Raw genomic sequence first — 72089 nt, 5'->3', positions numbered from 1 at the left:
ATGCCCGATGCCCTTCGGATGGCTCATCGTGACTTCGTATTTATTTAATCCGATATAGCGACAGCCCACGACGAGCCCGCACACCTCCTTCGTCGCCCGGAGCAGCGCCATCATCGTCACCTTCTCCTCGCCGACCAGCTCCACCGCCACCGTCAACTCCTTACTGTAGGCCGGCTCCTCTCGCTCCTCTCTCCCTCTCGCTCCTCTTTCTCCGCCTGCGCCCTCGCTTCCGCTGCCTGTTTCTCTCACTTCATCTCTCACTTTCTGTCTCTCCATCTCCTCTCTCTCTCTCTCTCTCCTTCTTTCGCCATGCCTGTGTCCGTGTTCTTTTTAGCCGTGTCGTCTGTCGTTCCGCGTTCCTTTACCATGTTGAGCCGTCCGTGTACAAACAAAACGAAAAAACAAAAATATCCCCCCTAACAGCAAGCTGCTGGGGGAATAAACTCTTACACACTGACTCTCCTTTCACTCACACAAACTACGCAAATATTCAAACACTAAACTCTCATGCACACAAACAAATTCCAAACGCTCTCGCTGCTAAACCGCACTTTTTACGACAGGTCGTATTCAGGGTGGTATGGCCGTGAGCAAGAGGACCATGACCCTAAGCATCCATATGCCTGTGCCTGGAGCACTCTTGTTCATGGAACTTTATTATATAAGCACTCTATTTGTGGGTAGACTATGCACCAAGGACGTGTCGTCCATATAAGCAGAGTAAGCAGTGCTTACCCAACGAAAAAAAAAAAAAAGGACCTTGAAAATATTACAATAAAAGTGCATGTAACCGTTTGTTTGTTTTCATTAAAAGAGTCGTATTTTAGGTCCCGGGGCAGCAGGAGTCATTCATTTTGACGTTGCATTTTTAGCGCCACCTGCAGGAGTAAGCACTTCCTACTCTCCCAGCTAGCAGGGAATGTTCCCACAACATTGGCTAACATTCCCTACAAGTTCTGCTAATGTTTTAAAGAAAACGTTTTCATCTAATGTTCAAAGAGCATTTTAAGGATGTTTACCATTTCAAATAATGTTCCTATAACGTTAAATGTTAACAAAGTAAGAACGTTTTAGGTGCAACATTCTGAGGATGTTTTGGGGACATTGTTTAGGTAACAGATTATAGAATGTTCTTTTATAAAATGTTCCCACAATGTTACATGATAACAAAGAATGGACATTTTCAAAGCAACTGTTAAGCCACGGTGGTGAGGGGGCTCAAGGACACGACAACGGAGGCAGAATACTGTGAAGCCCCGTAGGGTATTTATTTACAGTGGAAAAACTGAAAGGATGAGTCCGGGGGTTTCAACCTGGCGGGCTGGCGGTAGTGGTTGGCGTGGGCTGTGGAGGAACAGAAAAACAGGGTAAGTCTCCACGGTAGGCCAGTACATAAGATATAAACGAATCACAAAGTTAGGCACGAGAGCAAAGTTCACGACTAGTCACAGAGGATACTTGCCAGGTCATTCTTAGGGAAGAACTGACGATGAGTGAGTAGAAATCCAGGGTAGATGTAGACAGAGGGTTGATTGGGAGTGGAGACAGGTGTGCAGGTTTGGCTGAAGATCTAATTAGGGGGACAAGCCTCAGCTGCGGCGGAGAGCACGCTGTGCTCGAGTTGTGGGGGCGGGTGCTCGAGCTGTGGGGGCGGGGGAGGGCGTGTGTGAAGGCCCAGCCGTAACAGGAACATTCGGATAATGTTTTCAGGATGTTATTGATGCCTCAGATCACAAAACGTTTTTTCTAGAATGTTCCTGTAATGTGATATGTAAACAAAGGAAGAACGTTTTACCTGCAACATTCCAAGGATGTTTTGGGGACATTGTTTAGGTAACAGATTATAAAATGTTCTTTTATAAAATGTTCCCACAATGTTACATGATAACCAGAGGCGGATTTAGGATTGTAGGAGATCCGGGGCTTAGCCCAGAGGGAGAATATAATGTGCGCTCGGAGCGCGCCGGAAAAAATAGCTTTTTTTTTTTGCCGAAAACTCCATGTTTACTAGCTGTAACATTAACGTTACATCATTCTTTTTCACTTGTTACTCAGTCAACCAGAGTGCAGATATCAAAGACTATCAGCCTGTTATTCACTTTATTTGTACAAGTATTATCCTTTGTTTGATTTCTTACCATGTACCGTAACAGTACCGTGCTATGTTTCATTTTCATTATAACATAACGTTATGTTATGATAGCCAGCTAGCATTAGCAAACCGGAAAAGTAGTGTCAGTGAGTCAGTCACCTTTCTAATAAGATTCACAAACCTGAAACATCATCTATGTCATCACTGCTGGTGATGTCATTGTTGTCAGCTGCTGAAACTGCTGCTGCAACAGTTCTTGGCGCTTCCATCCTTACAATTTTGCAAGTCAGGCACTGATTGAGATCACTTCTTCAGGGCAGGGCAGGCGACGCAGTACGCAGGCTAATGTCGCGCAGCTGCTGCCTCTCTGTTGGACTCCGGTACTGCACTATACTCACAAGAGTTTTTTTTTTTTTTTTGAAAAGTAAAACATTCGGGGCTTTTCAGAAAACATCCGGGGCTTGAGCCCAAGTAGCCACCCCCTAGCGCCGCCCCTGATGATAACAAAGGAAGGACATTTTCAAAGCAACATTCGATAATGTTTTCAGGATGTTATTGATGCCTCAGATCACAAAACGTTTTTTCTAGAATGTTCCTGTAATGTGATATGTAAACAAAGGAAGAACATTTTACCTGCAACATTCCAAGGATGTTTTGGGGACATTGTTTAGGTAACAGATTATAGAATGTTCTTTTATAAAATGTTCCCACAATGTTACACAATAACAAAGGAAGAACATTCCCAGCTAGCAAATTTTTTTTCTAAGAAATGTTCAAAGAATGTTACCTAGAATGTTATCGTAATGTTTTCAGCAGGAAGTTTTCTTTAAGTTCCCAGAATGTTCTAGGATAATGTTCTCTAAAAACATTTTTAAAATGTTGTGTGATAACCTTCTTAAAATGTTAAGTGACAACATTGCTAGAACATTATGCCCTAATGTTCTTGAAAATGTTTTCAGCGGGAAGTTTTCTTTAAGTTCCCAGAATGTTCTAGGATAATGTTCTCTAAAAACATTTTTTAAATGTTGTGTGATAACCTTCTTAAAATGTTAAGTGACAACATTGCTAGAACATTATGCCCTAATGTTCTTGAAAATGTTTTCAGCGGGAAGTTTTCTTTAAGTTCCCAGAATGTTTTAGGATAATGTTCTCAAAAAACATTCTACAAATGTTTGGTAATAACCTTCTTAAAATGTGAGTTGACAATATTGCTAGAACATTACACCTTATGTTCTCAAAACATTTTCAGCTTAAGTTTTTTGTTTGTTCCCAGAATGTTTTAGGATAACGTGCTCTAAAAAACATTCTAAAAACGTTTGCTTATAACCTTCTTAAAATGTTTACTGAAAACCCTGTTAAAACATTATGCCCAAACATTCTTAAAATGTTTTTGGGATGTTATTAAAAATTCAAGTTTCAGACTTGCACCAATAATCGAGGAGGCTGAGGACGTGGCAGACCAATCAAACGACTCTGATTAGATTTCACGCCTGACTGAGATGTTCAGTGGTCGGGCACAGGTAGACCGTTTTAGTTGAAGACAGCACAAGGGAACGGGACACTGTGGATTAAACGGTAAGGTTACAATAACTGTTTTTAATTGATTAACAGTACTTTGTATGGATACATTTACTTTCTTGACCACAAACTAACCGTTAATGTGAATAACGTCGAGCGTGTGTGTTGTCAGAAATTGCTAGGAAGCTGGGCGCAAAATTTACTTTTATCCACCGTCCAAATCGACAAATTGGTGAACGTTCAGATTTTACCTGGAATGTGTCCAGGTGCAGCAGCAGGACTTGAGGGGAGCAGAAGCCCCACACTGTTCGAGGACTAAATCAAGCAATCAACACTTTGGGAATGCCTGTTTGTCATGAGGATATGTACTGTCAGAGATATGTACTGTTGCAGTGATGATAGGTTCTGACTTCCATGTTTTCAGTATGTACAGTATATGATGTTTTGCTTTTTAAAAAAAAAAAAAAATTCTCAAATGAAGCTGTGGCTGCCTCTCCCTGTCTCACCTCTGTTGTTAATGTTAATAAATAATGATACATTATGTTGAAAGACTTGAATATTGATGTTATCAAACTTTTACATGTGTTAATACGTTTAGCTAAAAACATTTTAAGAATGTTTGGGCATAATGTTTTAACAGGGTTTTCAGTAAACATTTTAAGAAGGTTTCGTATATTTTGGTATCTGTTACTGCTAAAAATGAAGAAGAGTTCTTGAGCAAATTTAAGACTTGTTTATTCAAAAAAGCAGGTTACACAGCATGGCCCCTCAATGGAGCTGGTGGTCCGAATCGGTCACAGGATATTAAGTCAAAGATATGGATATGAAGAAAAAGAGAAAGAGCCCATCTGTGTTCAGGATTTTATACCCCCCCTTGTCACTGTCGCTGAGCCAATCAAAACAGAGTCCACGTCATTTTAATTTGTTCAGATACAAAGCTTGCCAGTGAGATCATAGTAGGTGAGGTCATTTTATGTCCTGTAAATAGGATGTTATTATCTTATTAAGGATCCTTTGCTGTGTATTATCTGCCATACCTGAAGGCAGATAATGTACTCTGCATTGGTTTAATGCAATTCACCCTATGGTCTAATACAATTCTAATGCAATTTATGTTATGGGCGTCTTGCTGGCTCGGGCCCTAATGCAATTATATCTGCCCATGATGATATTACAGCCTCTGCACATGCATGTCAAAAGGCCATTGTGTGTATTAGAGGGCCATTGCTATGGTTACAGAGCATGAAAATACACGACACAGCCCCCCTCGGAACACCCAGAGTGTGTTCCGAAACTAAACGACAGACAGAAAAACTACATCAACAACATCAACACATCAACACATCAACACATCAACACATCAACACATCAACACATCAACAAATCTTGGTAGAACCTCCACACAGACCAACCCAGGACCAGTACTATGAACCAAAGATAACACATACAAAAAATAGAAAACAACCAATAATAAAAAGAATCTTGTAAATAACAATCACAATTAAACCACACTCAGTTCATCATGCATAATACAAAAACTGAGATACAGAAATTTCCAACGACCGATGTTTCCCTCGTCCTCGAAGCGGCAGGGTCAGAGGTTGCTAGCACATGGCCCCAGTTGGAGAACAGCCTTTACCGCTGTCTCAGATTGATAACACTTTCATAGTCAGGAGCTTCCATTGTCGCGTAACCATTACATCACTTCACAACCGACATCAATCACATGATATAGAAAGAAACAAACAGGAACCGAAGCAAACAATCACAAAACATCACTTAATAAACAAATCATCAAAAGAGGAAACAAAATCAGAAAGCAAAACAGAATCCAGCTTTTGCTCATCAGCTATGTCGGCCATCATTAAAGCATTAACCGGAACATCAGAAATACACTTTCCAAAACATTTGATTAAAATACCAAGTAACATAATACAGATGATAATGACAACAAGAATAATAGCGACGGCAGGGGCGCCGCTAGAGATTCTGGGCCCCATGACAGAATAACATTTTGGGCCCCCCCACCTAAACCACCCATCAACCTAAACCCAGTTGAAGTTGATGAACTATTGATGCACTGCAAGAAATCCAATGATGGACATCTTTTGTAAATGTAATTTAAAATTACAGTTAATACAGGAATCAACAATTCAGCAAAGAAATCTCAACATTCTTTAACTTATTAAATTAAGACTTGAACAACACAAGGACAAAAGTATAATTAAATGAAGATTGGAACCCAATTATAAAAGTATAAATCTATAATAAAAAATAAAAATATAATTTGAATGGGGTGGTATTGTGTCTAAATAAATGTAGATCTTGTAAAGATCAGTTGGCCATAATACTGTCAGGATTAGATCAATGAAGAATTACAGCAGAGAGATATTTACTGACTCAGCATTGCTTGTTTCACACAAAGACAAACGTGTCTTATACAAGAGGGAGCAACACAGACATGGTGCCAGCGAAATTGAATGTGAAATGGGAAGATTTTTATTTTTACACTGGCAGTACTGTGGAATAGTATACCTGGAGAGCTAAAAACTATATCTAGCCTAATGCACAACGATTCAAGATAGGAGTAAAGAGATCAAATCAAATCAAAGCTAAACGCTGGGCCTTCTTAGTAGCAAAATCTTTAATAAGATCCTTAAAATCTAGTGATGAAGCCAACTTGCTGTGCTGCTGTCATTGTCCTTTGTTACTTCTTGCTCTTCTTCTTCTGCCTCTTTACCTCTTAATTTGTAAACATTTTATTCATTTTATCCAAACAATTACGAATTACAGGGACATTCCCCCTGGAGTAACTGAAGGCTAAGTGCCTTACTCAAGGGCACACTAGTAGTGGTGTGGTTTCAGGCGGGATTTGAACTCGCAACCTTCCGATCACAAGTCCAACTCACTATCCACTACTAGACCACCACTACCCCCCCACCTCTGCTCTCCTCTCTGGCTGCCTTGCTTGAAGAGGGCCCTGGCATGGAGTATCCATAGGTACATAATTCATAATATGTCCTATAATAGTATTAACATAATAACACATACATTACACCAGATTAGCTAACTTAAATGTTATCTAGCTAGCTAACAATATTATTAAGATGCCAGTGTGGTCAATGTTATTGCAATTACTGGAAGAACTATTAACTAAATATGAATATTAGCTAAAGTTGTATTCAATGCTTGCATGGTAATGCAGCATACATTAAAATATTCTAAATATGTTTGTTAACCCCAAACTCCTACTGCTCACCCCCTTCTCCTTCAACTGGGAGGTGCATCTGTGCATGACGTCATTAGCATGTAACATTATACTAGCTAGCTAGCTATAATAGCAAGAGTGCATAACTGCTGGATACAAATTCACTGAGCTCTAATAACCTATATTTGGACCAAAATTGCCCTCATCTCATACATTTAACTGAAATTATACTGACAGTGCACTGTAAGTTAACTATACTTGAAGTTAATGTTAATTAGCTATCCACTTGTTAAGCCTGACGTCAAAAGTGACGTTTAGCCATTTCCGAGTCCAAACCAGAAATTCTCCGCACCAGAATACCTCTGAACTACAACGGTAGAATGACAGTTTAATAGTTTTTTAGACTCGGATCTATTCATACAACAAGGGACACAGCACTTTCCCGTTTTCTCCATATTGTCAGGGTATTTGAGCCCCGGAAAAGCGCTATATAAATATAATTAATTATTATTATTATTTCTCCATTTCGAAGACAGCACCTCAGCCAACGTTGGGTCCCGGAAACACGTCACGACTTAACAAGCGGATAGCGAGCTAACTAGATCATCCACGCAGTGATTAGATCACTAAACCACTGTTTTTAGTGATTTTTTTACTTTTCTCTTTTGAGACCCTGACTTTGGCTTTGCCTTTCACGACATCGTCCACGCACGCACACGTACATTTGATGCATTTCCAATCTGGCTGTCCTCCATCTGTCCCACACACATACTACAGCAGGACGTGTTGGTCATGGAAACCTTGTCAGAATATTTGCGGTAACGTTCCTCTCGTCTAGCAGCTCGCGCACGGTGGACTGAACCATGCAATGACTAAATAGAGGGGTAAATAATAAGGCTTAATTTTGTTAAACATAGAGAAACAAAACTCCAGTTTGTTTCTTTTGTGACTTTTTTTATTACATAGAATTATAATTTGAATTCGGCTACATTAACGTCCTTATGATAATAATAATAATAATAATAATATTTATAAATATAATATATAAAAAAAAAAAAAAAAAAAAATCTCATGGGCCCCTGTCAGTGCTGGGCCCTTAGAATCGTCCTAACTTACCACCCCCTTAGCGGCGCCCCTGAGCGACGGACCTGATCATATTACCAATACCTGAAAAAGCAGAATCAAAGAAATCCAATGTATTCCAACCGTGTTCTTTACGTAAATCCTCTATACCCTTCTTGTTAGATTCATGGAAATCATACAGAGCGTTACCAGAATCCGAAATATAACTGCAACATTCACCGCCTATCAAAGCACAAGTACCACCCTGACTGGCCAAAATAATGTCCAAAGCCATTCTATTTTGGAGAGCTACATTCTTAGTTTCAGTCAATTCAGTAGCCAGGGCAGATACTACAGCATCCGAAGCATTAATGTGTTTTTCAAGAACGGATGATAGGGCACTTAATTCAGTCTGAGAGTTGTAGACACCATAACTTGGGAATATTAGGCCAAAAAACTTCTGAGCGGTAGATAACGCCCTACGACTACGATGGGTTGCTTGTTTGTGAAGTACAGACATCTCCTCCCGAGTAACTTTCCTAATCAAAGGTATCAGATGAGCTAAATAACAAAGACCCTCACTCAAAGCAGGAAGCTTAGAGAATGCATTATTATCACACACAAGAAACACACCCTCCGGGAGTTGAAGCTCCGTACCAGGATACAAGAAAATGACACCACCTATACAAGACGCGGCCCCTAGCTGACGAATCGCGCTGCCCTTGAGCCGAGATTGTATGTCAATACAGGTTGTAATATTTACGAGAGGCATGACTTTAAGCTGCGTGGTGCCTTTCTGCCGTCTGGTAGTATTGGTATCATGTAATTTCATTTGAGGCACCATAGCACAATCAACAACTTTACATTTCAATCCAGAAATAACAACTGAACCTCTCCACCGTGTAGAAGTCACACTCCCAGAACATGACAGATGAGGACTCAATGCAGTACCATTCAATTGAACGAACATAGCTTGGATAATATATATCTTCTTCGGACCTGTTGGTTGTGACAAATGTGTAAGCCTATCAATAATAACCTTCCCCACACCGCTAGGCCTATGGTGTTCGTTAACTGCTGCTGTCAGACGTTCCAACACACCAATATCCACACCTGCATAGGAAGAATTTAAAGGAACCAGAATCGTGCTGGGCTGACAAGAAGAGCTCTGGTTCTTGCCCTGTAAAACAAATTGGGCTAAACCCTGCCAATTATAATGAAACCATTCTGCTTTAGTTAACGGTATGGGGAAAAACATAGGAGCAGATGTACTTACAGGGACCTGTTGACAAATCCAGCAATCAGAATAATTCATTTTTGAAGCAAAATCTTTCATGATACTAGTGGCAGAATTAGGGTGGGACCGTGTCCCCAGGTGATTAGAATCATACAACAAATAATCGTCAGTAGCGACTACAATCGCCTTCGTAGAAGCCTTTACAGCAACATTTTCAACCTTTCCTGGTAACTCAACGTGAACATATTCATGCACAAATTTCTCACAGTCCAACGAATAGTAGTGTGGAAAGTCAGGAGTGTTCCTACAAACTTTGTCCTTGAAATTGTTGGATTTACTAGACACCTGTTCACCGATATTACGTCTAGCACACCAATACGAGTTCAACACCTTGTCAACATTAGTTAATGTCACACGAGTTTCTTGCGTGTTGCTTGAGTGTTGATTAAGTGTAACATATTTAGCATCCAGTAAATACCACTCGTCCGCTTCGGCGGTATAGATCAAACAATCATCAACAGTACAACGTGAATGTGGGCAAACAAAAGCTCTACCTGCTGTGATCATTCTTCTCTGACGTCCAGGCATAACAGTGTGTGAGTGAAGTGTAACATTGTCCAAAGAAGTCAATGGGGTAGGAACACTAAGGGGTATATTAGTCTCTGAAACGGCATGGCTTGAGTTTCCTCCTAATTGGCCTTGGTGTATCACGGGATCTGTCTGGTTGGGGTGTATCACTGACAGGTCTGTGTCTCTCAATGGTACCTTGGTCCGGGCAGCCGCCCGGGTTGCTGACATCTCCGTCTGGAGCATTGTCAGGGTCGGAAGGGGTGACAACAGGGGCAACACCAGGCTTGGTAGAACCCCCAAGAGGGGTGTCGCAGTCACTGGATCCTTCACGATCTCCCTTGGCCCACTCATCTCTGGGCTGGACAGGGTCTGGGACGAGGCCCCCGGCATCATCTGCATCACGGCGCAGATACTCACCAACATCTTCGTCAGCCTGGATGTCCAAGCTGTGGACTTCCTCGTCCCCAGGGGTCTCCTCACCATCCTGCTGAGGCTCTCCCTCATCGTCCTCATTGGGTGCCTTGATGCAGTGATGAACGTGATACCAGGTGGGGGACCCCTTGATTTGGATGGCAGTCCCAGTGCACCGAACGACCTCGTATGGTCCTTCCCGTCGAGCCTCATGCCACTTCCGTCTGTAGACCTTCACGTATACTTTGTCACCCGGTTGCAACGCGTCCTTCCTCTCCTGTGCGTTCACCTCCTTTTCACGTTCCTGTTTGTGGAGCACATAAGAAGAGATACTCTTTTGCCGGTTAGTCATGTACTGTACATAGGCTTTCATGTCACTCTCCAAGAGAGCCAAACTTGGCCCTTTCCCACTGGTTCGTGCACAGGGAGCTGTCATTATTCTCCCCATAGCCAGTTCATGGGGAGTCAAGTGCAGCCCTCGAATCTCACTGGAACGACAGGCCATCAATGCAAGAGGGAGTCCTTCCACCCAATTAAGACCTGTATGCTGACAGACCTTAGAAAGACGGTTCTTAAGGACCCCGTTCATCCTCTCTACCATCCCCTGGCTTTGAGGTGAGTAAATACACCCAAATCTCTGCTTGATTCCCAACTTTTGTAGTATAAGCTTTACCGTCTTATCCACAAATTCCTTACCATTGTCTGACGCTATCCTATCTGGAATTCCAAACCTAGGTATGAATTCCCTGCATAGGAACTTTGCTACAGACTGAGCATCCTCTTTTCGAGTGGGGCATGCTTCTACCCATCTGCTGAACCTGTCCACTACAACTAACATGTACCTGTATCCTGCAACAGGACGAATCATGTCCACATAGTCAATCACCAAATGTTTCATTGGCCCGTTTGGGGTAGGGATATGCCCAGTTCCCACTGGTATTCCAGGTCTGATATTGTTTTTCAAACAGACCACACATTGACCAAGGATATGGTCTATTTGTTCCAATAAATATGGAGCCCAAAAACCATATTCCTTGGTGATCTTGCGTCTTACCTCCCCCCTGGCCACATGTGCTAATCCATGGGCTTCCTGTATTAGCATGCCTAATAAATCTGGGGGTGCCACAACCAGTCCCTCATGATTTCTCCATAGACCTGTGTCATCCTGACTAGCCCCCCTTGTTAACCATAGGTTTTTGTCTAGCGCATTTGCCCCACTCTGTAACATCAACAAATCCTCAAGCGTGACCATGCCCTGTAACTGTGCTTCATGTGTGACCAGCAGAACTTTACCTGCTTTGTCTGCTCCTGTAATGGCTTTGGCTGCATCATCTGCAGCCCTGTTACCTTGTGTGACATGTGATGAGTCAGATCTGTGTGCGGCACACTTCACTATGGCTAATTCCCTTGGTTTCATCATGGCTTGTAACAGCTTCATGATTTGAGCGTGGTGCTGAATAGGCGAACCATCAGTTTTCTTAAAACCCCGTCCCTTCCATACAGCTCCATGTAGATGACACACATTATGGGCGTAGGCAGAGTCGGTGTACACTGTCACTCTTCGTCCGGTTCCCAAGTTGCATGCTTCTGTGAGGGCAATCAACTCAGCCAACTGAGCTGAACAAGGCTGAGGAACAGCCTCGGCTTGTTCCACAATGAACCCTGAATTTTGGGATCGGACTATGGCATACCCAGCACGTAAACTTTCTCCTACCCGGTAACAAGATCCATCAGTCCAATACTCAACGTCAGCTTCCTTTAAAGGCAAAGCTAGTAGATCTGCTCTAAGCTTAGAGTACCTCATAGCTTCCTTCACACAATCGTGTGGTTCCCCATCTTCTGGGGTTGGCAAGGTCTCTGCTGGGTTAAGTGTGTTACATCTTAGTAATGTTACATCTTCCCTTTCCAACATCCTGTAATAATTCCTAATCCTAGGCATCGTCAAAGTATACTTGCCTTGATTCAAAAGATTCCTTAGACTGTGGTGGCAGAGAATGGTAACTGGGTACCCCATTGTTAAGGTTGTTGCCTTCTCGTACATAAGATATGCCCCGGCCATTGCTCTGTAGCATGGCGCGAAACCCATTTCTACCTCTGAATATGCGACAGAGTAATAGGCTATGGGCTGTGGACTAGGTCCAATGCCTGTTGGTTGCGTAAGAACAGCGCAGGCATACTTCCCTTTGGCTGAAGAAGAAACATACAATCCAAATTCTTTGGAATAATCTGGAAGCGCTAAAGCTGGCGCTTCTTGCAATTTGTGTTTAATTGTCTCAAACGCCAAATCAGCTTCCCTTGTCCAAGTAATGCAACATTGGAGTTTATCACTACCTGTTTCCTTAATCATCCCCCTCAATGGAGCGACCAGTCTAGTGTAATCCTCCACCCATGCTGAACTATACCCAGTAATGCCCAAAAACATCATCATTTCCCTAACCGTTCGTGGTTTTGGAGCCTTCTGAATAGCTTCCAAGTGTTCATTAGTGACACTGCGATGTCCCTGTGTAATAGATTGTCCTAAGTAAGTTACCTTTTCCTGGCAATACTGTAGCTTCTTTTTAGACACCTTGTGTCCCTTCTCCGCCAAAACCTTTAACAGTTTAACGGAATCCCTGTGACATGTTTCTTCATCTGGGGCACAAAGGAGTATGTCATCCATGTACTGAATGGCAGTACTACTTATCGTCTGCCCTAACCCGTCTAAGTCCTCCTTCAAGACCTGATTAAAAACATGAGGACTGTGTTTGTACCCTTGTGGCATTCTGGTATATTGATAATGTTGACCTTTGTAGGTAAACCCAAATATCCCTTGACTTTCTACACTAAGAGGTATAGAAAAGAAAGCCCCGCATAAATCAATCACTGTAAATACTTTGGCTGTAGATGGAATCTGAGTCAACAGCACATGAGGATCAGGAACTTCAGCTGGATAGCTGACAACTACCTCATTCACAGCCCGTAGGTCATGTACCAGACGATATGAACCATCAGGTTTCGTTACTGGCAGAAGAGGTGTGTTACTTAACGGATATTGAGTTATCTTCAAGACTCCTGCCTCTAACAATCCTTTGATCTGTGGCTCAATTCCATCAATTGCTTCCTGCTTCAATGGGTATTGGTTTTTCCAAGGGGGTTTTGCACCCGGTATGAGTTCAACTCTCAATGGACGAGCTGATTTCACAAATCCAATGTCTGTACTGTTCTTTGCCCACAGGTCTGCTGGCACATTCTGTATCATTTCTTCTCTGAGGTCTTTTTCAGGTTGTACAGGAAGGATTAGCTGGTTCATTAGCTTCACAGTCTGCGGATGTCCTATTCCTTGAGCAGAGATCATCAGTTTTGTGAACTGTCCATCAATGCTCCTCCAGATAGCAGGGTTTTCTTTTGTCGTTACAAATCTGGCTTTTTCTGAGTCTGCCATCATTGCCCCTAAATGCTTCTGTTTATAGTGTTCAGATATCATAAGTGTCACATGAGGGATGCTACCCTCAATCTTATGCTCCTGGTCTAGATAAGTGTCACTGTTTATCTTCATAGCCACTCCCTGAGGGCCTAGGATTATACAACTTGTACTAAGCTGTACCTGTTTTGGCTGATGCTTCAGCCACTCATCTGGGTTTGCATCTGCAACTTCTCTAAAATACTGGAGTGTACAATGCAATGGATCAGTAGGCCTTCTGGCCTCTGACATGTGTGCCAGGATATAATTGTCCCACATCCTTGCTGGTTCCATTAGGTCTGGGCTAAGCCCTCCCACCCAATACACCATAGATGCGTTGTTGTCCATCATGACAGACAGCTGTCTGTTCTCTTGTGGCACTGTCACTCGACAGCCGTCAGGTGTGCATTTCACTGTACAGTTCAATTGGCATAGTGCATCTCTCCCTAGTAGCCCTATTGGCGTGTGTTCTGATACAAGTATTGACAGATCTGCTCTCTGTCCTTTGTACTCTAAGCTTACAAGCTCAGTAGTAGGGATCAGCTGTTTAATTCCCTCGAATCCGATTGTCTTCACATATTTCCCAGACATAGGAAGGTGCGTGGCATCTTCAGGCTTCAGACAGGTGTAGGCTGCTCCACTGTCCACCATCAATTCTAATGGACGTTGGTTGACCGACACCCATATGGTAGGTTCATCTTCAGGCCTGTTTGTCACCACCAGCTGGCACCCCCCTCTCGGATCTTCTGGGCACCCCTATAGCCCAGCTGCTGGGCCTCCGTAGGGGTTCACCACTCCTGGAGCCGGTGTAGCAGGGGGCCTATATCTTCCTTTTTGTTTCCCCCCTGCGCCCCCCTGGTTCTTCTTCCAGCAGGTACGGGCTAAGTGTCCATCCTGGCCGCATTGGAAACATGGTCCTAACATCTTCTTCCCGGCTGCGGTCCATCCCTCTTGTGGTGGTCCTTGGCCAGGCTGGTTGTATGGCTGGTACGGAACCACTTGCACCCCTGGTGGCCCCTGTGGGTATGGATACCCCCCTTGTGGCCCCTGTGGGTATGACTGGGGAGGGACAGTTTGCAGTTGCTGTGGCTGAGATGGGACCTGTAGGGCTATGGTCTGCACTCTCTCTCTGGTTTTCTTGCCTTCAGTCAATTGTACTTGAGTTAGTTTTCTGAGTGAGTCTTCGTCTTGTGCCTTCTGTATCTGAATCTTCTTTCTAAATAATTCTACTTGGTGTGCTACGTTGTCTATATAAACAGCCTTGTTCATGTGTCGTAGCCCCACCACTTCTGCTAACTTGTTCTTAACTGGGGTAGGGAGACCTTGTTGAATCTTTTCCCTGATTATGGCTTTTTCTAACGGGTTATCTTCGGCATCCTTCCCTGTCACACTTCTCCATTGAGAGTGCACACGGGCTACAAAACCCCTGGGATTCTCATCTTCTCCCAGTGGCATCACAATGATATTGTCTGGGTGAATGTGAGTAGGGTATGTCTCTCTGATTGCCTTCCACAGCCTGCCTCTGTTTGCTGCGAAGAGCTCTGGGTCATACACTGATGTACCGATATATTTATGAAGTCCTGCCTTCGTCAATATTTCCTGCATGGTGTCCAATCCTGTAATAAAGGCTAAGAGTCTTTTCAGGTCTCCCATCGCGGCCTGCGTCCCTGTCAGTCTCACGTCCATCTCGTTAGTCCATGGGTGACCCCCATCTTCTAGGACTGGGAGTTTTTCGATCACTTCAGACAGATCTGTATGACCCCAAGGACGATATTCTATCTTGTTATCTCGAAACAGCACCGGGAAGATCCCCTGAATTTCCTCTTCCTCCGATGCCTTCCCTCTTGGTCTAAGGCCATAATTGCTTACTAGTGGCTTCGTTCTTTCGTCCCGCCTTGGTGTCGCTGTAGACCTTGGGAGGTTCGGCTGGGATGTATGATGTGATGTCACTTGAGCTACCTGTTCTAACAGTTCCTCTATCTGTCGTCTGTGACTTTCCTCCTCTCTTAGGCTTCTCTCTTGGAGTTTTCTTGCCCTCTTTCTTAACTCCTCCTTATCCTTTTTCACCCTTTCTTCCTCCTCTTCCTCCGACATCTTCTTCTTTTGCTTTAAGCTCTCTTTCTTCTTCTCTATCTTCAGAGACTCCTGCTCATCTTCAGAACCACTTTCTTCTTTTCCCTTTTTATAGCGTCTTGTCCTTCCCTGTTTTTCGGCCCTGGCTATTAGTTTTCTGATCTGAGCACTGTAACCTCCCTGTGCATTGCTGTCAGCCCCGGAACATTCGCCATCACCTCCACTGCCATCTTCACTGTCATCTGTCTTGTTCTCTGGTTCGAAATCCACGGTCACTTTCGCTCTTCCCCTCTCTAGTACATTATCACCCTCATCTTTGATAGTGAAGGCTCCGTTCGTACTTAGGACGGGGACCTGAGGGTAGATCCGCTGAGAATTGTCCTCCAGTATCTTGGCATAGGGAGGAGGACTGGAGATTGGAGCTGTGTGTGAGAATGGAATGTTCACTTTCTCTTCCATTGCTTTGGCCAATTCATCTCTTTTTTCTGGATCCATGTGAGCTGTTTTCTCATTCCAAGCTAATGCTACTTTCTGCCCCTCTACCTTGAAGAGGTCTAAAATAGCTAACTCTAACCTGCGTTTCTCTGATCTAATCTTTCCTTTTTGATGCGCCTTATGTGCATTGATAAGTATCTCCAATGTTGCAATTAATTGTAAGTCAAAGGTGCCCTCTTCTGGCCATGGTTGTTCAATGTCTGCCCAACGAATATTCCATTTCGTTGACATTTTGCTAATCTCCTTAACAAGAGGATTCATTTTTTCCACTATAGCCACAGGGGATGAATTTGCTAATATTCCCTTATCTGTATTAACAGCCCTCACAATTTTACTGGGTTTGGCTCCCATGTCTGAAATATTTATACTGCTCAATATGCTGAAAATATGCTATAAGGTGTACTTTTCTTACAACCCACCTTCTGTTGCCGTATCTGCTAAACAGATGCTAGTCCAACTTTTAACTGCGTCAACTGTCTACACAGAACATTACAATTCAGAACAACGGATTGTTTCAGTGGTATTGTGTATTATTGACTTAAATGTAATCTATGTGTGTGTGTGTTTTAATCTAAATGTTTTTCCCTTATTGTGTATGAATGTGTATCACTTAATTGCTCAATCAATACTAATTATAGTTCAGGTCAACTTTAATTATTAAACTACAAAGGCTGTTCAACACAATTTATCAAATTACAAAGGCAGGTCACGCTCTAAGTCTTTCTGATCCACAAACCCTTGATTGATCAATCCTCAGATAGAAACTGTTCTGCTATTCTTTAATCAAAAACTGTGAAAAAGAACTTAACTTGAAATAAAAAGATGTAAAACACGAATAATGACAACAACCTGTAAAGAAATCGATTTATTATTTGGAGGGAATAAAATGATTAATTATTAATTACAATCGGTAAAGAAATTGACTTGTTATTTGAAAGGAATGCATAATTAATTAGACTTAGTCATTGACACTTCATTGATGTAAACCTGTGAAAGAAAACGTTATCATTGGACTATTACAATCTGTCCACTAGATAATAAACATTATGTTCCAACATCTTATGTTCAAACAACAAGCAACCGACTTGTCTTATCGTGTTCCGTCCACTAGATGGCGGCAAGTTCCTTCCATAGATCTGATAGGTTCAGATGGAATCTGATTCTGCAAGCAACCGAAAATGTCTTATCGATTGCTTCAGACCACCCTGCCGTGATCTTCAAGTCACAACCTATTTTTTTTTTTTCTACAATCCATAAACAACCCAACTGTCAAGCGAAAAGAATGAACGATTAGTTAGAATTATTCATTATATAATCATATACATTGATTTAAAACCTGTGGAGTAATGGTTTTCATTAGACAGTTGAATTATCCATAGACCGTAAAAAACAATAGGCTGTGAAAGTAATAGGTTGTCAAGGGGCTAACTCTCTTGGTGTAGTGGTTGCGCGGCCGGTTGGTATGCGGGAGATCGGGGTTCGACTCCCGCATGCAAGGATGGAATTCTCCGCTGCAGGAGTATGAAGTGAATGAATCAGCTCCTCCGTGTAAGATGGCGTCTATGAATGTTTTGACCGTAATTCTAAACTATTTAAAATACCCCGCTGATCAATTCACTTTATCTCTAACTTTATAATCTTTATATGAATGGATTTAACTTTATCCCATAAGATGAGCAACAATCAAATTCAGCTTCCCTTTGTAAAAGGGATTTTCAACTCTGTGTGTGCATGTGTGCTTTTGCAGCCTTTTTTTCTCTGAAATGAGACACACAGACGGGGAGAAGGGAGTGGCTTTCCACCACGGTTCTTCCTTGTGAAAACCCACGGTCTCCACACAACTTTTGTTTTCCCAAACAAATTACTTTCACGACACCGCAATATCAAGATTATCTTTCAATGCAGTTAAACGTATTATTTACCAACATCTTTCATTCTAATATTCTCTAATGCCTTTTTCCCACAGCCTCTGTCTCAAGAGGGACTTGAGCGCCTGCAGGCATAAGGCTCGGACGGCACTAAAGCAATTAGCTCCGCTCACTGCTCACAATGGTCCTTTTGTCTTATCAAACAGGAATTCTCATTCCTTTTACATACAATAACACAATTATCAGCTTCTCGCTAATCTTCACAATAACCAATATTGCCGACCCATTAACAAAACGTCTTCCGTTAATTTCCTGTCGACAGCGCATTCGCAAAACGCGCACTGAAGCAATTCATTCTTTGCTCCACAACACACACACACGATACTTCTACAATATCGTACAATTACACATTTATGTACAAATACAGATTTCTAAATCCGGCTCTTTAAATTCAATCCAATTGTAATTATCTTATATTTCTAACAGATACTCAACACAAATCTAAATTCTTTTGTTTATAGCTTAAGACCATTTTACAAAATTACATCAAAGCTGGAAGTCTGAAGTCTGAAGTCTGGCAGAGAGAGAGAGAGAGGGAGGGGGAGCAGAGAGAGGAGGAGGGGGAGCAGAAGTCAATGGGTTACAGGCAAAGAGGGAGAGACAGAGAGAGAGCAGAGAGAGGGCAGAGAGAGGGGGGGAATTGGCTACTTACCTCCAGGCGCTGAGAGAGGTGAAGAGATGCAAAAATTGACGGTCACTATAATTACTATTTATAAGCTATATTTTTACTCGTGGACTAGGCTCGCCATATATTTCGTATATTTTGGTATCTGTTACTGCTAAAAATGAAGAAGAGTTCTTGAGCAAATTTAAGACTTGTTTATTCAAAAAAGCAGGTTACACAGCATGGCCCCTCAATGGAGCTGGTGGTCCGAATCGGTCACAGGATATTAAGTCAAAGATATGGATATGAAGAAAAAGAGAAAGAGCCCATCTGTGTTCAGGATTTTATACCCCCCCTTGTCACTGTCGCTGAGCCAATCAAAACAGAGTCCACGTCATTTTAATTTGTTCAGATACAAAGCTTGCCAGTGAGATCATAGTAGGTGAGGTCATTTTCTGTCCTGTAAATAGGATGTTATTATCTTATTAAGGATCCTTTGCTGTGTATTATCTGCCATACCTGAAGGCAGATAATGTACTCTGCATTGGTTTAATGCAATTCACCCTATGGTCTAATACAATTCTAATGCAATTTATGTTATGGGCGTCTTGCTGGCTCGGGCCCTAATGCAATTATATCTGCCCATGATGATATTACAGCCTCTGCACATGCATGTCAAAAGGCCATTGTGTGTATTAGAGGGCCATTGCTATGGTTACAGAGCATGAAAATACACGACAAAGGTTATAAGCAAACGTTTTTAGAATGGTTTTTAGAGCACGTTTGTTACGAGGGGGGTCAGCGAGGACGACTCCCCGATGCCTCTGCTGGTTGAAGAGCAGCATCACTCCAGCCCTGGACTAATTACGTGATTATTGTCACCTGTGAGTGTTTGTATGTGTATTTAGGTGTGTCCCATTTCCCTGTTCCCTTGTCAGTTGTTCGTACTTGTTAGCGTCTTGTGAACCCTCGTCTTTCCCTTAAGAATATTGTGCATGATACTTGTCCCTGTCCTTTCGGTCCTGGAGGACTTTACCTTACCTGTCGCTACTTCCAGGTATTATTGACTATATGTGTGTTTTGATTTGTTTGTGTTTAAGTGAAGTTTGCTTTTAGTAAACGGAGCCTTGTTTGCTCATCTTTTGTTTTCGCTACTCGCAAGTGTTTTGTTTTTGTTATTAGTTATCGACTGGCTACGCAGAGCCTTGTTTGCTCTCCTTTATTTTTCTGTGGTTCTGTATCACGGTCCTATAGATATTCAGTGTATTCATCTCAGTAAAGAGAACTTTATTTTATTCATGTCTCGACCTCAATTCCTCTGAGTCGCACCGCACATGGGTCCAACACCACTCTACATTTAGAACATTATTCCAAAACGTAACACACGTTATCCTAAAACATTCTGGGAACAAACAAAAAACTTAAGCTGAAAATGTTTTGAGAACATAAGGTGTAATGTTCTAGCAATATTGTCAACTCACATTTTAAGAAGGTTATTACCGAACATTATCCTAAAACATTCTGGGAACTTCCCACTGAAAACGTTTTCAAGAACATTAGGGCATAATGTTCTAGCAATGTTGTCACTTAACATTTTAAGAAGGTTATCACACAACATTTAAAAAATGTTTTTAGAGAACGTTATCCTAGAACATTCTGGGAACTTAAAGAAAACTTCCTGCTGAAAACATTACGAGAACGTTCTAGGTAACATTCTTTGAACATTTTTAGAACCAAAAATTGCTAGCTGGGCTGCTTGCATTGCGTTACATTATAAGCACTTCTCTCTCTGCTTTCCCTCGCGTACATTCGAATGCGTGAAAATGTCTTTAATTTTTTTTTCCGATGCCTCAGCCCGCTGTTTAATGTGGCCAGGGTAAGCATGCTTACAGCCAATCAGTAGTTCTTTAATTCCGATAAGAGCTACTGATTGGCTATCACTTTCAAGTTCACTTAACATTTCACTTCTCGCCCGGCAGAATAGCTTATTATTAAACTAGCTAGCTAGCTCAAACGATCTAAATAATAATAATCAATAAGGATAACTTGCTTGATTTTGTGAATATGGACATTACTGTCAGCGACCTAAAGGGATTTCGTAGACTGGACTGGACTGGAAAAACAGAACTACTGGCTAAATGCCGCCCGAAGCCACTGCTCACCGATCTTCACACCCAGAAAGGGAGAGTCGCTAGGGGGTTCCAGCGAGCCTGGTATGAGCGGTTTATATGATTTATATGATTCGCGAGGCTGGTGGCGATCTGTGCTTGTTTATATGGTTTGAGTACTGCTGTGCTGCTGGTTATGGCTTCTTATTTAAGACTTCCTCTGCTTATACCTTTGAATGTAGGCCTGTGTCATTGTGTTTGGAGAGAGAGCTGCTTAATCAATCGCTGAGATAGGCTTAATGTCGCTGTCCGTGACATTGGTTCTGGACCAAAAGTGTTTGAGAGAGATAGAGAGGGAGGGTTTGTGATGTGATGTCAAGTGCCTGTGTGACAAAGTGTGAAAAGAAAGTGTGTTGTGAGTTTACTATGGAGGATGGAAACGGTGTGTGTCTGTGTTGTGCGTGTGTGCGTTTGCGATGTTGAAACTGGACTTGTAGATTTCAGCAGGCTGGCTACTTGAAAAGATCTTGGTTCAAAAAAGATTGAACAATGAGCACCCCTGATATAGTCGAAACTGGCAACTTTTTGTTTTGTTTTTGGTAATCTGATCACAAAGTGACACTACAGTTTATTAGCGGGTTCTAGGGCATCAAAATTGCATTTCCTTGAAACTGCGTTCCCTGATAGCGTGTATGTGTAATTATGTGTATTTCTATATCTTATGCTTACCCAATCTAAAAGCTCACGGCACGTGCCTGCAATGCACAAGGTGTCCTGGATGAAGGGAGAAGTTAAAATCGCTCTGAGAGCGCCGGAGCGCACACTGGGTGCAACGTCATAAAGGGACCAGGTAATTTGATTGGACAAGAGGCATTCCATGAGTGCTGATCATATTTCCAGGGGAGAATTTACGAACGCAGCTAGCAAACAGAAGACGCAAAAAATCGTCAGATCAGATATATAAACTGGTTATTTTGGTAAACTGGACACATTTTGGGAATATATGTGGTTACTTTCTCGCCTGAAAACATATTAAAACTTCATAAAATGACATGTTAACACTTGTAAAGTCAAAATTACATATTTTAGCTAATGGAGGTTTAAAATGGAGGTTTAAATTCGCCGCTCCAGGCGAAATGCATTCTGGGAGGCAGTATGCATAGTGTGTAAATGGTCAGCTGGTTTTCACATACTTATTATGAATTTAGTAGGCAGTATATACTCATTGAGTATGCTAGTATGCAGTATGCTAGTATACCATTCCGAACACAGCCATAGTCCAGAGGTTTCCAGGAAGTGCAAATCAATGTCTGACATGAACTTACTGTTCATGGGTGTGTCCAAGGTGACGCTATGAAACAGAGAGATGGGATCGGATGACGAGGGCTTCTGACCTGGGGTCAGCTGACAGCAGCCTCCTCCGGACCCTGCAGGAACCAGAACCTGGGTATCCTCTCACACCCGGGGGCTTCTGGAGGACGTTAACATAACATATTATGGAACCACACCAACATGAAACTACTCTCAATAATTTAACTGCTTTTTACTGCAACTCATTTAAAAATAGTAGAAAATACCACTGTAGAGTATCAAAAAGAGTGGAAAAAAGCAGCATCCGCACACTCAAATCTGTGTAAAGATCATTATTTTATTGCAAGCTTTCTCTCATAGACCTTCTACAGGCGTGAATGCAGTTAGTACAAAGTACTAAGTGCAGTACAAAGAGTTCAAACAGCATCACTTGATCAGCCAATGCACAACACCTGTGTCAAATATTTCATATTGCTAGACATCATATGCTAGACATCAAGGAAATTGTAGTTCTAGATTTAGTGGACTACAAAAGCCACATACACAAGTGTTCACTGAGACAAGAAACACCAAAAAACATCAAATATTTACTATATATATATATATATATACACACACATAACAGAACAAAAAACAATAGACATTCTCTATTGTTTTTTGTACTGCAACTCATTTGACTGCATGTTCTCTGTGATTCTAAGCCTGAGATACAGTGAAGTAAAGCACAACAATCGTCTTTGACCCCTGGGTACAATCCCAATGAGATGCAGTGAAATCAAAAGACATATTCTGCAAGACTGTAATTCTCCCGATTTATGAGAGAACTGGCCATTTCTGTAACAATGGCGCCCTCCTGTGGACTAAAAGCACAAGTACCTTCTTTGACACTTCACTCGGTACAGTCCCAATGATGAACTATTATGCTGTTGTATCATATAAAACCAGTAATTCCAGAAGCTTACCTTCAGTGTCTGGGGACAGGAACTCCTCCAGCTCCTTCTCAGCATTGGGGGTGAAGCGCACCTCCAGACTGGCCGCTGGGGGGGTCCCTGATCCAGCCAGCGATGGTGCTGTAGGCCTCCTCCCCATAGCAAGGAGCGGTAGTATCATCCGTAGGATCTGAGGGTTTCATCTTAGGCCCGTCTGAAGCCTGGGACTTTCCAAGGGAGCTTGCCTGGGTGAGGGGCAGGCTATCTCCCTGGCTGACATAGGCCTTGAGCTCCCCCAGGACTGTGTGGAGGTCTTTGGTCAGAGTGGAGGGGCCTGGGGGGCTCGGGGGCGGAGGAGCGGGAGGTGTCGTCTGTGCTGAGGATGTGGACCTTGGATTTGTCTTTTGGCAGGAGTGTCCTATGGTCTGGGTTATGACGCATGTCCCCTCTCTCAGCCTCACACTGGGCATCTCTGGAGGAGGAAAGACCACTGAGTTGGTACGCATGCTCACGGCACTGGTGACATGATCTGCTGACACGTTGGTGACTTCAGGTTGGGCCAGGTCTTCACATTCACCAGCGTCTGTGTCCATGTCCTGTCTGCTGTGTGGGGAGTCGTAGTCTGGGATGGAGGGTTTGATGTCGAGGACGGGGGGCGGTCATGTTGATCTCTGACAGGTGTCATCTAGAGAATGTAGAAACATAAGCAAACACTCATGAGTCATATACACACACACACACACCAGGGTTTCCGTTAACCGGTAATTACCGGTCTTTGTCCGGTAAAATTTGTTGAAGTCCGACAAATTGAAAACTCGTCGGACATAATGTCCGGTGAAAATAATTCCCTCTAAGCACAATTTGAATACAATTCGTAGCGATATACAGGCTAACTAAAGGGGGCGGGTCCTTCTCTCTCGGGCAGTGTTGTGTGTGTATGAGCGTGTGTGTGTGTTTGGTGCTCAGCTGAAAATGGTGGCCCGAAGCGGAGCGCCTTAACTTTATCGCACAATAACAAGGATAACAAACGAAACGGACAACATTTACACTAAGATGGAGACAAACTTCAGCGATATGATCTAACAGCCGGTCTTCAGGACGACATACAGACCCGTATGAGCTTACAGGGCTATCCCCTATCTATCTGAGAAAAGGCATAGGCCGGCTGTAACATCGAACGGAAATTAGCCTATACGCATTGCAAGTTAATTTAAAGCCTATTTATTTTCAAAGAGTTTTATTCTATTTTATTTTATCTGATAAAAGGCATATGAACGGAAATTAGGCTAGCCGTGTCACGCCAGAAGCCTACATGCTTGCACTGTTCAATAAAATGTTATACATCTAGACATTGTGGTATTTCTTTATATACGTATCCCAGCCTGCCTATCAATTGTTTCTCAATAAACAGTTATGTTCTCCTCATTGTCATACTCCCGAGTCCGATTAAGTATGATTTGACAGGCAGCTAAACGAAATGCCTTCCCAACCAGCGAGACCTGGGGGGTATTCCATCAACGTCGCTAAAGGAAAATCTAGGCTTATTTTGACAAGTCTCGCGAGATCTATCAAGATATGCCTGGATCTTTTTAAGAGTCTCGCGAGACTTAACGAAATAAGCCTAGATTTTCCTTTAGCGACGTTGATGGAACACCCCCCTGGTTATAGAAATGACATTGTTTTATTGATAAAAAAAGGGTAAAACTGGAAAGAGAAAATAGAAAACTCACATTAATCCCAAACAATTTAACAAACTTCAGTTAACGTAATGTGGAGTCCGTTCATTGATCGATGCTGTCTGTTCAGTTCCCAGTGAGGCGCCCGTTCAGCGCTGGACATAATGGCATAGCGCGCATGCGAATCATGTTATATTATTATATATTATATAGCTCGCATCTAATCGTATCGGATGAGAAATAGACATTAAATGGCATATATAGGCCGCTACACAACAGTAATCACCGCGACAAACAGCTATATTATATTTTAATATGATGACCGGAATATATCACGTTTGTCCGGTAAATCGAAATCTTCCCGGACAAACGGAAACCCTGACACACACACACACACCTTTAGACAAAAAAAACATCCCACCACTCAGGAGAGCAAAGCCCGTCGAGCCAGTTTAGGCTCCTGGTGTGTAGTATCTAGGTGTGTATGTAGATGTGTGTGTGTGTGTATGTAGCATATGGTACGTTACAGCAATCAAATCTGTTTCACTTTCCTAGGCCAACCTTACTACTTTCATAAATTCATTGTGTCCTGTCACATGAGACACATATTCAAGAGGATTTGTATTGGTTATCAGTTTATTAGAATATTTTAGTAAGCACTGAGGTGCTACTACCAAGTGACAGCTTGTCGCACAATGCAATGCCAAGGAGAACACATAATCAGTACATGTCTTGTAATCAGTACAGGTTTATAATGACCTTGTTCTAGTGAAATCTCTGCTCCTCTTTCTGTTTGTGACATCGGCTGACTCTTTTGAAATGCATCCTGGCCGACACTTGTCAGAGCAGACTGGAGAGACGCCATGTGACCGGCCTGGCACTCCCACATTAACACATTTTTAAAATAAATGACCTTTTCAGGCCTGGGTTGAAATCCACCAGAGGACACTTCTGTCAAGAAAAAAAAAACGTTCTTAGGTCTTAAAAAACTAAATGTTTTCATGATGTATAATTCATTTCATTAAAGAAAAAAAAGACATTTTATAGTGTGTATTTTACCATGGGAAGTCTTACCAGACTGCAGCCTCTGTTGAGTTCTCAAACCCTAAGCTCCACTGTTGATGTTAATGTAACCATTATACTGTTTTAAAACATACTTTTCCCTAAAGAAGCATTGAGTCCTTAACCCTGTGTAGGTATTACCCTTAGTAGGTAAAAAAAGGCACGGCTCTTCTAGTGTTAACCCTGTGTATATGGTTTGTGTGGACCCCAGGAAGAGTATCTGATGTTTTGAACCAGCTAACGGGGATCCTATAATCAAATCAAAACCTCTGAGGCCAAACAAGTAAGACCAGGGGGGTGTTCCGTCAACATCTCTAACTTTCTTTGACAAGTCTTGCGAGACTTATGAAAATAACCCTGGATTTTCCTTCATCGAACCAGGTCCAAGTGCAACATTGTAACATAATATGAATCGAACCGGTCTGAATCGGTCAACCAAATGATCGGTGTGAATCCACCCTGAGAAAATGCTGTTCCATTCTTAACAGTGTGTTTGTGGGTGCTGCTAGAGTTCTGGAATGTGAAATAGAAAAAGAAGGGAGTGCACACCGCAGAAGATCTAAGCGAGGTGCTGGCAATGGAACACATTCCAATTGAAAGAAATAGAAGCCGCACACTTACGTTCCAGAGTGTGGTTTATTAGGGTTTACGGTTTCGGCCGTAGCCTTTGTCAAGTCATAAATACACACAAACAGTGCAAGACAGCCATTATATAGTCAGGTAGGCTAATTGAATAGATAGCACCTGTGAGAGAGAGCACACCTGAGTGGAATTACAATGACGTCATAAGTACATGAATCAAAAACAATCAAGACAATCAGTGTCACAAGTGGGCTATATACACTAACTCAGTGGTTCTCAAAGTGTGGGGCGCGCCCCCGCAAGGGGGCGCAATAGCAATACTGGTGGGGCGCGAGAGACTGGGGAGGTCAACAAGTAACACTCAGGTGAACTCTTTGACTTGTTCTAGTTGTAGCTTCATAATCTTCGTAATGGAGTCATTTCTGACAGGGACAGCGAAAACAAAAACGGAAAATGCGACAAACATGGTTAAAAAAAAAACTGTTCGAAAGTATGACGAGGCTTACCTTGCAATAGGCTTCACCGTGAATGTGGTGGGAGGTGAGGAGAGACCATTGTGCGTGCTATGTCTCAGAACAGCCTGAAGCCAAACAAGTTAAAAACGCACCTTGAGACAACACACCCCAATAATGCAAAGAAGCCACTGGCCTTCTTTAAAAGAAAACTTACAGAGTACAGAAAGCAAGAAACTCATATGACAAAAGCGGCATCCGTAAGTACCAAAGCGCAAATAGCGTCATTCAAGGTTGCATACAGAATTGCGAAGTGCAAGAAACCGCACACCATAGCTGAGGAGCTCATACTCCCAGCTGCACTGGATATGGTGTCAACTTTGATTGATGAGACAACCGCTGCAAAATTGAAGACCATTCCCCTGTCCAACGACACCATTGCAAGACGCATAGGTGAGATGTCAGAGGACCTTGAGGAACAACTCGCAGAGAAACTACACAAACGTTTTGCATTGCAAGTTGATGAGGCTACTGACAGTAATAAGGACTGCTTGTTTATTTCTTATGTCCGCTATGTAGATTCGGAGTCAATGAATGAAGACTTGCTGTTTTGCAAGCATGTGACAGGGAGAGCGACAGCTAATGAGCTATTTGGGATTCTTGACACTTACCTGACAGAACACGGACTGAAATGGGAGAACTGTGTGGGGTTTTGCTCAGATGGTGTGCAGACAATGGCCGGGAAAAGGAAGGGACTGCAGGCGCTAATAAATCGCGTCGCACCAAACGCGCAATGGACACACTGTGTCATTCACAGAGAGGCGCTCGCATCCAGGCAGCTTAGCCCTGAGCTAAATGAGGTTTTGACCGAAGTGATCGGTGTTGTAAATTTCATCAAAACCCGCCCGCTGAAAGCACGTCTGTTCTCTGCACTGTGTGAGGAAATGGGAGCTGAACACTCTGCTTTGCTGTTTCACAGTGAAGCAAGGTGGCTCTCCCGAGGGAAAGTGTTGTCCCGAGTCTTTGAGCTCAGAGAGGAGATTCGGGTGTTTATGGAGGAGGTGGGAATGCACGAATCTGCAAGCAAGTTCAGTAATTTAGAATTCCTGATGAAACTGGCCTATCTCAGTGATGTGTTTGGAAAGCTCAACGAGCTGAATCTTCAGCTTCAAGGAAAAGACAAACACCTACCCCACCTGGCAGATAAGGTCAGCGCATTCACCAGAAAGCTGGAGGTGTGGGGCAGGCGCTCTGATGAAGGAAATACTGATCCTTTTCAGAACCTGACCACGTTTGTAGAAAGCAGTGATTGTGATGCCACCACAGTGATCCCCTGCCTGAAGCAACACATCTCTTCCCTGGGAGCATTGTTCCAGAAATACTTCCCACACAACACTGCTGAGTATGACTGGGTGGTGGATCCATTCAATGCAGCAGGTTGGTAGGCAATTTTGATGACTAAATATAACTGTGAATATTTTGTGCTGTAGGCCTATATTTTATTAATGTTGTATGTATGTTACTAACTAACTACCTGGAATGGATTGTTGTAAAATTGAATCGTGTTGTGTTTAATATGCAATTAATTACAAATAAGGTATCTCTATCCGTAGCACCTGCTGATTTCAGCTCTGCTGAAGAGGACCAACTCATCGAGCTGACCTCTGAGTCGACCCTGAGGCTGAGGTTCAATGGTCAGACACTGAGTGAATTCTGGCTTGGTGTGGAGAAGGAGTATCCACTCATAGGGCAGAGGGCTGTCGGCATCCTACTTCCCTTCGCCACATCCTATCTCTGTGAGGCTGGCTTTTCAGCTGTTGCTTCACTGAAAACAAAGTACAGATCTAGGCTCAACATTGAGCAGGACTTGAGAGTGGCAGTGTCAGGCCTGCTACCCCGTTTTGAAAAGATCTGCAGTGCCAAACAGGCTCATTGCAGCCACCAATGCTGTAATGTTATGATGTTCTTGATTGTTAGTGTTCATTTTCTTGAGAATTGTAATTGAAAAATATTGTTATTGTGTTGATTTATTATATTGTGTTATTTGTATTTTTAGGTTTTTTGTTGGGAGACAGTGTTATGTGGTTCAGTTCAATACATGTAAAATTGCCCCATGTTGTGACAGTTTTTTGGGGGTGAGGTGGTGCTCACACATTTTTTGTCCTCCCAAGGGGGGCTTGACATAAAAAGTTTGAGAACCACTGCACTAACTCAAGGTTCTATGCACATGAATAGATCTGTCGGTGTAGGCTAGATAGAAATACCATGTAGCCTAATGCATAGAGATGAGTCCTGAAAAAAGAACATAAAATAAGCATACAATATAAAGAGACAGTGGGGGGGGGGGGAATCCTGGGTGGGAAACACAAAATCTGACCAACTCTTAAATAATAGAGCTGAAAAAGTATTTACACAAGATCGACACAGTGCAGCTGAAACATCAGACCTGAAAAAGGGCGTCGTAAGCTGGTGTGTCAGATAACATGAGATCCCAGTAGCATCGAAGTCCCTATAGATAGATAAAGTTACACGAAACATTTTAATTCAAATTCAACATTCTTGTGTAAATTCAACGTTATCTTGTGTAAATACTTTTCCAGCTCTATTAGTACCCCCTAAGCACTGCACATAACCCCCTACACACTAGACACGGGGGAGAGGGAACATCTGTACATCCAACATCTCAGGGAAAACACACCGCTGTCCAAGTGCATGTGTGTAGGCTTGATCTTAGTGGAAAATCACAACCTTTGAGTTTGAGTGTATGAAGCTTGATGTGAATGTAAAACTACACCATGACATCATGTGTGAGCCTTAGGTGTTCAGTGTGATCTCCCTTAGACTAGTTTACACAGGGTCACTGAGCCCCAAAACCCTGGGTAGAGGGGCTCAGTGAATGTGGAGTGGAATGTGTGCAGGAGGGTTAGTGTGTCAGAGGAGACCCTGTAGAAGGACAGAGTGCCGGCCAGCCAGTCCATATACACTCCTACTCTGTGGGAGTCAGAGGAGGGGGAAGGTATGACAGTTCTCTTATGGTTGTGCCAGGCACTGTAACGGTTAGAGGTGTCAGAGCATTCCAGACTCCAGGACTTGTCATTGTATCCCAACACACAGTCATTACCCCCTCCTCTCCTGCTGATTCCTTTATATGTCATTCCTATATTAGAATCTCCCCTCCACTCTACCTCCCAGTAACAGCACCAAGTCAGACCTTCTCTACACAGCACCTGTGGCCAGCCCTCAAATCTCTCTGGGTGATCAGGATACGGCTGCCTTCCTCCCTTTGTCACATTTCTGTTCTCCTCAGACAGAGAGAGGCTTCTGTTCGCTGTGTTTGGGTCCAGTGTGAGCTCACAGGCATCTGAATGAGAGGGCCAAAATAATCATCAAATCAATACAATTGGATAAATTACAATATTCACATTGTGATCTTGTTAAGCCCAGTTCACATCTATGCAACGCAACACGACGGGTCAGTTTTAGAACGTTTAGACCGTCGCAGAGAAAAAACTTGGCAACTACTTGCGAATGACGGGTGGTGAGACAGATGAGACAGATGGGTCGTGAGACAGATGGGTGGTGAGACAGATGAGACAGATGGGTGGTGAGACAGATGGGTGGTGATGATGAGACAGATAGGTGGTGAGACAGATGAGACAGATAGGTGGTGAGACAGGTGGGTGGTGAGACAGATGGGTGGCGAGACAGATGAGACAGATGGGTGGTGAGACAGATGGGTGATGAGACGCAACGAGACACAGACGACACAAACAACGGTTTCCATAACAACAAAATAAGTTGTGTTTACCCTGCAAGATGGCTGACAGCGACAGTGACTTCCCTGATTGGCTGAAGAGAAATATCAGACATTCCATAAAATCTGGACGTTCTACTGAGATTTGACATGTCAAATCGCTGGCGATTCCTTGTGACTGCGAGTTCTGTCGCATTGCGTCGCATAGATGTGAACTGGGCTTTATATGGTAACATCATGTTTTTCACTAAATATTACTTATTAATTTAAAATATTTTACAAGGGATAGAACTAATTCACATTTACTAATATTTTAGATTTACAAATGAATACAATACTGGTGCTCTGTTTGAACTCAGCTGTACCCTGATTATTGAGTAATATCACAGTCCTGTTCTCTACAGTGTTGGAGACTTACATTTGATCAGCCCAGGTTTGAACCAGCACCCTCCACCAGGGTCCACACTATATCAACCACAGAAGAACATACAGTGGTTGGATGACACACTCACAATCATGTGGGAAATAGATACTGTGCATTAATCTCATAGATGCGTCCAGCCACATATTCAGCCTTTACCTGAGTGTCTGTAGTTTACAGAGTGGATCTTTCTGTACAGCAAAGAGCAGCGCCAGTCCTGAGTCTCCAGGGTGATTGTAGCTGAGGTCCAGCTCTCTCAGGTGGGAGGGGTTAGACCTCAGAGCTGAAGCCAGAGAAGCACAGCTTTCCTCTGGGACTCCACAGAATGACAACCTGGGGAAATAGTGTGACTCCATCTGTTATCAAGAATCTGATTGTTCCTCTCTAATGTACATCTTTACAGCTGTAAATCCCCTGAATTCAGCAGTTGAAAGGCTAGACACATTGTATTTAAGTGAAGAACAACTAGTGCATCATAATGACCCCAAAAACTCATGCTTCTACACCCCAAAAGACCTCACCTCAATGTCTGTAGTTTACAGTGTGGACTCCCCAGTCCAGCAGAGAGCAGCTTTCCCCCCCCGTCACGTAGATAATTATTACTGAGGTCCAGCTCTCTCAGGTGGCAGGAGTCTGAGCTGAGAGCTGAGGCCAACGCTTCACAGCATCTCTCTGTGAGGTGAGATCCATTCAGCCTGAATGAGGAATACAAAGAAATATATTTAGCCAAACGATCACTGTGATGCAAGAATTCATTAGTGAGAGTTATAGTTGCTCTCAACAGGGAAGCAAGCAACCATGGATACATTTGAAGTCACTGGATTTCTACGTCTGGTATAATGTATTTGGTAGCTATTGGTTCAGTGCAGCATTGTGTAGCCCCATGTGCTGAGCTAAGGCCAGGTGGGTCAGGATTTGAGGAGGGCAAACATATTCAGAGTGCAGACAGAGCAGCCCCCCCATTCCACCATACTTAATGTCAGACAAAAAGTCTTCATTTGAGCTGTGGTGTGAGTATCCGGGGTACCGCGAGTGGAATGCGATAGTCATTACGTTAAAAATAAAGCAAATGTCAGGAATGGATTCCTCCAAATAAGTGTTTAGTACTCCAACTATAACTGTCTCTTTCTCGCTCATTATTGAGAGTTGAGACACAAAGAGACTGAAAATGATGGAGCAAGTCACATACTTGTGTGTCAATAAAACATTAAAGATAATATAACTCAATTTCTTCTGTTTAATCTGTAAATCATAATAAGTGATCATAAAGTCACTTGCTTATTGCATGAATTATGTATTGTTTGTTGTGTGTACTATGATATAAATTATACATTTGTGTGTCAATAAAGTATAAATGAAAAGGAGCCAATCAAGGAATGTGTTGTTTGACCAAGTACACAATAGTAATACGTTTTAGATAATCATTAAATTATGTTCAGTGATCAAAATCTCCAAAAGATCATTTTGTTTTTCACACCAAGTATTGTTTGTTAGGCTTTGTTATGAAGTTGTTGTTGTTTGTTGTATTTTTCATCAAGCGGCCTACTCACTAATTACTATTGTACAATGCATTTTCATAACCCTGAAATCGTCCTAATTCACTAATTAATAGAGTCATTCTGTCCATCTACTTACAGTGCTGTCTTAGAGGCTGTGAGCACTGGCAGTAGCCTCAGAAGACCCTCCTCTGATCTGGAGTATTTCTTCAGGTCAAACACATCCAGCTCCTCTTCTGAAGTCAGCAACACAAAGACCAGAGCTGACCAATGTGCAGGTGAGAGTGAGGCTTCTGAGAGACGTCCTGAGCTCAGGAAGCTTTGGATCTCCTCCACTAGAGAATGGTCATTCAGCTTATTCAGACAGTGGAACAGATTGATGCACCTCTCTGGAGAGGGATTCTCCCTGATCTTCTTCTTGATGTACTTGACTGTTTCCTCATTGGTCTGTGAGCTGCTTCCTGTCTGTGTCAGAAGGCCTCGTAGGAGATTCTGATTGGACTCCAGTGAGAGGCCCAGGATGAAGCGCAGGAACAGGTCCAGGTGTCCATTCTCACTCTGTAAGGCCTTGTTCACTGCGCTCTTGTGTAAGTCGACTAGAGGTTTGCGTCTGGGTGATGACCATAGATTAAACTGTGAGGATTTCTGTTTGACCAGTGAATTCTTATTGCTGTCGTTGAATGTGAGGAACACATATAAAGCAGCTAGAAACTCCTGGATGCTCAGATGCACAAAGCTGAACACGTTGTGCAGCCCACACTCCTCTCTGAAGATCTGAGTGCACACTCCAGAGTACACTGAGGCTTCTCTGACGTCAATGCCACACTCTCTCAGGTCTTCCTCATAGAAGATCAGATTGCCCTTTTCCAGCTGTTTGAAGGCCAGTTTTCCCAGTGACAGAATTAGCGCTTTATCCCAGTGTGGATCTCTGTCATTGTCTCCAAGGTACTTCACATTCCTCTGTTTGGTCTGAAACACCAGGAAGTGTGTGTACATCTGTGTCAGAGTCTTGGGCATCTCTCCTCTCTCTGCTCCACCCAACAGTCTCTCCAGAACATCAGCTGAGAGCCAACAGAACACTGGTATGTGGCACATGATGTGGAGGCTCCTTGATGACTTCATGTGTGTGTTGATTCTGCTGACCAGGTTCTCATCACTGATTCTCTTCCTGAAGTACTCCTCCTTCTGTGGGTCGTTGAACCCTCGTACCTCTGTCACCCGGTCAACACACTCAGGAGGGATCTGATTGGCTGCTGCAGGACGGGAGGTTATCCAGAGGAGAGCAGAGGGAAGCAGATTCCCCTTGATGAGGTTTGTCAGCAGCACGTCCACTGAGGTTGACTCTGTGGCATCACAACATGTCTCGTTGTTCTGGACGTCTAGAGGAAGTCGACACTCATCCAGACCATCAAAGATGAACAGAACTTTATACTTGTCAAAGTTGAAGGTTCCTGATTCTTTTATTTCAATGAAGAAATGACCAAGAAGTTCATTCAAACTGCATTTCTTGTCTTTCATTAAATTCAGCTCCCGAAAAGGAAGTGGAAATATGAACTGGACATCCTGATTGGCGTCTCCTTCAGCCCAGCCCGTAATGACCTTCTGAGTAGAGACTGTTTTTCCAATACCAGCGACTCCCTTTGTCAGCACACTTCTGCTTGGTTTGTCTTGTCCAGGTAAAGGCTTGAAGATGTCGGTGCATTTGATTAGTGTCTCCTGCGTTGCTGGTCTCCTGGATGCTGTCTCAATCTGTCTGACCTCATGTTCGTTATTGACCTCTCCACTTCCTCCCTCTGTGATGTAGACCTCTGTGTAGACCTTATCGAGAAGTATTGGCTTGCCTTGCTCAGCTATTCCCTCAAACACACACTGAAACCTCTTCTTCAGGGTGGACTTCATGTGGAGTTCATGTTGGCACACCACAGCGAGCTCATCTGAATGACAAAACAATTAACAAAGTATTCGTGGCACACTTTACATTAAGTTGACCCAATACCTGCAGTAACTGTTATTACATTGTTTAAATACATTGGTTTAATCAACAAGTTGTTATATAGTAATTAATTACATAGTATGTCGTGTAGTTGAATGATATAGGAAACTGTCCAACCCTTTGCAATTATACGCAAACAACCAATAGTTCCTGCTATACTAAGATACTAAGTTATAGAGGCAACACAATATAAAGATTGACCAAATAGGGATATACAGTACGTAGTAATTACAGTTAGTGGTGTTTATATTTCCAATAATATTTTAGCCCAGTAACACTTCTCTGTGAAAACATATGAGGTCTCTTACGTTTCTCCAGTGTGTCAGCGAGCTCCTTCTGGTTCATGTTCCTCAGGACGTGCAGAGTGATCTTCAGAGCCCCCTCTCTGGCACTGCTCTCCTGCTTCTCTTCTTCTACATCTTCCTCTTCCTCCCCGTGACTCTCAAGGCACTCTGGGTGGTCTTGAGAAATAAGCCTCTTGAACCTCTTCAGCTGATTTCTCACTAAAGTGATGACATTGTCTTCAAGCAACTGAAACATTTAGATAAAAAAGATGTGAGATAGTTAATAATAGGTAAACCTTTACACCCAGTAGAGAGACTGAATACAAACATCACATCACTTGACTTTGGTATGCAATTGAATCAAGAAATAAATCACTTTTGTATGGGGATTACTTAGCCATGTTCCATGTCATACTTTCTCTTTAGCTCACCCTGAATATGGAGGCCAGTTCACTTTGACTCTGGACAGACTGACCACTGGGAATCTCTGACTCTGGTCTCTCCACCTTGTCACTGGGGATTCTGGGTAAAAACAAAAAAATAAGCAGATGTATTTATCCAGAGAAGTGTGAATGAGGCCTAGTTTCCCAAATAGAAGTTAAGAGTGTATACCACTACTGAATGTTATTGGCAGCCTCATAGACCACTATGGTGATTAAACCTCGAACTTTGATCAGAAGGAGGAGGTCTTTCTCTGGAGGTTATTGGATGATCCATAGACCGGTCACTCTTCATGGACACACAGCTGGGTACAGGTGAGGCTGGTCTCTCCTGCTGAACCCTGTCAAACACAAAGACACCAACATTCCCACATGTTTAACAGAAGATAATGGAAGTCACATGTTCATATGAGTGTGTCTGTGTGTCGTCAGGATATTGAAAAAAGGTTATTAAATCAAATCAAATCAAATCAAATTTTATTTGTATAGCGCATTTCTTACAAGATGCAACTCAATGCGCTTCACACAATGAAAATGTTCAGTCAATCAGTCAATCAATCAATCAATACTGACAGAGCCGCGAGCAGGCAAAAGTAAAAAACCTGTATACTATGTAGCCAGGAAAAATTCCCTTGCAGCCCTCTACCAATAGAGCGACTACTAGCCAGTTTGCTTACCAGTACCCAGCGGTCCCCCAGTGGAGGCCAAGGACCACCGGCACAAAGCAAGCAAGCAAGGGCAAAAACCTGTACACCATGTATCCAGGAAAAATTCCTTGCATATTATCGGCGTACACACTGTCCATAAATTTAGTGTTGTATTTGCATCGTTCTGCATCCAGTATGGTCACAGGTCCTGCCAAAAGAGAAACTTAAGCACAGTTATGATGCAACAACACAATAGAGACAATAAAGATGACAGCAATACAACCTGATGGTGGTCCTGGTACACCCTTGTACCGGTTCCAGTACTGCTCTAGGTGCTATTTGGAGCTGACAGTGCCTCATCAGCACCCGGGTCCATTTTCCTGTCAACACAAATCTCAAAACACGAGTATGGTGTAATGGCCTAGTGATCCTAGTTCTATAATGCCCAATGTCTCCCTTAGTATCAAAAGGCGACATTGAATAAGTAGGTTTTGAGGTCACGCTTAAAAATGTCCTGAGTTTTAGACAACCTCAGGCCCTCAGGTAGGGTGTTCCACAATCTAGGAGCATATATGCTAAAAGCTGATCCTCCAAATCTCTTTGTCCTAGCCTCTGGCACTATTAAAAGTTCCGTGCCACTAGACCGTAGGGGTCTAGCTGGTGTGTATCTTATGAGCATGTCCACCATGTAATTGGGTGCATCACAGTGAAGTGATTTATAAACTAGTAAAAGGATCTTAAAGTCTATTCTATGACTGACAGGGAGCCAGTGTAGTGATCTCAAGACAGGTGTGATGTGCGCTCTCCGTTTGGTCCTAGTAAGGACACGAGCAGCAGCATTTTGAACCATTTGTAGTCTATTTATCATTTTTTTGGGGAGACCTGTCAGGAGAGCATTACAGTAATCTAGCCTACTAGTAACAAACGCATGCATTAATTTTTCAGTGTCTGCCTGGGAGAGAAATGATTGTACCTTAGTGATGTTTCTTAGATGGTAGAAGGATGTTTTAATAGTGTTATTAATATGAGTTTCAAAATTTAGATCTGGGTCAATTATGACACCAAGATTCCTGGCCTGACACTTAGTGTTAAGAGCTAGTGTTTTCAAGTGTGCAGATAATTTCTCTCTCCCAGTTTTCTCGCCAATGATCAATACCTCAGTTTTTTCTTGATTGAGTTGGAGAAAGTTTTGTGTCATCCAAATATTAATATCGGCAATACAGTCTATCAGGTGGTCGATCATCTTGTAGTCGTTGGGAGTTACTGAGATATAAAGCTGAGTGTCGTCAGCATAGCTGTGGTAGTTAACGCTATGCTTCTTGATAACAGAACTGAGGGGTAGCATGTATAGGCTAAAAAGCAACGGTCCTAAAATGGACCCCTGGGGAACTCCACAGGTTGTGCTATAATTTTTTGACTTATGGTCACCAAGGGCTACAAAGTAGTCTCGGTCAGCCAGGTACCCAGCTAGCAATTTTTGGTTCTAAAAATGTTCAAAGAATGTTACCTAGAACGTTCTCATAATGTTTTCAGCTGGAAGTTTTCTTTGAGTTCTCAGAATGTTCTAGGATAACATTCTCTAAAAACATTTTTAAAATGTTGTGTGATAACCTTCTTAAAATGTTAAGTGACAACATTGCTAGAACATTATGCCCTAATGTTCTTGAAAACGTTTTCAGTGGGAAGTTCCCAGAATGTTCTAGGATAACATTCTCTAAAAACATTTTTAAAATGTTGTGATGACCTTAAAATGTTAAGTGACAACATTGCTAGAACATTATGCCCTAATGTTCTTGAAAACGTTCAGTGGGAAGTTCCCAGAATGTTCTAGGATAACGTTCTCTAAAAACATTTTTTAAATGTTGTGATAACCTTCTTAAAATGTTAAGTGAGAACCTTATGCCCTAATGTTCTTGAAAACGTTTTCAGTGGGAAGTTCCCAGAATGTTTTAGGATAATGTTCGGTAATAACCTTCTTAAAATGTGAGTTGACAATATTGCTAGAACATTACACCTTATGTTCTCAAAACATTTTCAGCTTAAGTTTTTTGTTTGTTCCCAGAATGTTTTAGGATAACGTGCTCTAAAAACCATTCTAAAAACGTTTGCTTATAACTGTTACGGCCTGAATCAAGCGGTCAAATGTGGCAGTACCCCAGAACAGACAGACACAGAGACTTGGGTAATAATAATAATATTTATTAAAAGGGGCTAGGCAGAGAATGGTCGTAGGGCAAGCGGGGGTCAGGCAGGGGGGAGTAGTCGGCAGGCAGGCAGGGGTACTTAGGCAGGAGGGGGTAGTCGGCAGGAAGGCAGGGACTTTAGGCAGGAGGGGGTAGTCGGCATCTCAGGCAGGGGCTTAGGCAGGAGGAGTAGTCGTTAGGCAGGCAGGGGCTTCGGCAGGAGGAGTAGTCGTTAGGCAGGCAGGGGGAGTAGTCGTTAGGCAGGAGGAGTAGTTGATAGGCAGGCAGGAGGGTAGGCAGGGCAGGCAGGCAGGCAGGCAGGCAGGACTGGACTGGTGGAGGAGAGAAAACAAACAAACAAAGTAAATAAAACGACTGGGAAAAATAAATAAGTAAATTTCGGATCTAGAACACAATGGAGACAAACGAGGGAGCGAGACGACTAACCACAGGGGATCAGATTGATCAAGCCTCAGACGGCAGGTTGCGGGGCCTTTTATGCAGGTCTCTCCTCCTAAAATTGTAAACACCTGCTGGAGCCGGCGCAGCTGTCTCAGATTGGGCCTGATTGGTCTCAACAAGCGGTGCCGAGGTGGAAACGAGTGGAGCCGAAGCGGGATCCACAACAATAACCTTCTTAAAATGTTTACTGAAAACCCTGTTAAAACATTATGCCCAAACATTCTTAAAATGTTTTTAGCTAAACGTATTAACACATGTAAAAGTTTGATAAATCAATATTCAAGTCTTTCAACATAATGTATGTATCATTATTTATTAACATTAACAACAGACGTGAGACAGGGAGAGGCAGCCACAGCTTCAGTTACAACAGTTATTGTAACCTTACCGTTTAATCCACAGTGTCCCGTTCCCTTGTGCTGTCTTCAACTAAACCCGTCTACCTGTGCCCGACCACGGAGGTGAACTGAACATCTCAGTCAGGCGTGAAATCTAATCAGAGTCGTTTGATTGGTCTGAAATCTAATCAGAGTCGTTTGATTGGTCTGCCACGTCCTCAGCCTCCTCGGTTATTGGTGCAAGTCTGAAACTTGAATTTTTAATAACATCCCAAAAACATTTTAAGAATGTTTGGGCATAATGTTTTAACAGGGTTTTTAGTAAACATTTTAAGAAGGTTATAAGCAAACGTTTTTAGAATGGTTTTTAGAGCACGTTATCCTAAAACATTCTGGGAACAAACAAAAAACTTAAGCTGAAAATGTTTTGAGAACATAAGGTGTAATGTTCTAGCAATATTGTCAACTCACATTTTAAGAAGGTTATTACCAAACATTTGTAGAATGTTTTTGAGAACATTATCCTAAAACATTCTGGGAACTTAAAGAAAACTTCCCGCTGAAAACATTTTCAAGAACATTAGGGCATAATGTTCTAGCAATGTTGTCACTTAACATTTTAAGAAGGTTATCACACAACATTTAAAAAATGTTTTTAGAGAACATTATCCTAGAACATTCTAGGAACTTAAAGAAAACTTCCCGCTGAAAACATTTTCAAGAACATTAGGGCATAATGTTCTAGCAATGTTGTCACTTAACATTTTAAGAAGGTTATCACACAACATTTAAAAAATGTTTTTAGAGAACATTATCCTAGAACATTCTGGGAACTTACAGAAAACTTCCCGCTGAAAACATTTTCAAGAACATTAGGGCATAATGTTCTAGCAATGTTGTCACTTAACATTTTAAGAAGATTATCACACAACATTTTAAAAATGTTTTTAGAGAACATTATCCTAGAACATTCTGGGAACTTAAAGAAAACTTCCCGCTGAAAACATTACGAGAACGTTCTAGGTAACATTCTTTGAACATTTTTAGAACAAAAAATTGCTAGCTGGGAATGTTCTTCCTTTGTTATCGTGTAACATTGTGGGAACATTTTATAAAAGAACATTCTATAATCTGTTACCTAAACAATGTCCCCAAAACATCCTTGGAATGTTGCAGGTAAAACGTTCTTCCTTTGTTTACATATCACATTACAGGAACATTCTAGAAAAAACGTTTTGTGATCTGAGGCATCAATAACATCCTGAAAACATTATCCGAATGTTGCTTTGAAAATGTCCATTCTTTGTTATCATGTAACATTGTGGGAACATTTTATTAAAGAACATTCTATAATCTGTTACCTAAACAATGTCCCCAAAACATCCTCAGAATGTTGCACCTAAAACGTTCTTACTTTGTTAACATTTAACGTTACAGGAACATAATTTGAAATGGTAAACATCCTTAAAATGCTCTTTGAACATTAGATGAAAACGTTTTCTTTAAAACATTAGCAGACCTTGTAGGGAATGTTAGCCAATGTTGTGGGAACATTCCCTCCTAGCTGGGAATCTGTTACCTAAACAATGTCCCCAAAACATCCTTGGAATGTTGCAGGTAAAACGTTCTTCCTTTGTTTACATATCACATTACAGGAACATTCTAGAAAAAACGTTTTGTGATCTGAGGCATCAATAACATCCTGAAAACATTATCCAAATGTTGCTTTGAAAATGTCCTTCCTTTGTTATCGTGTAACATTGTGGGAACATTTTATAAAAGAACATTTTATAATCTGTTACCTAAACAATGTCCCCAAAACATCCTCAGAATGTTGCACCTAAAACGTTCTTACTTTGTTAACATTTAACGTTATAGGAACATTATTTGAAATGGTAAACATCCTTAAAATGCTCTTTAAACATTAGATGAAAACGTTTTCTTTAAAACATTAGCAGAACTTGTAGGGAATGTTAGCCAATGTTAGGGGAACATTCCCCGCTAGCTGGGTAAGTGCTGAACCAGTTTAAGACCGGACCTGAGAGGCCAACCCAGTTTTCAAGTCTCTCAATAAGTATGGAGTGGTCTACCGTATCAAAGGCTGCACTTAAGTCTAAGAGTACAAGAATCAAGAGTTTTTTCGAGTCTGCATTTATCCTAAGGTCATTAGTTACCTTAAGCAAAGCGGTTTCTGTGCTGTGGTATGATCGGAAACCTGACTGAAGTGGGTCATACCTATTATTTAGGACTAAGAATTCATGAAGCTGTCTATACGCTGCCTTTTCTAAAATTTTGCTTAGAAAAGTGAGATTGGATATTGGTCTACAGTTTTTTGGATCAGAAGGATCTAGGTTACTTTTCTTCAGGGTGGGTCTAACCAGGACAGTTTTAAGCGCCGCTGGAAATATCCCTTTAAGTAGGGAGTGATTTACAATGCCTAGTATGTCATCAGACACAGATTCAAAAATGTCCTTAAAAAAGGTGGTAGGAATAGGGTCAAGAGGACACGTAGATGGTTTAAGCTGTGACACAATTTTACCTAATGTTTCCGTACTAATCATGGTGAACATGCTCATAGTCATGTTCTGTGGTGGCGGATCTGTGGTGCTACACAAACCTAGTCTTTCCTGAGTAATACACATTCTAATATTTGTTATCTTATCCCTGAAGTGGGCTGCAAATTCCTCGCATTTGGTGACAGAGGCTGCGCCGTCTAGAGTTCTAGGAGCAGGGTTTACAAGGCAATCAATTGTCGAAAACAAGACCCTGGGGTTATTCTTGTTTGTAGATATTATCTTTGAGAAGTGATTTTTTCTAGCATTTCGCATTGCCAAGTTAAAGGCAGATAGATGTTCTTTAAAAATATTCTGATCAATCTGTAATTTGCTCTTTCTCCATCTGCGCTCAGCTTTCCTACATGTTCTCTTTAGGAGATTTATTTCACTGTTTCGCCATGGTGCTCTCCTCTTGGCTCCAACCTTTTTTAGTTTGGTAGGTGCCAGGGAGTCTAGGGCCATTTTTACTTTATTGTTAAAGGTAATTACTAAGTCGTTTTCACATAACGTGGGAGTTGTGTGAATACTGTTCATTAAAGCTTTGAAATGTTCAGCCACTGCAGGGGTAAGATAACGTTTTTTAACAACACGTTCAGCATTGCTTTCAGCTTTACGTGTTACAATGGTAAAGAAAATACAGAAATGGTCAGAGAGGGCCAGGTCGCTGATACCTGATATTGAGACCTCAAGACCCTTTGTAATCACAAGATCAAGGGTATGGCCATGATTGTGAGTGGGTTCATTGACATGTTGGACAAAATCCATAGATTCCAAGAGGTCAATAAATTCCCTAGCCCTCAAGTCAGCCTCATTATCAACATGAAAGTTAAAATCACCAGTGATAATAATCCTATCATAGTTGGGATGGATAATGGATAGGAACTCAGAGAAGTCAGGTAGGAAGGTAGGGGCTGGTTTCGGCGGCCTGTATACAGTTATCGTAAGAATAGGTGGTTGGCATGCCATAACTGTGGCATGATATTCAAAGGAGGAGAATATATCAAAGGATATGCTCCTGCAGTTTAGGTTATTTGAAGCTATGGTAGCTGTTCCTCCCCCCTTTTTTCCATTTCTGATTGATTGGAAAAAACTGTAGTTGGGGGGAGATGCCTCAATAAGGGCTGCTGCTCCATTTGTATCTAGCCAGGTTTCTGTGAGTAGCATACAGTCGAGTTTTCTATCACAAATGAGCTCATTTATGATGAATGTTTTTTTGTTTGATAGGGACCTGATATTCAAAATTGCCATGGAGATGTCATTTTGACACTGGGACTGACTCGAGGGCATACTTAATGAAATGGGTAATACATTTCCCAAATTTGCGCCATGTATTGCCTTATTTGTGGTGGAGGGAGTCCGATGGGAGACAATAGTCTGGATGGCATGTTTGGTGTTAGAGGAATGGATCGGACTCATCCCACATCAGCGTTGACAGGGCACCGGCCAGGTCCAGGGCTGGACAGCGAGGTCCATGGACATCGACAGCAGGCGGGCACCATACCTGTTTGGGTGAAACCTATCTCTCGCAAACAGCTCATTACGGTTAAAGAACGTGGTGAAATTGTCTATAAATGGGATTTGCGTATGACAGCAGTATCCCTGTAGCCAAAGGTGAAGACTTCGAATTCTACTGTATTTGGTGTCGCCATACCTGGGACTCGGGAAGGGGCCCGAGATGATGCAGGTCTTACCTGTGCCCTTGACGGTGGCGATGAGGGCTCGGAAGTCGTCCTTCAGCTCCTCCGACCTCTCCCGTCCGATGTCGTTGGCACCCACGTGGACGATGACGGAGGTGACCTGGGGGGGAGCATCCTCCACCAGCATCGGGACTACCGCGGCGACGTCCCTCACCTTGGCACCTGGGATGCAGTGGGTTATGGCCTTCGGGACTGCAACATGGCGGACCATGGACGAGCCTATTACAAGCACAGAGGGGGGGGGAGAAGAGCGGGTGCGGGGGGGGGGAGGAGATACGAACTGTAGTCTCCTCTGCTGGCGGCGTGATGGACCTGTAGGGGGCCCAGGGTGGGAGAGGGGGAGAGAGAGAGGGAGGGCGTGTGGTCTCTGGGGCGGGGGCGGGGCCAGGCGTGTGGTCTCTGGGGCGGGGGTGGGGCCAGGCGTGTGGTCTCTAGGGGCGGGGGCGGGGCCAGGCGTGTGGTCTCTAGGGGCGGGGGCGGGGCCAGGCGTGTGGTCTCTGGGGGTGGGGGTGCAGGCCCTGGCTCTCTTCGGCTTCGGTGTGGACTGGTGGCTCTGCAGCGCCTCGAAGCTGTTCCGCAGCAGGAGGGCCTCATGGGGGTTGGTGCCAGAGGAGTCGTTGGTACGACTCCTCTTCCTGACGGTGGTCCAAGTCCCTGGTGATGTAGGGACAGTGTGAGTTACACCTGGGATTGGGCTTACAGGTGGAGGCTTTGATGTTGATGTTGTGGTTTGTGTGCTTTCTATGTCTGTAATTATTGTTTTATGTAATGTGTCATAAAGTGAACTAAGATACGACTCCCCTTGTCTGATCTGGTGTAGATTCGAGATTCGTCCCTTCATCTCCTCAACCTGGTAGCTAAGCTCCAGGCAGCGCCGACAGGCCATGAAAGAGAAAAGTGGTGTTATTTGCAGAGAGGGAGAAAAACAATTTGATTATGATCAATCAGTATTTCAGAGATATGTGATATAAAAGTATATAAGGTTCTAGTAGGGGTAGTGGTGGTCTAGTAGGGGTAGTGGTGGTCTAGTAGGGGTAGTGTTGGTCTAGTGGGGGTAGTGGTGGTCTAGTAGGGGTAGTGGTGGTCTAGTAGGGGTAGTGTTGGTCTAGTAGGGGTAGTGGTGGTCTAGTAGGGGTAGTGTTGGTCTAGTGGGGGTAGTGGTGGTCTAGTAGGGGTAGTGGTGGTCTAGTAGGGGTAGTGGTGGTCTAGTAGAGGTAGTGGTGGTCTAGTAGGGGTAGTGGTGGTCTAGTAGGGGTAGTGTTGGTCTAGTAGGGGTAGTGGTGGTCTAGTAGGGGTAGTGTTGGTCTAGTAGAGGTAGTGGTGGTCTAGTAGGGGTAGTGGTGGTCTAGTAGAGGTAGTGGTGGTCTAGTAGGGGTAGTGGTGGTCTAGTAGGGGTAGTGTTGGTCTAGTAGGGGTAGTGGTGGTCTAGTAGGGGTAGTGGTGGTCTAGTAGAGGTAGTGGTGGTCTAGTGGGGGTAGTGGTGGTCTAGTGGGGGTAGTGGTGGTCTAGTAGAGGGGTAGTGGTGGTCTAGTAGGGGTAGTGGTGGTCTAGTAGGGGTAGTGGTGGTCTAGTAGGGGTAGTGGTGGTCTAGTAGAGGGGTAGTGGTGGTCTAGTAGGGGTAGTGGTGGTCTAGTAGAGGTAGTGGTGGTCTAGTAGGGGTAGTGGTGGTCTAGTAGAGGTAGTGGTGGTCTAGTAGGGGTAGTGGTGGTCTAGTAGGGGTAGTGTTGGTCTAGTAGGGGTAGTGGTGGTCTAGTAGGGGTAGTGGTGGTCTAGTAGAGGTAGTGGTGGTCTAGTGGGGGTAGTGGTGGTCTAGTGGGGGTAGTGGTGGTCTAGTAGAGGGGTAGTGGTGGTCTAGTAGGGGTAGTGGTGGTCTAGTAGGGGTAGTGGTGGTCTAGTAGGGGTAGTGGTGGTCTAGTAGAGGGGTAGTGGTGGTCTAGTAGGGGTAGTGGTGGTCTAGTAGGGGTAGTGTTGGTCTAGTAGGGGTAGTGGTGGTCTAGTAGGGGTAGTGGTGGTCTAGTGGGGGTAGTGGTGGTCTAGTAGGGGTAGTGGTGGTCTAGTAGGGGTAGTGGTGGTCTAGTGGGGGTAGTGGTGGTCTAGTAGGGGTAGTGGTGGTCTAGTAGGGGTAGTGGTGGTCTAGTGGGGGTAGTGGTGGTCTAGTAGGGGTAGTGGTGGTCTAGTAGGGGTAGTGGTGGTCTAGTAGGGGTAGTGGTGGTCTAGTGGGGGTAGTTAGTAGTTCGGGGAGGTATCCCGATAGAAAAAAGCCCGTTTAAAAAGTGTAAAGGTGGCTAGCTGGTTAGCCGCGGTAGCTAACTAATAACGCTGGTAATCCCGACTCAGCCTCCCGGCGTCGGATTCGGCGGAGCGAGGTCCCGATGTTATATAGGATAGGAAAGCTATTTATTTACAAAAAATGCTTTCTCAATAGAGTTTGGTATAGATAGCAGTTTTTAAGATTCTAGCGCTGTCGAGCTGCAGCAGCAAAAACAAACACTCGTCGTAACCCGGAAACGGAATATTAAAGTTAAACATAGTTCTTGGGTCAGATTAATATTTCTTAAAAATAACATTGATGTAGCCATTCCAATTAATATATCTGTATTGTAGCTTTTAGGTGTTTAGTGGCCATCTCCCTCCAGGATCCACTCTCCTCCTCCGTGGACAAGCCTTCTAGGGAGAGTTGCAACACAGTCTGTTGCTACAGTACGCATTGAACTACAGTATATATACATTACTACGTCTAACATTTGAAATTCTGCCTTTAATGATAAATATTTGCTGAGCTCATAGAGCTGAAGATGGTGTGATTATAAGCTGTACAATAAATTATTGTTGCATTGTGTGCCTTACTCCCATAACCCCCTCATTGATAGTAGAACCTGAGTTCATTATAGTTAACTGAGGACCTCATGAAACAAACAGGTGGCCTAGTCTCAGTTAGTTCATCACATCCCCATGTTGCACTTACCCTTGTTTAGTAGCGACGGTTCCTTGTCTGAATTGTCTGGGCTCATTGTAATGCACGGAATGGAATCGGGTTCCATTGATACCACGTGTTTGAGCCCGTCCTCTGATTTCTGCCTCCACCAACCTTCCCTGGTTCACACTGATAAATAGACATGAAGTGAAACAGAGTAGGGGTTGGGGCGAGCTCTACCCCGACAGTACCTGCTGTGAGCCGTAGGTCCAGCCCTGCCTGATCCTGCCCCTGGACCACACGTTGTGGTCGTTCTCAGCCAGCAGGTCCACCACAGCCTCCTGGGTAGGGATCAGTGTGATGTGACCCACATCTACGGGGGCGGGCCTGTACCCGCTCGGCTGTTCGTACCTACGGATGGCGGAGGAGAGGGGAGGTCATGGTGTGTCTCTCGTCGTAGACGTATAGAGAGAGCCCGATCCAAACCACACTGGATTATCTACAGGGTCACTACAGTATCAGGAGAAGCTCGGGGAGCTAGACATCGGAGGATTGCTTTTTCCAGCAACTGCTCCTCGAAGACCACACAAAACACAAGACACAAAGCAATCCTACAATACGGACCAGAGGAGGCTGGTGGAGGTAGAAATCGGAGGACGGGCTCATTGTAACGCATGGAACGGAATGAGGAACGGTATCAAACACATGGCACGCCCACCATAGACGTGGGTTACGTCACACTGAACCCTGCACAAATGGTATCAAACGTGTGTGTTTACCATTCCTCATTCCGTTTCCTGCTTTACAGTGAGCTCCGATTTCGACCTCCACCAGCCTCCCCTGGTCTGTATGTACGATTGGAGTAGCTGTGGCTGGAGTACTGTGACAGTGAAGAGGAGGCTGAATGAACCCATCAACACCTCCTAAGCTGTGAATGTCTGGGGAGCAACATACTTGGTGGAGAGCCTCATGTATCTCACTCCCTCATCAGCATGGTCGTCTGCCAGGCCAATATGGAAGCCAAGGGCTAGGATTGTCCTTCAGAGAGAGAGACATATAAAGTACACTAGAAACAGCTATCTATAAAGTATGATACAAAGGGTTCTATACGGGGGAGACTGGTGGAGGTAGAAATTGGAGGACAGGCTCGTTGTAATGCATAGGATGGAATGAGGAATGGTATCAAACATGCGTGTGTTCCATTCCACATATTACAACGAGCCCGTCCTCCGATTTCTACCTCTACCAGCCTCCACTGGTTCCGTAAGTCAAAATATCTTTGTGATTATGTAATCAGCAGCATCACGTGCTACCTTGTCCTCTCTCTCCCTCCTTGGACATGACATGACAAGGTCACTGAGAACAAGACAGTGATGAGAGTGGGAGGGGCTCACCGTAGAGTGTCCTGGGACATCTGGAGGTTGTGTTTCCTCTCGTGCTCCGTCAGCTTGGAGAACTCCACCAGACAGGGATCCTGCCTCTTACTCTCATCTCTCACCTGCATGACAACACTGGCCACTGTCAAGACAAGCTACTGAACTAACACTATGTGACCGCAGTCACTGACATTCACTGAACAACGATAAACACGGCTGTAACTGACACTCATTGTTTTGGACAACAGTGGAGGCAGGTTCCATGCATTACAATGAGCCCGTCCTCCAATTTCAACCTTCACCGGCCTCCCCTGCTGTAGAAATTGACTGCGTGGGCAGTCCTACTCACCGTGCCGTGCGTCCAGCCCAGATCAATCTCCTCCATCATCCTCAGCTGATGAAGGTTCTCCGCCAGTCTCTCGCGGATGTGCTCCAGCTGTGTGGGTAACACCAGCTAACCACCCACAGAGTGGGGTCAGAGGTCACACTCTGCATCTGTCTGGCCACTGTGCTGTGAGAACATGGGGGTCATGCTGCTCTATGTTACTGAAGCTTGTAGATGAACAGGAAAGGAATTCCAGATGTACTATACAGACACCCGCATCTACAAAGGACAGAACCTCTTTCTAGAAACCCAATGGCTTCTGTAGCAACAAGCTGCACCGTCCAGCAGGTGGTGCTACTGAGCTGGGTTTTCCAGGGGGGGGGGGGGTGTACCGTCCAGCAGGTGTATGCTACTGAGCTGGGTTTTCCAGGGGGGGGGGGGAGCTGTACCGTCCAGCAGGTGTATGCTACTGAGCTGGGTTTTCCAGGGGGGGGGGGGAGCTGTACCGTCCAGCAGGTGGTGCTACTGAGCTGGGTTTTCCAGGGGGGGGGGGGGGCTGTACCGTCCAGCAGGTGTATGCTACTGAGCTGGGTTTTCCAGGGGGGGGGGGGTGTACCGTCCAGCAGGTGTATGCTACTGAGCTGGGTTTTCCAGGGGGGGGGGGGGGGAGCTAGGTTGAGTGTTCAGTACCTGGCTGATGTCCACTGGCATGGGGGTGAAGGTTGGTGGGGTGAGGGCTACAGTTGGTCCCAAGAGCACTTGTGTTCCAGTCCTCTGGACCCGAGTGAAACTCTGACAGGGCTCCACCCTCAGCATCACTCCAGGGAGGAGAGCCTCGGAACAGGGGGCGAACCCCCTGAAGCAAAAATAAGAAGCAAAAATAAACGAATAGTTTACAACTACTACTACAACTGCATGTGCACCACTTTTAACTGAAAACAAAAGTTACAGAATGTGCCTTTAAAAGTTGAGTTATGGTCCATAACAGTCAGTGCAGAGTTCCCCCCCCACCCCCCCACTCCACCTGGTCACCCCTCACCTGACCACAGATGCAGCCCATCAAAGCCGTATGAGCAGAGGTCATCTCCCACCCCGGTGCCCCCCCAGCCCTCTCCGCCAGCGGGGCAGGGGTGGTAGCCCTCAGTGCCGGCCCAGCCCACACGCAGGTGTGTGGGTTCAGCTGTGATGAAGGGCTCCACCTGATCCACAGCCAGCTCATAGTACCACCTCCTGTACTGAGTCCTCCCCAACGGCCAGGAAGATGTTGGGCCTAACACTACAGTGAAGAGAGGGGAATTGTGTCAAAGGAAACACCCTTTTCCTGGCAGGGTTGGGATGAATTTGAATTGTAATTCAATTGAAATTCCCGTTTCATGAACTGAAAATACATTGCCTAATGGGCTCCATGAGGATTTGTCAATTTATGAACTGAACCTTCACTTCAAGTGAAACTAAGGCACTAAGGGAATTGAAATAGTATTTGACCCTCTTACCCTGGTCAATCCTACTATAGCAAGTGAACTAGTCCACCATAGTGGGATGGCATTGACACACTGGATTGTTGTGTTGTTTCAATGGCTTGTGGTTTCCTTCAGGGTTTTTGCCAATGAGGGAATTGATGGAATGGTGCTGTTTGTTTTGGACTCAGGAAGGATGGAGAGGGAGTAATGGTAATTAAGGCCCTCTACAATAAACGTGTGGGAATCATTTTAAAGAAAAACAGCTACATGTTTTAAGTGCTTGAATTAGACGTCAAGAGGAAGCTGAGATGGACATTTGTATCAGAATGACATTTTGACAATGTCACGTGGGCTGTTGCTACAGTAGACATGTAGACAATGTGCCAGCATGCCACTGGGCTGGGTGATTTCAAATGAATAAAACAAATTAAAAAAAGATTCAATATTTTCTCACAATGTAAACTGAACTATATATCAGACATTTCTGTTAAGAACTCAACTCACGATTCTATACGATTCACAATACGATTTTCTCACGATTTTTTCAATAAAATGAGATTGCAGAGAAATTATGACATTTATTTATTTCTCAGAAAAAAACTACAAAATACTGTATTTGCTTAAAGAATCCCTTTTTATTTCTGAGGTAGGGTAAACTACGATAGGGTATAACTTCGAACAAGCGAAGTCAAAAGTAGACTACGCTCTCTGTATCGCTCTTATCACTCTGAGTATGTTACATCATTGTTATGGTATGTAACAATAAAAACAAGTAATACTATTAAAATGTCTAAAAGCAAATATAAACAGGAATTCTTTGATTATTATAAGTTAGAGGAGCTTGAAAATAACGTGAACTAGTATTTTTGTAATTATTTAGTTATCTTTTGCTATAGTGGATAGGTATATTATTTTTGATATTGATAGATAATTTATTGCATAATACTATGATATTGTAAGGAAGGGGCAGGAGCAGATAAGCTTTGCTTCTTTCTGTCCCTTCTCGAACAAAACCATTGTTGACTTACTTCCATGTCTCGGAAGATATATTTTATTTTAATTTATATCTTATTTTATTTGTATTTTATTTTATTTGTATTTGTATTTTATTTAGTTTTGTTATTTTTTGTTATTACAAATGTGTGTGTTTTTATGGTTGAAATGTTCTAGATAAATAAAGATAAAATCAGATCAAATGGTTTCTCTGCACACTGATTCTAATTCTAATTCAGATTCTATGGTTTAACGCAAAACAACCTCAGTCAGTGGTTGTTTTGAGAGGTTTCAGAGGTTGTTTTGCTTTAAACCATAGAATCGGAATTAGAATTAGAATCAGTGTGCAGAGAAACCATTTGAAGACAGACAACCAAAGACCTGAAGGCAGTACTACCCAAGTTCTATCAGCATGTGAAATGTGCAACAAGAGGAGAAAAAACACTGGACAAGGTATACACCAACATCAAACGTGCTTACAAGGCTAGTCCGCTAGCTCATCTAGGCATGTCTGACCATGTGTCAATCCTCCTGATCCCTGCATACACTACCATGGGGAAAAGTGCTCCCATCACCACTAAGACTGTCAGAACCTGGCCAGAAGGGTCCGCTCCACTGCAGATCTGCCTAAATGACACCCCATGGCAGGAATATGAGCATGAGGACCTGGAACAGTACACGTCGTCGGTTCTGAACCACATAGTGAACTGCACCAACTCAGTCACCGTGGACAAACGGGTCCGGGTCTACCCCAACACGAAGCCATGGATGACTGGGAAGGTCCAAAAACTGATCAACGAGAGGGACAACGCCTTCTTCGCAGGGAAGAGCACACCGCTGTACAGCACCACCAGGGCTAACCTAAAGCGCGGAATCAAAGCGGCCAAGGCAGACCACAGAGAGAAGATTGAGGAATGCCTCCTGAGCAACGACTCCAGGCGGATGTGGCAGGGGGTTCAGCAGATGACAAACTTCAGAGCCAACAGGCTCACAGCCGCAGAGGACGACCCCCTGCTGGCGGGAAAGCTGAACACCTTCTACGCCCGGTTCGACGAGGGGCGAACGGAGGTAACCACAACACAAACACCACTCTCTCCAGCTCTCAGCAGCCTCACCCTCACAGAGCATGAAGTGAGACGCGTACTGAAGGCGGTGGACCCCAGGAAAGCCTCGGGGCCGGATGGCGTCCTGGGACGGGTGCTGAGGGACTGCGCCGACCAGCTGGCCGGGGTTTTCACCAACATCTTCAACCAGTCCCTGTCCCAGGCCACCATCCCACCCTGCCTGAAAACCTCAACTATCATCCCAGTCCCGAAGAAAAGCACGGTGAGCTGCCTAAACGACTACCGCCCGGTGGCACTCACACCAATCATCATGAAGTGCTTCGAGAAACTAGTCCGGGCCCACATACTCACACGCCTCCCGCCCAACCTGGATCCATACCAGTTCGCCTACAGAGCCCACAGGTCCACAGAGGACGCCATCGCGACGACTCTCCACGCCACTCTATCCCACCTGGAGAGGGGAAACAGCTACGCGAGACTGCTCTTCGTGGACTTCAGCTCCGCCTTCAACACCATCCTTCCAGACAGGCTAGTGACCAAACTACTAGACCTGGGTCTACCACACTCTATATGTGCGTGGATCAAGGACCTCCTGACCGACCGCCCCCAGAGGGTGCGGGTGGGCCCCCACACCTCCACAGCCCTCAGACTCAGCACTGGGTCCCCCCAGGGCTGCGTGCTAAGCCCCATCCTCTACAACCTCTACACCTACGACTTCACCCCCGTCCACCCCAGCAACTCCATCGTCAAGTTTGCAGACGACACCACCGTGGTGGGATGCATCTCGGGGGGGGGGACGAGGCGGCGTACAGGGATGAGGTAGAGCAACTGAGCAAGCTGTGCAAGGTTAACAACCTGCTGCTGAACAAGTCAAAGACCCAGGAAATCATCGTAGACTTCAGGAGGAAAAAGTCCGAGATCCAGCCCCTGCTCATCGACGGAGAGAGCGTGGAGAGAGTCTCGACCCTCCGATTCCTGGGTATGCACATGCGGGATGACCTGACCTGGAAGGACAACACAAAAGACACCATCAAGAGGGCACAACAGCGGCTATACACCCTGAGAGTCCTCAGGAAGGAACACAGCAAGCAGGAGATACTGGTGACCTTCTACCGCGGCGCAGTGGAGAGCATCCTCACCTACGGCATCTGCAACTGGTTCTCCAGCTGCACAACAGCGGAGAGAAATGCGCTACAGAGAGTCGTGAGAACAGCACAGAAGATCACCGGCGCCCCCCTCCCCTCTCTGGAAGAGCTGTACAACACACGCTGTCTCAGGAAGGCCTCCAAGATCTCCAGGGACCCGACCCACCCTGGGTACGAACACTTTACCAGGCTGCCCTCGAAAAGGCGGTTCAGGACCCTGGCCGCAAGGACAAACAGACTGAAGAACAGCTTCTACCACAGGGCCGTCCAGGCCCTGAACACAGCAAAGACCTAAGTTCTGGGCCCTGGACAGTCTGGACGGATTGATGGCAGCTGCTGGACTGAAAAAAAAAAGAAAAAAAAATCAGGTGTAGTGCTGAGGCACAAACATGTACATTTCAAGCCTGCAAACTGCGACACTTTAAATAAATGTGGAATAATACTATTGTGCAATATGACAACCCTAGTCGTCTGTCTGTACAGTATAGTACAGTGGATAGTGTACATAGCCTTTATTTATGTAAACCAGCTCCTTCCCTTCTTGTGATTTTTTTTTCTAAAAGTGTTTTTTTTTTTTTCTTTCCTAACACCAGGGGAGCCACCCCTCCTAAATTTCGTTGTTTGGTACCTGTACTGTAGCAATGACAATAAAGTCCATTCATTCATTCACAAGCATCTTGGTCAGCCTGTTAATATTGAGCAGCAAAGCAACAATACAGTAAGTATTATATATTACCATATATAATTAGAGAGAGAAAGATATAAAGACATGATAGCTATAGGGAAATATAATATGTAATCAATATAAACAAGACATAACTGGTAATTATTGTGACTACTAAAAATAATATTTTAACACTGTGAAATGATGAAACCAGTAATGAAAACAAAAGCCTATTTCTGAGGTTGTGAACCTTATCTCTGTCTGAAATATTCCTAAAGCTTAAAATATAAATTATCAAATTAACATTAGAAATAAATTGTACAATGTAATTGACTGATTCATAACAAAATACATTTTGTAGGGATATGTTGTCATGGTTAAAAAAACAGAATCTTTGTCATAATGTTGTGGCTATGGCAATCACGGAGTGATTGGAGTCACAATGGCAACAGCATTAGAATTGTATTAGAATTCTAATTCTACAGCAGATACAAAACATCTGCAGTAGTACTGTAATAGTCTGAGAAGCTAGAGAGAGACAAGGCAGATTCAATAACAAACAGAGAATATCAGGCAGAAAGACAGTGAATGTTGATAGTATAATAACTTCATCGTATAACCTATGTTGCTGTTTTCTTAAGCTTATCCTTGCTTTATGTCAATTAGATTGTGTTGAATTAGGGCTTTAAGACCTATTTAGTGTAGATAGATGAATAATGATGATGTTTGTCAATTTAGGATCGATGTGGGAGCCGAACAAGAGGCAGGAGGAGTGCCGGGAGTATGTGGATGAGACGATCAAGAGGAAACTGCTGGAAGAGAGGATCTGGCTGACTAAGAGGCTCAAACAAGAGTGTCAGTTCACCACCCGAGACATTGAGTTCAGGCAGCAGTGGACAGTCCAGGAGGGGAAGAGAAGGGAGGAAGAGAACATGGAGAGAAGGAGAGAGGTGGAGAGTGCAAGCAGGAAGAAGTGCCTGACAGCCTTGAAGCTGTTAATAGAGGCCACCTTGGAGAGGTTAGAGAAAGAGAATGAGAGTATCTCGCGGCAGAGAAAGATGGAGGAGTTGAGAAGACAGTTGGCGCAGCGGGAAGAAAGAGTGAGAGAACGAGAAAGGGAGGTGAAGGAACAGGAAGACAGAATGAAAGGAAGAGAGAAAAGAGGAGAGGAAGAGTGTAGGCTACTGATGGTGCGAAAAAGAAAAATGCACGAAACGAAGATTCAACTGGACGAGGACAGGAAGGAGTTAGAGAAAGAGAGGAGATGGATCGAGGAACAAGGGAGGCTAGCGACGGGGGAGAATGAGCAGACAGAGATGGGAAGAGAGATCAAAAGGGGGAACAAGATTGAGAAAGAGGTGGACAGGAGGACATATGAGCTCAGAAAGCTGATGGAGAGCATGCAATCTGAAAAAGAAGAAGAAAAGAGGAGGATGGGGACGAAGATAGATTAAGATGGCAAAAGAGATAACAGAGAAGGAGAGGCTTAGGATGGACATGGAGGTAAGGCTGGGCAAGGTCGTGAGACAAAGGATGAAAAAGAATGGCCAGACCAGACAAAGAGAGAGAAGGAGGGAGATGAGGGTGAAGGAGAGGACCGGGGCCAAGGCCAAGAAACAGCCCGTCTACTTCAAGTGGTTCTCCAATAACAAATAAGAAAAGATGTATTCCCCTTTCACCAGCTGCCGTCACACATATTTGTTTAATTAAAGGTCATTTACTGTCTCAAAAATAACACTGTCAAGTTTGCTTCATTCAAAATAATAATGTGTGTACCTGGTGACCTGGTTCACGAGGCGTGTCTGCAGGAGCAGGTCCCGTTCTGGGAGCAGGTTGTCACAGATGAGGTTTTGGTTGGAGCGCACCGCCATGTCATGGCACACACACAGAGAACAGAGGACGTCTAGCACCTGGGAGAGAACATACACAGGTTAACTGTACACAGGTTAAAGGTTAATTGAATACACTGACACACACAAACACACACACACACACAAACACAGACATACACACACACACCTGTACAGTATGCATACACACACATACATGCACGCACAAACTATCAAATAACGTTGAGGGGATACCTTGTGATTACATCCATGCTTATCCAGAAGAGAGATGATGGATTTAATGTGTCCTTCTTTGATGAAGTTGAGAGCCTCTGGACTCTCTACAAGGACACAGTGTAGTACCTCTAGGACCCCTACACACAACAGGAGGTAAACCAATGTACCCATATTCTTATCCAAACCGGAGGTTTAGGAAATTACGTTTTCTGCACTCCAGACGTACAGTATAGATGCTTGATTGATTATTGGCACTTTTTAATAAACAAATGACTGTTGGGATGAACGTATAACAGCTGATATTTGTCAGTACTGTATATGCTACAACACATACGTTTATTTTGGTACACCTTCCTAGAGTTGTACCCCAACATGATGAACCTACCAGTGGAGGCCTCCAGTCTCTCCAGCCTGCTCACTAGCCAGTCCAGAGAGCCTGAGAACTGGGCGCAGTTCCTACGATTCCCCCTGATCAGAGCAGCTGGAGAGAAATGAATGAATGAATGAATGAATGGTCTTTATTGTCATTAATACAGTACAGGTACCATACAACGACATTTAGGAGGGGGGGCTCCCCTGGTGCTTGGAAAAAAGACTAAAAACAAGAGAGCCAAGGGTAAAACAAAAAAGAGAAAAGAGCTGGTTCAGTGTTTCCTCTATATGCATTTATTCGTGGCGGGCCGCCACGAATGAATTTCCTCCGCCACTAATTGATTCAGACAGTCCACTTTGATTCAGGCTGCGCAGAAAGGCAGCGAGTTATTATGACCAGAGAACAGAAAAAAAGCAGATTGAAGCTAGATTTAGGCCGCTTCCAGACCAACATTTCGTTACGATTTAGGGCGTAGTTAGTTACAATATGTTACAATGTTGCAATTAACCTCGTCGTTTGTGTTCGCACTGCAATCGAGACTGAATCGCTCTAAACAGGCACGCAGCGCGAGGCGACGCGCTTTCAAAACAGTTTTGTGATTGGTCCGAATTTAGCGGGACACACGCCGGTGCCTTTAATCCCGTATCCTAATCGAAAATGCAACATCATCAGCGACGACTGTGGGTTATTGCATTTACCGTACTGCTTATTATGTTTGTGTTATGCTAATAAATGTAGATCCACACAGGTATACAAACTGAGCTCCGTTTACTGTCAAGTGCCATTCATTCTGACAACACACACACACAGGTCGTAAAGCTCTAACGGACGAACAGAACGTGACGTCGTAAAGTGCAACAAAGTGCTGCAATGACATACTGTCGTACATAACACTGCTGTTCTCTGGTTTATGTTCTTATACCAGTGCTCAGTATAGAGTATTTTAAATGAACATTCGTAATGTATGTCTCTGATGTTCATGGTCAATTAAATCAGCCTATTTTGTGAAACAAATAATGTTCCCGCTAATGGGTTAACCGAGCATTCTCGCACCTAACGTGCAAGCACCTAGCTTCGAACTATTCATAGCAATAAGCGCAGGGCAAAAATAATCTATTGCCTCTAAAATCACCACGAACAGAACGGCGGAGGTACGGGTAAGCAGGGCTCATGTTGGTGTCCTCAAAGGTAAGAGTTGGTTTTCTTTAACTCAACTGATAGCATTACCTTGCTGTTGTTGTTTACCGAATGCTCCATCTGACTGTCACACTGTGATTTTACTTGTGTAAACAGTTAATGAGTAACGTTAGCCGGTTTTGTGCGTGTACTGTCATGTCGGCCTACTTCGTATTGATCTTTCTGTGTGTGTATTCTGTTCCCACTGCGCGTAACCAGGGCGCAACTTCCACAGATAGCGAACACACACTGACACACAAATGAATCCTCAGACGCTGGAGTGAAGTTTAGTTCTTTACTCAACCCTCAGAAACATGAGTGGTCGTTTGGTTATTTTGTAAAACTGTAAATAAACATAAGAGTACAATTACTGTAATGCTCAAAACTATACTGTTACACTTTCAACATCAACAGTATGTAGCCAACATATAACATCAATATAGCAATACAAATAGTTATACTTAAATAATATAAGCTATGTATTTATAAACATATACATTATACATTGTAGTTAAACAAGAAAAGAAAAGGCAACTTACAAGCAAAGCCTTTTCCAGGGCAAGAATGTAAACAAAGAGATTCTCCGGAGCTTTTTCTCTCAACTAGCTGTTGCACGAGCTATCACGTCTGAACAGTGTGCTCACGTCATGTGACTAATGTTCGTCATGTGACTAATCAAAACCGAAACTGAATAAAGGCAGTAACAAATGTAATGTCATAAAATGTCCACTAGATGTCTCTAAAATGAAAACCTAAGAAACCATGACACTCCCCGTCTGGTATGGAGGAAATACCACTATGAACTAACTCAGGGATACTCAGTCCTTTGGCGACATGAGAAGCACTGTCTCAGATATTGGTCTCAAGAACGTTCTAGCCGTCCCATGTTTGGTGATCTTCACTTCGATTCTTCTGATCTTACCGTCCTTGTCAGGGAATGTCTGGCTGACTAGTCCTAAGGGCCAGTCGTTGCGCTTAGCCTGAGCATCTTTGAGAAGGACCAAATCCCCTACTTTGAGGTTCGGACGTTCCTCTTGCCACTTGCTGCGACTCTGTAGTGTCGTGAGGTATTCATGTCTCCATCGGCTCCAGAAAGTATTTGCAAGGTGCTGAACCTGTTTCCACTGCTGTCTGTGGAGGTCCGTATCACTGAAATTTCCCGGAGGAGGAAGTGGAGTGCACATCTTCTGCGTAAGAAGCATAGCTGGTGTTAGAAGAAAAGGAGAGTCTGGATCCATTGAGATGGGGGTGAGAGGTCTGGCGTTGATTATGGCTGTAACCTCTGCCATCAGGGTGGAGAGAACTTCATGAGTCAGGCGAGAAGGGCAAGCCTTGAGCAGCATGGAGTCAAGTATGCGCCTTGATATCCCTATCATCCTTTCCCAGGAGCCTCCCATGTGGGATGAGTGAGGTGGGTTGAAGACCCATGAGCAGCCCTCTTCTCCCAGGTACTTTCGAATGCTAGGCATGTTGGGGTCGGTCGGCAGAATGTTCAGCTCTCTGCATGCGCCTGTGAAATTTGTTCCACAATCTGATCTAATCTGTTTGGCAGGTCCTCTTAGACTAAAGAACCTGCGTAGCGCATTGATAAAGCATGATGTGTCCATTGACTCAATCAATTCGATGTGGACAGCGCGCGTACTTAGACATGTGAAAAGAACAGCCCATCTTTTACTGTTTGCCTGTCCTCCTCTTGTGCGTCTTGTGCTTACATGCCAGGGGCCGAAGACGTCCAGTCCCACGTAGGTGAATGGGGGTTCAGTACTCAGGCGATCAACAGGTAGGTCGGCCATCATCTGTTCCGTCACTCTGCCTCTGAGCTTCTTACAGGTTACACAGTCGTGAAGGATGCCTTTGATCAGTCGTCTTGCTCCCATGATCCAGTACCCTGCAGTGCGGACAGCGCCTTCGGTAAAGACTCGGCCTTGGTGCATCACCCTTTGGTGATGGTGTTCCACAAGTAGCTTTGCGATGTGTTTCCGTCCCGGAATAACAAGAGGGTGTTTTTCCTTGTAGGCGAGATCTGAATGTCTGAGCCGTCCCCCTATTCTCAGGAGGCCTTCTTCGTCACAATAGGGATTGAGTTTCTTCAGAGGACTACTTCTTGAGATGTCCTTTCCACTTGCTATGCACGCAAGTTCGTCCTTGTAAGCCTCTCCTTGCACGCATTTGATGATGATGAGTTCAGCTTTTGTCAGTTCTTCAGCTGTGCGAGGCTGCTTGCAGTGATGCCATGAACTGCAAGTTTGATCCTGATCTTTGCTGGTAGCCTTACAGGATTCCACGATGTGGATGAGTGAACTTGTTGCTCTCACAAGTCGCTTCCATGAGGAAAAACGCTCGAATCTGTGAGATCCAAGGTGTGTTCTGTCGTTGGGCAGGTTGGTGATGTGTGCCCGCACCTCTATGTCTGAGTCCGGGTTGATGAGGTCAAAGACTTCAGGTGATGATGGTTCCTCTACTTGTAGCAGAAACGTTGGTCCTCTAAGCCAGGTTGTCTCACCTAGCATAGCTGCAGGCACAGAACGTGTGCCAAGGTCAGCTGGGTTATGGCTTGTGGAGATGTAGTGCCACTGGGTTGGTTCAGAAGACCGCCGTATACGCTGCACTCTGTTGCTCACATATACATAGAACCTTCTTGTCTGGTTGCTAATGTATCCTAGGACAACTCGGCTATCTGTATAGAACTTGACAGCATCCAGAGCTATATCTAGCTCGCTTGTGACTAGCTCAGCGACTTCCACACCCAACACGGCAGCTCCCAACTCCAATCTTGGGATAGTGTGAGCCGACTGTGGAGTTAACTTAGCTTTTCCAAGGACAAATCCTACTTGACATTTTTGCTCAACATCAATTACTTGGAGATAGGCGACTGCTGCAATAGCCTTCACTGAAGCGTCTGAGAACACGTGTAGCTCCTTTCTTATGGCTGTTGAGATTGTAGAAGCAGAATAGGTTCTTGGGATCTCCAACTGCCTGAGGTCTTGAAGAGAGCTTCTCCAAGCGTTCCACTCATCTTCCCTTTCTGGAGGAAGAGGAGAGTCCCAGTCGGAGGCTTCGTTTGTGAGCTCTCGTAACAGGATCTTTCCCTGTATCGTAACTGGTGCAACGAATCCAAGTGGATCGAAGAGGCCGTTGACAGTAGCTAGAACACCCCTACGTGTGAAAGGCTTTGTGGATTCTGCTACTTGAAACGTGAAGACATCTTTCTTCAGATCCCAACTCACTCCAAGGCTCCGTTGAATAGGAGTGGGATCGACATCCAAGTTTAGGTCTTTGAGTCCCTTTGCTCGGTCCTCAGCAGAGAATGCTTCCATAACCTCCTGGCTGTTGGAAGCAACTTTGTGAAGTCGCAGGTTCGACACAGCAAGCATCTCCTGTGTCCGCTTCAGTAGGTCGATGGCTTCACGTGCTGTGGGCCTTGACAGGAGTCCGTCGTCAACGTAGAACTCTCTTTCGATGAACTGTTTGGCGTCAGACCCAAATTCTTCTTCACCATGAGCTGCAGCACGTCTGAGACCATAGATTGCCACCGCAGGAGAGGGACTGTTCCCGAATACGTGAACCTTCATGCGGTACTCACATATGTCGTTCCTAGGATCGTTGTCCTCGTACCACAGAAAGCGGAGAAAGTTCCTGTGGTCTTCTTTCACAACGAAGCTGTGAAACATTTGTTCTATGTCCACAGTGACAGCGATCGGTTCTCGTCTGAATCGCACCAGTACTCCTAAGAGGCTGTTATTTAAGTCCGGACCAGAAAGGAGAACATCGTTCAGTGACACGCCTTTCCATTTTGCACTGGAATCGAAGACGACTCGAATCTGGCCTGGCTTCTGAGGGTGATAAACCCCGAAGATAGGTAAGTACCAACATTCTTGTCCGTTCTCCAATGTAGGAGCCAGCTCAGCATGATCACGGTCGAAGATGTTCTGCATGAACGCGATGAAGTGCCTCTTCATCTCGGGCCTTTTCTCCAGTGTGTTTTGAAGAGAGGTAAGTCGTGTGAGGGCCTGGCCTCGGCTGTGAGGGAGTTGCTGACGTGGTGTTCTAAATGGCAATGGTGCCACCCAGCTGTTGCAGTCATCCATATACATTTCTTTGTCCATGACCTTTAAGAACAGTCTGTCTTCAATAGAGAGTCCAATCTTGTTGTCATCCTCGGACGTGTTGAAGATGGTGCTCCCTAAGTTGCATTCCCGGATACTGTGGGTGCCTTGCGCTGGGGCAATCTGATGTGCTGGCTTCGGAACATATTGCTCCTTCACCTGGATCCTGTTCGGACATGGGCTGAAGAATGAAGGGCGTTGGTTCTCAAGCACATTGGTGAGGTAGCTTTGGATGTCTGAAGGCTTGTGGGCTGCCTCTAGGCAGACTTCTCCTATGATGACCCATCCCAGGTCGAGTCGTTGTGCGTAGGGGGCGTCATGTGGACCGTTCCGTTGCTCCCGCACTTTATGAACTCTAAGGATGTCTCGGCCTAGCAAGAGAAGGATCTGTGCTTTAGAATCCAAAGGTGGTATACCATATGCTATGGGCTTGAGGTGGGAATGATGCAACGCTGCTTCTGGCGTAGGTATCTCAGCTCTTTCGGTGGGAATGTTGTTACACTCTATTAGTGTAGGTAGTGTCACTGTTGTAGCTCCATCCACAGATTCCACCACAAAGCCTGTGGCTCTCCTTCCTGTCATCTGAGTTGTACCTGCACATGTACGAAGTGTGAATGCTGAATCTGACCCCTTGATGTGGAACATATCAAAGAATTCAGACCTTGCAAGCGACCTGTTGCTTTGGTCATCCAGCACAACATATGCTCTGGTTGCTCTCTCTGGGTGTGCTTCTGGGAATATATTCACCAGGCAAATCTTCGAGCAGGATCTGCCGCTTTGACCCTCTCCACAGACTTCTGTGCAATTTGAGGTGACTGCAGATCGGTCTGATCCTCCTTCTCCCTCCCCGCCATCCTCAGATGGGGCTGGAGGCGGAGGTCCTGGATGAAGAGCCGTGGTGTGGCTGTTACTCTCACATTCCATGCACTTGATGGCTGTGGTGCAGTTCTTGGCTAGTTGAGTAGTTGTGGAACAACATCTGAAGCAGACACCGTTGTCTTTGAGGAAGGCCTTGCGCTCCTCGAGGGGCTTGCTTCTGAAACCTCTGCAGCGTGTTAGGGGGTGTGGCTTCTTATGGAGAGGGCATAGTTTTTTTATGTCCACTGCTGTTCGGCCTGAACCGTCTCGTGTGTCTTTCTCGTGAGAGACATCTGTCTTATGTGCAGAGACCATGCTCTTACTTTGTCTCTTGAATGGCTGCTCTGACTTCATCTGGGCTGTGTTACTCATCGATAGCCTGAAGCTTGGGTCATTGCGAGCTTGTGCCTCTTTGGTGATGAACTCGCAGAAGAATGTGAATGGGGGAAAAACTACCTGTCGCTCAGCTTTGTATCTGGAACCCTGTGATATCCATTTCTCTTGGATGTTGTAGGGCAACTTGTCTACGATGGGCAAAATGCCGCGTGAAGTGTCCAGATAGCTCAAACCAGGCAGGTAACCTTCGAACATGGCTGCTTCCAACTCTTGGAGAAGGTCACTTAGCTCTCTCAGCTTCACAGGATCTTTATTGCTGATCTTTGGGAAGTTCTCCAGCCTGTCGAAGAGGGACTTTTCAATTACCTCTGGAGACCCGAAGCACTCTTCTAAGCGTTCCCAAGCTTTGCATAGACCTTGAGATGAATGACCTACATGTACTGCTCTTATTCGTTTCACGTGCTTTGCAGATTCACTCCCTAACCACTTAATCATGAGGTCCATCTCTTCATTAGCACTGAGTAGTAGTCCGTCAATGGCGTTCTTGAAGGAAGACTTCCATGCCCAGTAATTTTCTGGGTGATCATCGAACTTGGTGAGACCGGAGGTTACGAGGTCTCTGCGTGCTAGGTACCGAGCCACATCACTGATGTCGGTTGTGTCACCGCTTCCTGTTGGTTTGTATGGTGAACCCTTGGGCCTGCTGGGTGTGAGCTGCTCTGATGTCTTTGGCCTACTAGGTCGCAGTGATGGAGAGCTGTGCTCATGCTTCACGGTGGAGGAGTGCTGTCTCTCGTATGAAACAGCCAGACGCTGTCTGGGTGGTGAGGAGGATCTCAGCCTATGGACTATCGGTTCCAGATTGGCTATAGAGTCCTTAACATCTTCGGCAGATAGTGGTAGCTGTGACTGTTGTTCTACGTACTGGCGTGTGCGGTCAACAGTGGCATGAATGACAGCTTCGATACCGTTGTTTTCTTCCTCCGCTGCTGCTTCAAGAACATTAGCTTCAGCGATGGCTTCTGCCACTTCTTTCTCATGCAGCAAGTTCTTTAATTTTGCTTCCATTTGGGCTTTTTCGATCATAATCTCTGATTCCATTTTTGCATAGCCAGCACGTGTGCGTGCTACTTCCACTTTGACACGTGCATTGACAGCTGCCCTACTGGCTGTTGATTTAAAAGACCTAGATGTGCTAGAGGCCACTGACCTTGTCTCAGCATTGCTCAACTCTTCCATCATGAATATTGCTGTGTGCTTGGCGTGAGCAAGGATGATGGGGAGCCGTGCTTGCGCTGAAGATCTCTCTCCTTGAGTCGATCCGCCCGCTGAGTGGTTGCTTTTTTACTATTCTGTTCCCACTGCGCGTAACCAGGGCGCAACTTCCACAGATAGCGAACACACACTGACACACAAATGAATCCTCAGACGCTGGAGTGAAGTTTAGTTCTTTACTCAACCCTCAGAAACATGAGTGGTCGTTTGGTTATTTTGTAAAACTGTAAATAAACATAAGAGTACAATTACTGTAATGCTCAAAACTATACTGTTACACTTTCAACATCAACAGTATGTAGCCAACATATAACATCAATATAGCAATACAAATAGTTATACTGTAGTGACTACATTATGGGTTCATGTTCTCCTCTTACTGTTGGTTGTGTAGTGGGAGGGAACCAGTTCTGGCACTAGGGGCAGAGGGGAAGATTATTAACGTTGCACCTTCCTGTTTAGAGACAAGAGTTTTGGTGATCTATTTTCTGGTCCTGTACTGAGAGTACAAGTTGTTATTTTGATTAAACAGTTATCATTACGTTGCCTACGTCTTTCCTTTTTCCTCCGGCACTACACTGGTGACCCCCGACGTGGATTTTTGTTAACGTAATTGTGTACAAAAACCAGCGAGCGAACATTACAATCCTGCAAAATGTCCGGGCGAGGAAGACGTTCAAACCAGCGGCAGCCATCACCATCCCCTGTCAGGGTAACGCGTGGTGCGCACACTCCCACTCTCAAGCTACCAGAGTTCTGGGACTCAACGCCTGCTGCATGGTTTGCTATTGTAGAGGCACATTTCAACAAAAGTGACATCGATGACGACGACGACCGGTACAACCATGCTGTGGCAATGTTGGGCAGCTCCACCGCAGCTCGAGTGGTAGGTTTTTTGTCTGCTCCCCCGACGACGAACAAATATGAGCGCCTCAAGGCCCTGCTTCTAGAGACATTTGAACTGTCCACTGCGGAGAGGGTGCGGCGCCTATTTGCCATGTCGGACTTGGGTGACGAGAGGCCTTCTGCGCGCATGGAGAGGATGCTAAACCTGCTCGGTACAGAAGACCCCATGATCCTCTTCACAGAGCTGTTCATGCGCACATTGCCAGCTCAAGTTAGGATGGCGCTGGCCAACACCGCCATCATGGAGCCCCGCGCCCTGGCCAGGGAGGCGGACCGGTTCGTCTTGGCCATGCCTCAACGGTCCCCCGACCTGCTCGCTCCCGCGGCCGCCCCGCCACCCGACCGTCGCAGGAGAGCGAAGGATGACGCCAGACCTTCTGGCCAGCAGGGTAACGCTGCGGGCCATTGTTTCTACCACGCCACTTTTGGCGCCAAGGCCAAACGGTGCCGCTCACCCTGCACCTTCGGACCGACGGGAAACGGCGGGGCCGGCACTCAGTAGTGGCCCTGAGCGCTGGCGTCACCAACAGGCTGCTCTTCATACAAGACACCGCCTCTGGTCGCAGTTTCCTTTGTGACACAGGTGCCCAGTGGAGCATCATTCCGGCAGAGAGATCGGATGTGGCGAAGGAGGAGCGTGGTCCGCAGTTGGCAGGCGCGGACGGCACACCTATCTGCTCTTATGGCACTAGGGCGGTGGACGTGTGCTTCGGAGGGCAATGCTTTTCGTGGGATTTTGTCATAGCGGCTGTCACATTTCCCCTCCTTGGTGCGGATTTTCTGTGCGCCCACAACCTGTTGGTGGACGTGGGGAACAGGCGCCTGGTCAACTCACAGACTTTCGCTTCCTTCGCCTGTACGCAGGGGGAGGCGGTCTACAGCGGGTGGTCCAATACGCTCGCCGAAAGTGACCAGTACCTTCGGCTGCTCGCCGAATTCCCCGACCTTACCAAGCCCACCTTCTCCGCGCCCACGGTGAAACACGGAGTGGAGCACCACATCGAGACCGAGGGGCCTCCCCTCCACGCCAGGGCCAGGCGCCTCAACCCGGAGAAGCTGGCCATCGCCAGGGCGGAGTTTGCGCATATGGAGCAGGTGGGCATCGTTCGGCGCTCGAGCAGCCCCTGGGCGTCTCCCCTGCACATCGTCCCTAAGTCAGACGGCGGGTGGCGCCCATGTGGGGACTACCGCCGCCTCAACGACGCGTCCAAGCCTGACCGCTACCCGGTCCCACATGTCCAGGACTTTTCAGCGAACCTGGCAGGCAAACGCTTCTTCTCCAAAGTGGACCTGGTACGGGGGTACCATCAGGTGCCGGTGCACCCCGAGGACGTCCCTAAGACGGCCGTAATCACGCCATTTGGACTCTTCGAGTTTCTGCGGATGCCGTTCGGCCTGAAGAACGCGGCGCAGACCTTCCAACGCCTCATGCACTCGGTGCTCCGGGACCTACCATTCCTCTTCGTCTACTTGGATGACATCCTCGTCGCAAGCACCACGGAGGAGGAGCACCTGTCCCACCTCCGGGCCCTTTTCACACGGCTCAGCCAACATGGGCTGATTGTCAATCCGGCGAAGTGTGAGTTTGGACGGAACACCATCGACTTTCTCGGGCACCGGGTCTCCGCAGAGGGGGTGACCCCCCTCCCCTCGAAGGTGGAAGCTGTCGCTGCTTTCCCGCGCCCCGGCACAATCAGCGAGCTCAAGGGGTTCATCGGGATGGTAACCTTCTACTATCGCTTCCTCCACCACATCGCTCACATCCTGCGGCCTCTGTACGATGCCCAGAAGGGCAAGACTCTGAAGCAGCCGGTGGACTGGACGGCGGAGCGTGTCAAAGCCTTTCAGGACACCAAGGCGGCCCTGGCCCGCGCTGCCATGTTGGCCCACCCCTCGCCCTCGGCACCCACTGCTCTCACCACGGACGCCTCTGACTTTGCTGTGGGAGCGGTGTACGAACAGTGGGTTGGGGACGCCTGGCAGCCTCTTGCATTCTTCAGCCGCCAGCTGTCTCCCAGAGAGCAAAGGTACAGCACATTCGACAGGGAGCTCCTCGGGCTGTGGCTTGCTGTCAGACACTTCCGTTTTTTACTTGAGGGCCGCGAGTTTACGGCCTACGTGGACCACAAGCCACTCACGCACGCCATGTCCAAGGTGGCGGAGCCGTGGTCCGACCGCCAACAGCGCCAGCTCGCCTACATATCCGAGTTCACCACAGACATCCAGCACGTTGCTGGGAAGTCCAACCAGGTCGCGGATTGTCTCTCCAGGGCGGTGGTTGGTGCGGTCCAACTGGGTTTGGACTACGCGCGCATGGCTGCAGACCAGGCCGCCGACCCCGCCGTCCAGGCTCTCAAGTTGTCGGACACAGGACTGCGCCTAGAAGAGGTGGTTTTCGGTGACGCAGGGGCCACGCTCCTGTGCGACGTCTCCATGGGTCAGCCACGACCGGTGGTCCCCGCCAACTGGAGGCGCCCCGCCTTCGAGGCGATACACGGCTTGTCTCACCCTGGTAGGAAACCGTCCTCACGGCTGGTGTCAGAGAAATTCATCTGGCATGGGCTCAAGAGGGATGTGAGGGCCTGGGTAGACACGTGCATCGCCTGCCAGCGCGCCAAGGTGCATCGACACGTCAAGGCCCCCCTGGAGCAGTTCTCTGTGCCTGAGCGGAGGTTCGATCATGTAAACGTGGACCTGGTAGGGCCGCTGCCCCCCTCGCACGGATACACCTATCTCTTTACCATGGTGGACAGGACGACTCGCTGGCCGGAGGCAGTTCCGCTCTCCTCAACGACAGCCCCCGACCTGGCCCGGGCGTTCATCGCGGTGTGGGTCTCCCGCTACGGCACCCCTGCTGATCTCTCCTCTGACCGTGGCTCACAGTTTACTTCAGAGCTGTGGGCAGCGGTGGCGGAGAATCTGGGGGTCAAGCTCCACCGCACGACCGCCTATCACCCGCAGGCGAACGGGCTCTGTGAGCGTTTCCATCGATCCATGAAGGCCGCCCTTCGAGCCAGCCTCACGGACAGCGACTGGCTTGACAAGCTGCCGTGGGTCATGCTGGGGCTCAGGACAGCGCCTAAGGAGGACCTCCAGTCGTCGTCCGCTGAGCTGGTGTTTGGACAGCCGCTGCGGGTCCCCGGTGACTTCATTCCCAAGTCAACGGAGCCCTGGTCCGCCGCCGCTCAGCGCGCCTCCCTGCTGGACAGCGCCAGGACCTTCGTCCCGGTCCCGACTACGCAGCATGGTGTCCCTACTTCGAGGGTGCCCCCGGAGCTGCACTCAGCGAGGTTCGTTTTCATTCGTCATGATGGCCACAGGACTCCACTACGTCCTCCTTATGACGGGCCTTTCCGTGTCATCGAGGCCGGAGCCAAGAACTTCATGGTTGACATGGGGGGTAGGCCTGAGTGTGTGTCCGTTGATCGCCTCAAACCGGCCCACTTGGACCTTGAACTGCCCCTGGACTTGGCCCTGCCACCGCGCAGAGGCCGGCCTCCAGTCCTACCTCCCCTGCCGCGCCCTGGACATTCCCCCCTCCGACCCCGACAACCCCCCGCAGCTCGCGAGCCCCCGGTCGTCACTGCCCCCCGTCCTTCCCTGCAGGAGGACGTGGTGGGCGATGTCACACCTCCTCCCGCACCTCCTGACTTTACCTACGATCGTAGGGGCCGGGCCATACGCCCTCCTCGCCGTGAGGATTTCCAATATTGAGGTGAACACTGGGGGGGCTGGTGTAGTGACTACATTATGGGTTCATGTTCTCCTCTTACTGTTGGTTGTGTAGTGGGAGGGAACCAGTTCTGGCACTAGGGGCAGAGGGGAAGATTATTAACGTTGCACCTTCCTGTTTAGAGACAAGAGTTTTGGTGATCTATTTTCTGGTCCTGTACTGAGAGTACAAGTTGTTATTTTGATTAAACAGTTATCATTACGTTGCCTACGTCTTTCCTTTTTCCTCCGGCACTACAATACTTAAATAATATAAGCTATGTATTTATAAACATATACATTATACATTGTAGTTAAACAAGAAAAGAAAAGGCAACTTACAAGCAAAGCCTTTTCCAGGGCAAGAATGTAAACAAAGAGATTCTCCGGAGCTTTTTCTCTCAACTAGCTGTTGCACGAGCTATCACGTCTGAACAGTGTGCTCACGTCATGTGACTAATGTTCGTCATGTGACTAATCAAAACCGAAACTGAATAAAGGCAGTAACAAATGTAATGTCATAAAATGTCCACTAGATGTCTCTAAAATGAAAACCTAAGAAACCATGACAGTGTGTGTGTGTAATGCGCGTTCCCCATGTTCTGCTGCAGCTGTAGGATATATTGGTATTTGATCACCTTCTATATAAAATCACCTGCTCGGCTTTAATGACTAATAGTTTAACTACATTGAAAGATAATCTTGATATTGCTGTGTCGTGAAAGTAATTTGTTTGGGAAAACAAAAGTTGTGTGAAGACCGTGGTTTTTCACAAGGAAGAACCGTGGTGTAAAGCCACTCCCTTCTCCCCTTCTGTGTGTCTCATTTCAGAGAAGAAGAAGAAAAAAAAAAGGCACACAAGTGAAGCTGAATTTCATTGATTACATTACTCATCCCTTACAGATAAAGATAAATTCATTCACATAGATTATTATTTTTTTTTTTAAATTCTCTTTGTTTTCTTAGCTGCAGTATGTGGGGTTTGTGTTTTTGTTTTGTTTTATGTGGTCGTTTAGTTTGGGGGGAATATGTAGTATATTTGTACTTAAAACACACATGGTGTGGGCCTGTGCTACTGAAGATGGGGGTTGTATGACGATCATATGCTCAGGACACTGACTGTCCTTCTATGGTCAGCTGAGGAATGACTTCCTGGAATGATTTTAGGCCATAGTGACATCACAGGTGACTGCCCCCTTTTCACATCTTGACCATCTCTACAGTGAAGGTGATAGGCCATGATCTGTGACTGTATTTGCATATTGTGTATAAATAAGGGTGTGGGCCCCAAGGGGGGTGCTCTTAACCACCCCAGCCCAGCAGAGGAGACCAGAGCAGTATCCAGCTGTGGTATCTGTATACTTTTGTACTTTAAATAAATCGTCTTAAACTCAGAATTGATTCTTTGATCCATAACCAATAAGGTAATATACAACAACTTAACCGCTATTTAAGAAATTATAATTGTTGCCACCCTCTAGTTTTTGGTGAAACTACGTCTTTGTTTTGAGCGCCAGTGCGCGTTTTATGCGCGTGCACGCGATTTTAAGATATTAAGTGTGTTCCAAATGCCATTCACAATACAGCTATTATGTGTTTAATTGGAATATGCAGCCTTAAAAGTGTCATATGTACTGTAATGCCTACCCAGTAGTTCATAGAAGGAGTTGAGGATGGTCTCCCACTCCTCTCCTGCATCCTTCCCAGCAGCCTCAGCGAAATGTGAGGCACTGTTGTACAAGTGTAAACGGTCGATGCAGTCAAGGACCAGGCTAATGACACCCTAGGAGAGAGTGGGGGGGAAGAGAGGAACAGAGAGAGAGAGAGAGAGAGAGAGAGAGAGAGAGAGAGAGAGAGAGAGACAGAGAGACAGAGAGAGACAGAGATCATGGTAACTAAGTTCACAAGTGACAGCGAATTCATTTTGAGCTAAAAATGAACAATACGTTTTTACATTTACGTATTGTTCTTTTTTTGTCAATTTGAAAATGTGTTCACATTAAACATGCATACATTTTTGGTGCATACATTTTTGGTGGATACATTTTTGGTATTTTGCAAGGTACTTGGTCTACACTTGAGACACGCTGTGATAGCTGTGTTACCATTACCTCCTCCTGAAATAGGTTCTGTCTGTTCTTCAGTGCCTTCACGCTGTTCTGCTTGGCCTCGTGGCCAAGCCCCTCCCCTGGAAGCTGGAAGTAGCCAATCAGATCGTGCAGACTGAGGCCGACTGTCTCCAGCGGAAGGTTGAAGGAGGGGAGGTTCCCTTGCTGGCTGAGACCGTCAAGTCTCCTAGAAACAGGAGAGAACATTGACAACAACAATTAGAAGCCTTAGGTAGGAATTGGAGAACGGGTTCATTGTAATGTATGGAATGGAATCATGAATAGTACCATTCCTTAATCCATTCCCTGCATCATAAAGATCCTGTCTTCTGATTTCTACCTCAACTAGTCTCCCTTGGGTGAAACGACAGAAGCAGAAGCAGTGGATTTGCTAACCTTAGAGGGGCTGAAGCAGAAGGAGGTGGATTTGACGTCAGCCCTCTCTCTGTCCACCAGCTGAAGACCTCTCTCCTCACTCAGACTCAGGTACCTCCCTGTAGTTACGTGCCGGAGGCGGAATGGCTGCACCCACCGTGTGTGGCTACAACTCCACCTGTGGGAAATTGTATTGCAGTGTATGATTCCTCTGTGTCTCTTATTCTATTCTGAGTGGGGCAGTCCCACTCATATTTTTCATTTTATTGGATAGACATAGTGAAGACAGACAGGAAAGTAAGGAGAAGAGGGCATGTCAGCAGGGCATGGGCTGGGTTCGAACCCAGGCCGACATGGGGCATATGTGTGCACTGTAGACCGCGGTGCTAGACCACTGGACCACCCCAGGCCACTCCTCTGTGTCTCTGTCTCCTTACTGAAATCCTTGCACCGGACCACAAGTGCAAGTGAGTGTCATATTAGGCCTCAGTGGAGGCTAGTGGAGGTAGAAATCCGAGGGCTCATTATAATTCATGGAATGGAATGAGAAATGGTATCAAACACGTGTAACTCGCTCTGCAGCACACGTGGTTGATACCATTCCTCATTCCATTCCATGCACTGGACCAATGAGCCTGTCCTCGATTTATACCTCCACTGATATACCTGTAGGCCGACACATAGGTCATGAGGTCATGAGGTCATGAGGTCATGAGGAATGTGCCCCTTGTTTATGTGTGAAAGACGTACACCACACGCAGAATCTCCAGCCTCCAGAGTGAGCGGGCGTGACTGGACACTGCTCCACCTTCATAGTGCATCGCCCTGGACAGTAGAGAGAGAGAGAGAGAGAGAAAAAGAGAAATTGGTAGGCAGATGTGAATGGAAAGAATGAGTCCCAAATATCTGATGTTATTTTTCACACTCACACACATTTCTACGGTCATTAAAGCTGTGTCTCATTAGTCACTGACCTCCGTAGCTCCTCCCCCTGCTCTGTCGATGGGACGGTCAGACACTCGTCTGTGTGACCATGTAGCAGCCGCAATGTGTCCCCGCCCTTCAGGTACCCTGTGGTTAGATCAGGAGGTTACCACAGAACTACAGAGAGGCAGCACACATGTTCAAGAGGAGAGCTGCACCATCTTGTCGACTTGGCTCCACCAGTAAACATTTCAGAGCAAATTAAACTGATATTTAGTAATCTATCTTTGATCGCCAATTACATTGTTGTTAAAAGTGTTATTATTTTCCTCAGTGTTTAGCTGTATTTGTTTTCATTTTCAAATGAATAAATGGTGGGTTTTGATAATCAAGCGCCACCTTGTGGTCACCAATCAAAAATGATGATTCTGTGGAGAACGTAGCCACACAGATGCTAAGTTCTAAGTTATATATGGAATTCATAACACACATATAATGGTAAATATATGAGTGAAACTACAAAGAAATACACATACAATTCCACCAATGCAACAGTGTTACAACAACAATTAAAATCCATAAAACCTGGTCAAACTAGTTCCATGCCACCCAAAATGGCTGCATGATGATTCAGCAATTTAGCAATGATCAATAGTTTATTTCCCCACGAAGAAACACATGAGAGGTAGTCTCGTTCCCAGACACTTCCACCAAAATGCTCGAAAGGTCTGGTGGACCAACGTGTCAAACTTGGCCTTCATTAAGCCAATAGAAAGACCGTCAAAAACTGACGGCACATAGCCATTGGCTTTACTTTGCATCAATCAGCACCCACAGCACTTCCTCACTCAGTGCTTGCACACCACACGTTTCTGTTGGAGCTACACCACGTAGTCATGTGATTCTC

At 45.1% G+C, this 72089-nt stretch overlaps 2 protein-coding genes across 2 annotated transcripts; both read right to left on the bottom strand.

Annotated features, from left to right (window-relative positions):
* Positions 1-29594: 29594 nt before the first annotated feature.
* On the bottom strand, positions 29595-30707 carry LOC308150253 (stonustoxin subunit beta-like; the record flags this gene model as incomplete). The annotated part of the gene is made up of 2 exons (XM_080523104.1): positions 29595-30118; positions 30566-30707. 2 exons carry the CDS (start codon positions 30705-30707, stop codon positions 29595-29597), a joined length of 666 nt encoding a protein of 221 aa, XP_080379230.1.
* Positions 30708-31087: 380 nt separating this feature from the next.
* Positions 31088-46038, bottom strand: LOC308150252 (NLR family CARD domain-containing protein 3-like; the record flags this gene model as incomplete). Its single annotated transcript, XM_080523103.1, has 9 exons — positions 31088-31265; positions 31454-31627; positions 32568-34362; positions 34730-34952; positions 35137-35227; positions 35459-35486; positions 43022-43246; positions 43541-43681; positions 45993-46038. 9 exons carry the CDS (start codon positions 46036-46038, stop codon positions 31088-31090), a joined length of 2901 nt encoding a protein of 966 aa, XP_080379229.1.
* Positions 46039-72089: the final 26051 nt, after the last annotated feature.

This window comes from Nansenia antarctica, assembly GCF_963989245.1.
Source record: "Nansenia antarctica genome assembly, chromosome: 2".
Taxonomy (NCBI): domain Eukaryota; kingdom Metazoa; phylum Chordata; class Actinopteri; order Argentiniformes; family Microstomatidae; genus Nansenia; species Nansenia antarctica.
Note: the sequence above shows the minus strand (reverse complement) of the source record. Positions and strands in the feature narration are given on the sequence as shown.